Raw genomic sequence first — 72,089 nt, 5'->3', positions numbered from 1 at the left:
GTAATCCGGGTAATTCTTCTGGAAAAACGTCTGGGTATTCTGAGACTACGGGGATGTCCTGGAGTTCCTTATCTTTAGAGTTAATGATTGCAGAAATCATATACACCATTTCCTGTTTTCTCGAATAACTAGCCAATTTCATTACTGATATGAATTTCAATGGCTTTCGAGGTTTATCCCCAGTAATTAAAATTACTTCTCCTGTAGAGGTTTGAATTTCTACTGCATTTTTATCACATAGGATTCGTGCATGGTTGGCTATTAACCAATCCATTCCTAATACTACATCGAATCCGGCTAAATTCATTGGTAACAAATTTGCAGAAAACTTATGGCCTAATAATTCTATTTTTCCTTCTTGCCAGATTTTATCTATTTTCACAGAATATCCTTCTGCGGTTTCTACTGTAAAGATTTGCCTAAGAGTGGTTAATGGTAACTTAAGATCTTGGCAAAATAAAGTATTTATAAAACTTTGGTTCGCACCAGAGTCAAATAATACTTTTGCAAATACGTTGTGAACTAAGAACGTACCAGCTATCACATCTGGAATGAGTTCGGCCTCTTGAGTGGTCAGCTGGAATGCTCGCGCATTTCTCTTGGTTGCTCCTTCAGCTGGTTTGGCTTGGTTAACTACAGGTTTAGCTAACTTAGGACATTCAAATTGAAAGTGTCCCCTTTCTCTGCAATTATAACAAACTCTTGTTTTCTTCCTACAGTCTTCTTCCCGATGTCCTTTCAATTTGCAAAAATTGCAAACCATGTTGCATTGTCCATAATGCTTCTTTTTGCAAATTTTGCAGAAAGGAGATGATGAGGATTGCCCTGTTCCTCTTTTCTTGGTATTACCCGCACGAAATCCTTGGGTAATCTTTTGAGCTATTTCCTTCTTACGATCTTCCTCTCTTGTGCGTACCAACTCATCCGTCAGGGTATTAGCTAATTCTACAGCATCGTCAATAGTACGAGGTCTCGCAGCTTTAACGATGTTTCGGATTTCACTAATTAACCCCCAGATGTAACGAGAGATAAGTACCGGTTCTGGCGAAGCCAGTGTTGGCACTACCCTTGCGTATTCAAAGAATGTCGAAGTATAGCCCCGACAATCTACACCTAGCATACGATGACTCAGGAACTTGTTTGCCATCTGTTCCTTCTCGTATTCGGGACAGAATTTTCTTTCAACAAGACTCTTAAATTCTTCCCAACCTATGGCGTAGGCTATCCTTCTTCCTTTTGCCTGGAGGACCGTGTTCCACCATTCGAGTGCCCCTTCTTTGAACAGATTTGATGCATACATCACTTGATCCTCTTCGGCACATTTGCTTATTGCAATTACTGCTTCGGTTTTCTCTAACCAACGCAGTGTTGCAGTTGCCCCTTCGTTACCTGCAAATTCAGCGGGTTTGCAAGCAAGAAATTCTTTGTAAGTGCAACCAGACGTTGCAGCTTTCATTCTTTTAGGGAGTGGGGCCTGCTGCGGATCATGATCGTCATGATTGCCGCCTCCATTTATGCTATTACTGCCGTTATCGTCTGAAATACGTTTACTAGGAATTAATTGTGGTTCGGCAGGTTTCTGAACAGCAGCTACAATTTCTGGAATAGCATGAGCTATCCCTTGGGCGATAAAGTGTTCAATATCTTGTCGAGTTATATATTGATCTTCCTGTTCTTGCTCAGATTGATTTACTTCATTAATTGGTTCATTATTAGCGTTTTCCATCTGCTAATTGGTAAAAATTATTAGTGTCTAATTTATCAATGACAAAATTCACATAGATAAACCACATAGATTATCACAACATACAAGCATAACCAAAATTGTCGATTTCTCGACTTTTACTTTGTTGGTATATTGTATATGCATCCATACACACCGTATTTTACAGAGTTTTATTGCCCATTTTACAGAATTTTGAGTTACTATTATACAATACGGCTTTCTGTGGTTTAACTGAAGGTTCTAGTAACGATGCTCCCTCTCATCGTACTTCCAAGTTAGATGCTCCCCCATTTCCCTGATCCTATTACCTGTACCTATCAGTTCTTCACCGAACTGACGGAGTTCAGCTAGGTTTTCATTACTCATGGGAGGATTTGGGAGTGGTTCTGGGTCAAATTATGGAAGGAAACTATATGGACTGTTGACTATGTTTTGGAATTGCCAGTCATTGGTCCACCATTCCTCCATTTGGCCTAATGGTCTGGTATGAACTAGTGGGTCTGGAATAGCTGGTCCTAGGTTTAGTGGGAATTGAACTGTAGCCGGGTAAGAGAAGAGATTATCGTTGATAGGCTCTAAAACATCACAATTATCCAGTAGGCGATCTATCTCGTCCTGGAACGTGATTTCCTCAGATTGTTTAGAGCTTTCGCCAATCTCTATTCCCTTTTGTTTCAGATCTATTCCTATTTCCTTTTTGGGTGGTTTTGAACTTTCTCCAGTTTCTATTTCCTTTCCCTTGCTCACGTTCACAGGATTTTCTATTTTAGGGAGTCTCCTAGTGGCAGGTTTTCTACGGCGTACTTTCCTCCACCCTACGTATCTTCTCTTCTTTTTAGGTTTGGCTTTTTCCAGCGGTGGAGCTTTGAATTCCACAGGTTCTTCTATGTCAGCAATGTAACCAGTAAAGTCGTGAGAGACTTCGATAGGCACTGGATATAAGTTGAGATTCTGGAAGGCTTCCGACATCTCATTCATGCTGCATAGCATATATGCAAAATGCAATGTTAAAACTTTGGAACAAAGTTTAACAAACAGACACTGAAGTTTTATTGCATATTACTTTTTGTACAGAAATAACGGAAATAAACACACTGGGACTTTATTTATTTACGGGATTGTGATTTCTCTTACTAGACCCAACTTATCGGATATTTAGATATTAGCATTTTCTGCTACAGTAGCTAGCATATAGAGATTTGCCCATTTCCCGTCTATTTTATCTTCCCAAGGTGCACTATTACCCAATTCGTGAACTTCTAGGTTAAACCTAACTCTCTTGGTTCGGGGTTTCTTTTTCTCCTGACTCTTTTTAAGTATCGAATCCCTTTTCTCTAGGGAAAGAGGATTTTCATAATTTGCCTTGCGGACAAAGATTCCTTCTTCTAAATTTACTGGGTTTTTAGAAGAAGATGCCACATCTAGTTTGTAGTAGATAGCAGACAGCTTTTGCTTACCCATACTATAACTATAAATAATCAGTTAATACAACAAATAATCCCAGAATGATGACTAGTAGGATTAAGTATTTTGTCAAATACTTAATTCCGTAATAGGCTTAAATCAGTGGCTCGATCAGTGGCTCAATTTAATTATTAGCTCTGATACCACCTTCTGTCGCGGCCCCCGACCCACCCTGGACGGAGTCGGGGTCCGCGATGCAGATTTCAGTGGTACCCGTGGTATTTAATTTATGCGACAGTGGAAGTCTTTTTTTACAACAGGATCTTTTCACCGGAAAATGCTCGTTTAATATATTACACAAAGTTTAAGGGGTAAATCCCATAATTTACAATAAGTTGATTTCACACAGAAATCTTTATTTTCCAAAACATGTTTTATTCATTTATTTACACTGAGCCACTTCTCTGAGCTTGATAGTGCTTTACTGCACTTTTCCTGGATCACATAGATCACCTGAAACATGTTTGAAAAAGGTTTTGTCAGCGGGGAAATACTGAGTGAATCATTCCATTTTCTAAAACGACCCGTTAGTTATAAATCACAGTATTAAGAGCGATTACAATGTTTCTATCAACCAATTATCAAGAATGGGTATTTGTCACTCGACTAGATCTGTGACTGTGGTCATATCATTATTGGTCCCGTTGCCCTAATAGTGATGGTTTACTCACACAGAGTAATAATTACTCACATAGAGTAATATTCACTCGCATAGAGTGATAATAATAGTAATGTGCACAATACCCCACATACCAGCTGTAATTTGGTGATTACAAAGACTTAATCCCTGTAATTATAACCTTTGAAAATAATTTGAGGTATTGTAATACTTACTCACAACCGGTGAGAAAACAATTTAAAAAGAAGAATGACTCACATTGCAGATTAACGAGCAATAGATATAAGCCTACTGATTAGCCTTGATTACACCTAGTTTAACACAATGCACACACAGGCAGGTTAGTAACTAATACAGCAATTACGTCAATTCACGAGATTAAACCTTCACAACGATTAATCAGTGCAATACTCGATAATTCAATCGGATTCACAACGAATAACAGAGCATAGTCCGAATTCGAACAGCACTCTAATATTCAAGTCGAAATCACGACGAATAATCAAAGTACAAGCTCAATTGAGCAGCACCTAGACTATCGTTGGATAGTTATAATCGATCGGACGTTGAATCGTAATAGCGATCGGGTTATTACCCTGATTGCGGCAGCGTTTTGATAATCGTGTGTGTTCGTGAACTATTTCGTCTATATCTCAGAGAGTATTAAGAGTTGGGACGTCGAATGAACACCGAACTTCGAGTGCCAATCCCATCTATTTATATCTGAAAAATGCACTCCCTCGCGCCACGCGAGAGAGACGGGTGTACCCGTCGCGTGGCGCGACGGGTCTATTTCTTAGCCTAGGTTGTTTCGTGTCCAAACTAGCCTTGGTGAGGATAAATATCACTAGGGTTTAACCCCCCTGAGTTTTAGGGGCCCTGATCCTGATTCCGATTGTTATAAAAATTTTAGGGTTTATGCGGAATCACTTGGGTTTCTCAATTAGGGTTTCCTTAATAGTTAATTACCATCCTAATTATGGATTTTAGTGGCAGTTGTTACACCCGTATTTCGGATGGCGCGAGTCGATAAGGGGCTTTGGCTACGAGGTTAGCTCCAGGAATGAGGTCGATACGAAAGTCGATATCACGACTTGGCGGTAGTCTAGGAAGATCATCAGGGAACTCCTAAGGAAATTCACGGACCACGGGAACGTCTTTAACTTCTGTCTTCCTTTTCTTTTCCTTCTCTGCTACTACAATGTTGGCTAAGAAAGCTCTGTATTCCTTGTGGAGGTACTTGCTAGCTTGGACACACGACATAAGCTTAAGACCTTTCGAAGCAGTTTCACCATATACACACAATAAATCACCATTCGCGAGCGAGAATCGAATCATCTTGTCGAAGCACACAACTTCAGCATGGTTTTCGCGAAGAAAGTCCATGTTACTATGACGTCAAAACTTCCGAGTTGCATTGGAATAAGGTCGATTGGGAAGATGTGATTGTTGAGCTCGAGAGTACAATCACGAAGAACAGAATTAACGGCGATAGTTCTTCCAGTAGCGACTTCAACTTCGAATGACGAGGGGAGATAAGAGAGTTTACGACTAAGGAGCTTCTCGAATTCAAACGACACAAAGCAGTTATCGGCTCCAGTATCAAACAAACACGATGCATAAATACCATTCACAAGGAACGTACCATTAACCACGTTGTTGTCAGCCTGGGCTTGACGAGCATTGATGTTGAAGGTTCTGGCCCGTGCTGCTTGTTGCCGCTGCTGAGGCCGCTGCTGCTGCTGGGGCTCTTGCTTCACAACCCTGTTCGGGCACATGTTTGCAAAGTGGGTAGGATCACCACATGCATAGCAGACTCGAGCATTGATCACGGGTGCCTGAGCTGCGTGTTGGCCTTGCGGGGCTGGTAGAAGAGCTTGATGAGAAGTGGCAGGTGTTGCGGTGTTACGGGGACCATAGCGACAGTTGGCAGTGAAATGACCGTATAAGTTGCAATGAGCACAGAAACGATAGGCAATACCCACCGGATGATGATATGAGCATGTAGGGTAGAGCGGGTGGGGACCTGTGTAAGCACGCTTTGCTGGCGGCGCTTGAGTAACTGGTGCTGGTCGATGATGAGATTGCTGCTGAGCCGATACGGCTTGCAGGGGAGCAGCAGTAGTTGTGACAGCATAGTTCTTGTTGCTGGATCTGTTGTTGTTGTGCTTCTTCCTGCGGCGTGATGACTTTGATGGTTGAGCAGTGGCGGTTTCGGCGGTCGGTGCAGTGGTAGCTTGATGCAGAGACTTGGAGGGCTTATCCCAGAAACCAGCTTTTACTCGCTTGTCGTTGATCTCGGCGGCAAGCAAGTAAGTTTCTTCAATTGATGAGGTCTTCGCGGCGTGAACAAAATCGGCAACACAATCGGGTAGAGCTCGAATGTACTTTTTGATTGCTATCTCTGGCGTCTTGACTTGATCGGGACAGATGATGCTGAGTTGGTTAAAGCGAGCAGTCAAGGCTGCGTTATCTCCATCCTTCTGCTTAATGTTCCAAAACTCGTCCTCTAGCTTTTGGCGTTCATGGGGAGGGCAGAATTCGTCCATCATAATGGCTTTCAGCTCTTTCCAAGTCAGCTCATAAGCTGCATCATTTCCGCGTTTGTTTCGCTCGGCTGTCCACCAGTCTAGAGCCCGGGACTGGAAGACGCCGGTTGCGTTTAGGGTACGGAGATTTTCTGGACAGCCGCTTTGGCGCAGAGTGACTTCGATGGAATCAAACCATTGAAACATAGCTGTTGGGCCATCTTCTCCGGTGAATTCCTTTGGTCCGCATGCCTTGAACTGTTTAAAGCTGAAAACAGTCTTGGTAGCATCTTTGGGAGCTTCAGTTCTCGACTCCTCAGATGATTTGCTGACGTTTTCATAGACATCGCTCACAGCTTTTGCTACTTGTTTGGCGATGATAGCAGCAAGACGTCTGTCTCTCTTTTCTTGGCGGGTAAGTGGGGTTCGGTGTCCGGATGACGACATGGTCTGCAACATACATCGTCGTAGGTCTCAGACACATCAAAATCGAATCTCACCTCACATGTCTACTACTTACTAAAGCTCAGGAACACGTCGAAACACGTATCGCATAAACACATAAGCACATAACCACAGATTCACGTAGTCACAGAAGCACATAAGCACGTAGGCACGTAGAGCACAGAGACACATAAACACAGAAGCACATACACATTTAATCACAGATGCAGTCAGAACACAGAAACCTATCATTCAAAGCTCGCGTGTCGTTTGTAGATATAGCATATCGAGTAGTATAGCATAATCGTATGGCATGTCGTGTATAGTATAAGCGTATATCGTAGCATAATTTCGTCTAGATTTGCAGGGACTTGTTACCGTATTGAGATAGAAGAGCAATGTGAGTCGTGTGTGTCGATCGAAGTGAGAGCAAAAATCGAATAAATACCAAAATTAAACACATAAACAGATAAACACACTTAAAACACATAAAATCGATGAATTATCAGAATCAGCAGTTGCGGGCTCAGAGTCGAAACACATAAAAATCGAGAAATAGATTGTCTACGGCTATTAGACATCGACTACCCAAAGCGATTCGACTATTCTCAATAGACTTGTCGCCACATTTCGGCTTTCGGGATCGTGTTTCTGCCTCGATTCTTGGGCATTCAGCATGTATTCCCTAGGTCATACTCATGAGTTCAGGTCGTTGGAGTCCGTCGAGACTTTGGTGAGAGTTTTGGTAAAATCACGGGCAAGCCGGCAAGGTTAGGGTTTCACCCCTGGCTTGACAACTTTCCCTTGATTTAGGTAAAATAGAGGAGATTATTCATCAAAATATGGATTTCACTCCTGATTTGGTATAATCTCCCGTTGAACAAGCGTTCGTTATTGAAAAAGCATAATGAAGAGATCATTGATAAGTTGATAAAACGGCATTGATCCAGTAATTTAGTCGAGTGTTTGCGGTTTTCACACCTAATCTTGACTAAATCGCCTTCTCATTATTGAAAATTCGAGTGCGGTGATAGTGTAGGCGAGAAATAGCAGGATATATAGCACATAAGCTTGGTCTGTTGGTTCCTAACTACAGTCTAGTCTCGCCTAATTCCCTATAGTTATGGCTCTGATACCAATCTGTCACACCCCAACCGATGGTGGAATCATCGGGGCATGGCACTGAGCGAAACAGATTGTCCAGAAGTTTCCATAACAACTATCATCACTATTCAATTTATATAATATGTCCCATACCGTACCTCAAATAGTAAACAAATTATTATAGATAACATCTAGCCAAATATTCTGTTCCGACAACTCAGATTTAAATATAAATACAGCAATTGTTTATCTGCTTCTAGAGACCCATAATTTGACCACTACAGACAACTATTTGTTGGGCTCTAGAGCTTTATTCTAGCCTCGCTTTCCTAGTAGATAAGCATCTTAAACACCTGTCACATACGTTAAAATAAGTCAATACATAAAATGTAAAGGTGAGCATACAAGTTTGATAATAGCATAATAGAGTTCGAAATAATTAACGCATAACCAGCACGTACACAGAGGAAAATGAAGCATGTTAGTTATCGACATGAATCTATCGATACCAATGACTGTGGGTTGACTGCCTGAGGCAGTTCGCAATACATGATTACCACCGTAATCCATGCAAGTAATTGTCCTTAACAACCCCCGTGTGAATGGGTGCTGAGTCCAAACTATAGTACTATCGTCGTTAAGGCATGTAGACAGCATTCCACGTGTAAACATAACAACAAGCATTCATTTAGTCACGTAATACATGCGGTAACGGTTAGCGTTGAAAGTACTTGAGTAGTGTGTTCGATTGTGATTTAGAATAAGTAACGTATGTAACACCCAAAAGTGCTAAAGCAAAAAGGGTTCGAGTATACTCACAGTGATTGATGGATTGAAAGGAGCACTCGAGAGTAGGGTTAGCCTGAATAGTTCGATACTCTTCTAATTCAAGTTTGTAATACCCAAAATATTTTTTATATAACAATAATAAGTTCAGCGAGTATACATAGATATATTTTATGTTTTGAATAGTTAATAAGTAGTTTGATCCATTTTTTTTATTAAACATGTTAGATACATATCCATCAATTTTATTCATATAAATTTGAATTGATATTGTTAGATCTTCAATGTATTTGCAACAAATATTATATGTATAAAATCTCATCATAATTTCATACTTTCTAAATCAGTTCTTAGACTAGAATATAAAACACAAAAAGATAAAAATAAAATAAAGAATAACAAAATTCATAACCCACAACCCACTGTAACTTTTGACCTTTTCTTTTTTTGAAAGAAAATACACCATCCCATACACCATTCCTTTCTTTGCCACCATCACGTTTTGAATTAGATAGCAGAGAACCCATGGCCATTTTCTTGTTTGACTAACTAAAAAACATCATGATGAATGAGTATGGTTTTAAACCAACTCAAAATTTACAATGATATATGCACACACACCATGCTAATGAATCATATCATGCCCTTTACCAATTTCAAATCAAAATATCACCTCCAACAAACCACCACCTTCAACTTCCGTGACCACCACACATCAGCCGCTGCCTCGGTTCTGAGTCCACCGCAAAACTCACTGACTCCGCCACCCTATGCCACCGTGGGTTCGCCGAACGCCGCCCCGTCTCTGCGTCCGTTGCTTCAGCCACGCACACCCCACTACTGTCACCGGGTTTACTCTTTTCCAGTCAGATCCGAGAGGTAGACTCCATCCTTTGTTTTGTTTTCTTTATGACCGTCTGAGATGAGTTGGGTCTTGTCTTGGATTTCGGGCGATAAAATGAACAGAGGGAGAGATCGAGTGGGGGCTGGGTTTCGGTTTGGGTTAGTACACCGGTGAACATAAGGGGTTCCGGTTGGCTTCATCAAACAAAGTTGGAGAGAGAGAGAGAACTATGAGTTTTGTGTGTGCAATGTGTGTTGTGTGTGTGTTTTATTGAAAATATGAATATGAATGTGTGTGGTCTGTTATATGTGTGTATACATATATAATATAGTTTAATTCTTTTATTACTTCTTTCTTATATTACATTTAGTTTTTTTTTTATTACAACAAATGTGTTACAAGTAACGTCATCAAATAAATTTGACATCCTTTCCATGACATGGAGATAAATATAAGATTAAAACATTTTTTTTTCAACAATCTTGTACGTCAATATGTGAAAGTTGTAATCAAGAGTTATTTATTAAAGAAAACCTACTAGTTAGATTGATAAACATTTGGTATGAATTAATCAAAGGCTGTGTATTTTAACAAAACTAATTTGTTTAGATTGATACTGTTAGTAGTTAAAAATCTATATTTTGTGTATTATTTTCCTTAAAAGCCTTATTAAATTTATACTTGTAAGGTTAAACAAGTTAATCGAGATTATAGATTATGTTATTAAATAAATATATGTTTATGTGTGTGTGTTAGTGTATTTACTTATTATTATGAACATGATGGACTATTTTTATAAAAAGGGGTATATAAAATATGTGAGCCAGCATTAAGCCAAGAGTGTATTGATTAATTATTACAGGTAGTCTAGTTTGTGGTCGCCGAGGAAATCCAACGAAAGATCTCTTAATTTAAATAAATAAATAAATTAAAAAAAACTAATCTCGAAGAACGGTTAGGTTTGCATAATTGTTGAGGACGACTCGGTTTGGATTTGTGCTTTGCTTGCTAAGCTAAGGTACGGATCCTTTTTATTTTTCATTATAGTATAACTTACGATACGGACTCTTTGGTCTTACCCTCATAGTATAAAACTGTATCCGATACTTTGTAGTATGGATTCCTATTTCTGACCTCATAGTATTTTCATCATATCCGTCACTTTGCAGTACGGATTTTTGTGTGTTCCCGTTAACCGTTTGATATGTGATGTTTTATCCGAATCGGTATGGTATTGTTTGTATGATTATTAGTGTGATGTAACATGCCATACCTTAGACTTGTACTCATGGTCGCATGTTCCTATTAGTATTATTTTCAGTTGATTGTAAACTATCTACATGGCCTTAGTTTTTTTGTACTCCGTCACCCGAGCGTCTGGCTTGCCGTTTGGGCGTCAACGGCATGGCACTTATCGTGACAGTGCGTAATAAAAGTTCACGGCGTCTCTAGTTTGTGCTCGTGTAGCGCCTTGGCCCCTAGAGGCGTATAGATCGATCTTAGTTCCGAGTTTGAGTTTGTTGTGTGAAGATGGAATAATGGGTGAACGCCACACTCACCATCTCATAGGTACATGGACTAGCTAGCTGTGTACCAGTTTGTTTTTGGCTCTGGGTGCTTCTTTAATTACATGAATTATTGCTATGACATTCAAGGTCACCTAATTAGTATGTGCATCTGATACGTTTGTGATATGATATGATCCATCCGCTACTGTGCCCATTTATACTTTAGACGCATGTTTCTAGTTTGGTTCAACATCTACTTCAGTTTAATTTCTATACCCGTATTGGATTCATTATTTCAATATCGTTTCGTGTTTCTTTCTTTTCATCCATCCTTACTTGTACTATTGATTTCTCCGTTACTGAGCAATTTTTGGCTCAGCCGTAGTTTCTTTGTTGTGTTTTTCTTGTCTCGTTTACAGGTAATCAGGGATAATATGGGGAATCAGAAATGAGAGTTTAATGGATGTTCAAGAATATCTAAAGACTCTTTATTTTGTTAAATCATGTACTTTTAAATGAACTTAAGACTTAGGGTATTTTGAGACGTGTATGTCACCTTGAATCCTATCTTATATTAAGTAGATGTGTTTTGGTTATGATATTTGTAATAGTGATGCTCCGACCTGCCCCGGGTTGGGGTGTTATAGTTATGGTATCAGAGCCAAGGCTCTTTCCTGTAGAAAACTTAAACCTTAATAACAAAACACGTGAGGTAATGGGTAGACATCGGATTAGGGTTTCTCTTTACCTCTTTTCCGCTTAATGTAAAATCTCAATGCTCATCTGAAAGTCTTCTTTTCAGATGGCTCCTAAAAGACGTGTGAACACTCGTCGTAGTGACGACACTCCTCTTGAGGCTCTTGTTGCTAACGCCGTCAATACAGCTATTGCGGGTTTAGTTCCTAACCTATTACAGCAGTTACAACAAATGAATCATGGAGGTAACCATAACGGACCACCACCAGGAGGTAACCATAATGGACCACCACCAGGAGGTAACCACGACATGCCACCTCCCAGAAATAATGTTAACCCTCCTGTTAGCATCCATCAATGGCTTGCACACTTCCAAAAACAAAAGCCAAAATCATTTAGTACTGCTACTACACCAGTTGAGGCGGAAAACTGGATCGCTCATATCGAGAAATTGTTTGAAGTGTTGGGCGTTGATGATGTGTTTAAAGTCAGGCTTGCTACTTATAAATTGGAGAATGATGCTCATAGGTGGTGGAAGATCTTGAAAAGTTCTCGTGGAGGAGATAATTACGCAGCTACACTCTCATGGGATGAGTTTCGCTCACTATTTTATCAGCAGTATTTCAAATTATGCTGACCGTAGTGAATATCTGAGAGAGTATTCATCCATCATGCAGAGAAATGATGAGCCTATCATGGAATTTAAGAACCGTTTCTGTCGCTTGGTTAGTTTTCTAGGCCCTGCCGCTGGCACGATAGAGCAGCAGACAAACACTTTCAAGTGGGCTATATGTGATCGGGATAGGAAGTTTATCCAGAATCTTCGTTTCAATGACATTAATGAGATTGTTGACGCGGTTAAGAACGTGGATAACGATAAGAAGCATCGTCAGAAGGCGTTTGATGATAACCGCAAACGCCCAAGGGAAAATAATCAGGATCACTCTTCTTTTCGCGCTGGAAACGATCAGTCCTTGGCACCTCGAGACCGTAAACATCGTTCTGATAAGAATTTCAACAATCAGTCACGAAATGGGGGGAATCGAAATCAAAATCATAAGCCTGCACAAAACCAGACACAACAGAATCAGGCCCCCATCAGAGCACAACCACTGAATCAACAAAACCCACAACCGAATCGTGATCCTCCTTGTGCCACTTGCGGGAAACCTCACAAAGGTATATGTCGTATAGCTGAAGGCCTTTGTTTCAAATGTGGAGATGCAGGACACATGATTAAAGCTTGCCCTCAGCTTGCCCCTAAAGCTAATACCGGGGGTAATGCTAGACCTGCTGTGGGAGGACGTGTGGTCGCGCTGACAGCTGATGACGCAGCAAATGCTCCAGGTACGGTTTCCGGTTATTTACGCATTGGTGAACGTGATATATATGCCTTGTTTGATACTGGTACGACACATTCTGTGGTATCTCTCTTGTTTGCTAAGCACTTGATGATTATGCCTACTACTTTAGAATACCCGTTAGTGATATCTACTCCCTTAAGATATTCTACTATCATCTCTCATGTTTATCGAGATTGTCCGATCCAAATCGCGTCCATTATTCGTCCCGCAAATTTGTATCCCATTCAGATGAATGACTTCGATGTTATTCTTGGCATGGACTGGCTCTCTCGGCATAACGTCTCGATTGAATGTCAGACTCGCCGCATTCTTTTTCGAAATCCTCAGCGTCCTGAATTCATTTATCAAGGGACTCAACCTCGTAAGCCATTGAAAATGATTCCTGCATTTAAGGCCCAAAGGTTTCTTTCACACGGGTGTGTAGCATTCTTTGCTTCGATAAAAGCTATGTCGTCGAATGAGACCAACATCTCCGATTATCCAATTGTCCGTGAGTTTCCGGATGTATTTCCTGAAAAGCTGCCTGGACTCCCACCAGATCGCGAAGTGGAGTTCACTATTGACCTGATTCCTGGTGTCGAGCCGATTTCTAAAGTACCGTACCGCATGGCGCCTCTAGAGCTCAAGGAGCTCAAAGAGCAGTTGCAAGAGTTGTTGGAACTTGGTTTTATTAGACCTAGTGTCTCGCCTTGGGGCGCACCGGTCTTGTTCGTGAAAAAGAAGGATGGTTCTATGAGACTTTGTATTGACTGTCGGGAGTTGAACAAAATCACCATTCGGAATCGATATCCGCTACCTCGCATCGATGATCTGTTTGATCAACTTCAGGGTGCTAAATGTTTTTCTAAGATTGATCTAAGGTCTGGGTATCACCAGCTGAAGATCAAAGATTCAGACATTCCTAAATCAGCTTTCCGCACTCGGTATGGTCATTATGAGTTTTTGGTTATGCCATTCGGGTTAACCAATGCTCCAGCTGTTTTCATGGACCTAATGAATCGAGTCTTTCATGAGTTTCTCGATAAATTCGTCATAGTCTTCATCGACGATATTTTGGTCTATTCTAAGAGCAAGGAAGAACATGAGTACCATCTTCGTACCGTACTTGAAATTTTGCGACAGAAGAAGCTTTATGCAAAATTTTCGAAGTGCGAGTTCTGGTTAGACCAAGTAGCTTTCCTTGGTCATGTGGTTTCCGCTGAAGGTATTTCAATGGATCCTGCTAAGGTGGAAGCAATCACTAAATAGCCTACACCTACCTCAGTCACCGAGGTTCACAGTTTTCTTGGCCTCGCCAGAATATTATCGCAGATTTGTGGAAGGATTTTCAACCATCGCCTTACCTCTAACCCAACTTCTAAGAAAAGGGGTTAAGTACGCTTGGAACAATGATAGAGAGAAAAGTTTTCAGGAGTTGAAGAAAAGGTTAGTGTCTGCCCCGATTCTCACACTTCCATCAGGTACAGGTGGATATCAGATTTATAGCGATGCTTCGAAGAAGGGACTCGGATGTGTTTTGATGCAACACAATAAGGTCATTGCTTATGCCTCACGCCAGTTGAAGCCGTATGAGGTTAATTATCCGACGCATGACCTCGAGCTTGCCGCCGTTATCTTTGCTCTAAAGATTTGGCGACATTATTTGTACGGAGAGACTTGTGATATTTTCACTGATCACAAGAGCTTGAAGTACATCTTTACACAAAAGGAGTTAAACATGAGACAACGACGTTGGTTAGAGCTTTTAAAAGATTATGATGCCAACATCCAGTATCATCCGGGAAAGGCCAATGTTGTGGCGGATGCTCTAAGCCGAAAGAATTCTGGAACAATTTCATCTCTCCAATTACAACCTCATATTCTAACTGATCTTGAAAAGCTAGGTATTGGTATCCATCTTGGTGACGCTGACGGTTATCTAGCCAGATTTCGGATTGAGCCCGACTTGATCTCACGTATCAAGAGTGCTCAACAAGATGATGGAGAACTTTGGGCTATTATACAGAATTTGGAGGTTGGTAAGCAGTCAGAATTTCGCATTGATGAAAATGGAGTAGTTTGGTGTGGAAAACGGTTATGTGTTCCTAATGATTCCACCCTACGTGAATCATTATTAGCTGAAGCTCATAGCTCACCATTCTCTATCCACCCTGGATCTACAAAGATGTATCGAGATCTTCGTCAGCACTTTTGGTGGAACGCTATGAAAGAAGATGTAGCCAGATATGTTAGCAGATGTCTTACTTGTCAACAAGTGAAGGCAGAACATCAGAGAGCCGGTGGTTTGCTTCAACCACTAGATATTCCGATATGGAAATGGGATGACATTTCAATGGATTTTGTAACTGGTTTACCGAGGACGTTCAAGAAGAATGACACAATCTGGGTTGTAGTCGACCGGTTGTCAAAGTCAGCTCACTTTCTTCCGATTCAGCAGGGATTCTCAGTCAATAGATTATCTGAAGTCTTTACCCAAGAGATCATTAGACTTCATGGTACCCCAGTCTCCATCGTGTCTGATCGAGACCCGCGGTTCACTTCACGCTTTTGGAAGGGATTTCAAGCCGCTTGGGGCACCAAATTGAGATTCAGCACTGCATTTCATCCTCAGACAGACGGTCAGTCAGAGCGTACTATTCAGACTCTCAAGGATATGCTTTGAGCTTGTGCTCTGGAGTGGACAGGAAAATGGGATGAATATCTTTGTCTTGTCGAGTTTGCCTACAATAATATTTGGCAAGCTAGCATTGGTATGGCACCGTTCGAACTTCTTTACGGACGAAAGTGTAGAGCACCTATCTGTTGGGAGGAAGTTGGTGAGAAAATCATTGAAGGACCCGAACTAGTGCAAATTACCAGTGAGAAAGTTGCTATCGCTAGGGAAAAGTTGAAGGAAGCGCAGAGTCGACAGAAAAGCTATGCAGACCGACATCGTCGAGCTTTCGAATTTAATGTTGGTGAGCGTGTTTTCTTACGAGTTTCGCCTTGCAAAGGCGTTCGTCGTTTTGGAATCAACGGAAAGCTTAGCCCTAGATTCATCGGTCCATTCGAGATTCTTGAAAGAGTTGGTGAAGTTTCTTACCGTTTGGCATTGCCACCTCAACTATCGCACGTGCATAATGTCTTTCATATATCCCTCCTTAGGGGATATAATTACCATCCGTTACACGTTGTGAATTATCCTTATCATCTTATTCATGAGGACTTATCTTTCGAGGAGGAACCCGAAGTATTATCGACCGCCAAGAACGAATTATGCGTAGGAAGACTATTCCTTTTGCTAAAGTTCTTTGGAAGAACCATTCTGAACGTGAAGCTACATGGGAATTAGAAGACACTATCCGTTCTCATTATCCAAATTTGTTTTCGTCTTAGTATCTCGAATTTCTATATGTTTTGATCCCGTGTAATTTATATTTGTTTCGGTCCAAAGTTAACTGTTAGTTCAGTAACTCAACGTTTTCTTTAACGACTGATGTTCCGCTTATGCATATATGTAGTCAAAATTCTGTTCCGTATCAATTATCTATACCTTGCAATTTCGAGGACGAAATTTTTTTTGGAGGGAAGAATTGTAATACCCAAAATATTTTTTATATAACAATAATAAGTTCAGCGATTATACATAGATATATTTTATGTTTTGAATAGTTAATAAGTAGTTTGATCCATTTTTTATTAAACATGTTAGATACATATCCATCAATTTTATTCATATAAATTTGAATTGATATTGTTAGATCTTCAATGTATTTGCAACAAATAATATATGTATAAAATCTCATCATAATTTCATACTTTCTAAATCAGTTCTTAGACTAGAATATAAAACACAAAAAGATAAAAATAAAATAAAGAATAACAAAATTCATAACCCACAACCCACTGTAACTTTTGACTTTTTCTTTTTTTGAAAGAAAATACACCATCCCATACACCATTCCTTTCTTTGCCACCATCACGTTTTGAATTAGATAGCAGAGAACCCATGACCATTTTCTTGTTTGACTAACTAAAAAACATCATGATGAATGAGTATGGTTTTAAACCAACTCAAAATTTACAATTATATATGCACACACACCATGCTAATGAATCATATCATGCCCTTTACCAATTTCAAATCAAAATATCACCTCCAACAAACCACCACCTTCAACTTCCGTGACCACCGCACATCAGCCGCTGCCTCGGTTCTGAGTCCACCGCAAAACTCACTGACACCGCCACCCTGTGCCACTGTGGGTTCGCCGAACGCTGCCCCGTCTCTGCGTCCGTTGCTTCAGCCACGCACACCCCACTACCGTCACCGGGTTTACTCTTTTCCGGTCAGATCCGAGAGGTAGACTCCATCCTTTGTTTTGTTTTCTTTATGACCGTCTGAGATGAGTTGGGTCTTGTCTTGGATTTCGGGCAATAAAATGAACAGAGGGAGAGATCGAGTTGGGGCTGGGTTTCGGTTTGGGTTAGTACACCGGTGAACATAAGGGGTTCCGGTTGGCTTCATCAAACAAAGTTGGAGAGAGAGAGAGAACTATGAGTTTTGTGTGTGCAATGTGTGTTGTGTGTGTGTTTGATTGAAAATATCTATACTACTTTAATAAGCATATAGAAAGGACAGAAATGGTCATTTGCCACTTTACAACCATTTGAAGCCCATTGTACAACCTTTAAAGCATGAAAGTGTTGAAAACTTCTTTTCAACACATGCTGTATAACTGGGCGGCAAAACAATTTTTGGGCGGCCAGAGCTGGATTCAATTTTTGAATCCGTTTATTCATCCCCCATCCCAAGACACTTTTTCTGTTCCTATTGTTTCTTCTTCCAAGAGAAACCCTAAAACACAAACCCTCCCAACCATCTTCTCCACCGATTCTATTCCTATCCTTTCTTGAGAAACCCTAAAACACAAACCCTTGCATCCATCTTCTCCACCGATGACACCACCAGCGACCGTCGAAACCTTCTTCTTCTCTTAAAGAGCCGATGATCTTGGTAAGTTACGATTCTTCTTTCCACATATGATTTTGCTTTGGTGATTTATGAGGGTGCGTTCTAATTTATCTTTGTTTTAGCAAATAAGTTTATAAACAGTTTCTAGGGTTTGATGTTTTAGGCAAAATCATGGCTGGTTCTCCTTAACATACCCTCTGTTAGCCTTTACTGATGCCAGAGAGTAGTCCATTGATGATGATGAGTTCTTCGGTGAGTATTTCGCTTTTTCATTATTCATAAATTCTTCGATGCACATGGTTCTTTGCTGATTTATTGAATCTAGAATGTAATTTTTGTGTTTGATTGTATAAATTTGTTATAATTTGCGTGTTTTTTGTGTGTTATTTGACTTAGAACATGTGAAATTTTTTGTGTGTTATTTGACTTGGATCTGTGAAATTTTAGGGTTTCTTTCTTCGGCGATTCCGACATCAGATCTACTGGGTTCAACTTCTCGGTATGTTGTTTCTACTGGATCTGTGAAATAGATTCAGATCCGTTACTTTTTTCTAGCAGATCTGTGAAATAGATTCAGATCTGTTCTCGGTATGTTTTGGTTTGTATAATTTTGTTTGTTTTTCAATAACTTCAAGAATACTCGAGTCCCTTTTGTTTACTATCCTTTTCATTAATTTTGTTTATTTGTGTTATTTGTTCTATAGTTTTTGGATGTTTTACAATAATGACTTTTTTTAAGTGGTTTGGTTTTTGATCTGTGAAATTTAAGGAATGACTGATTATATGATGGAACTAATAATGTCATTTCTTTCATGTTTTACCAATGACAGAGAATGAGATGAGTACAGGGTTGAATTGTTTTACAATTAAGTTTTTATTTTTGTTTAATTTATGGATAATTTATGATATTTTGAACTCAACATGCTTATAGACAACTGTCTGGTATAAATTCTTTAATTAAGTATGCTAATTTAGATTTGTTACTGATAGTAAATCTTGGTTTTAAAATGTTACTGATAGTAAATCTTGTGAGTGAAGGTAGTCAAGGTGTCCATGTTTGTTTTGTTTCAGATGGTGTGGTGTCTGATGCGGTGTCTGATGCGAGCAAAAAGAAGAAGGCAGTCGCCTCAGCCAAGAGAGGAGGTACAGATCAGTTTTGTTTCTTCTTGTTGAGATCAGTTCATAACATTTAAAGGTTATAAAAGTGTTTAATGGTTTTTGAACTTGCAGTACAAGCTTTGATGAACATAAAGAATGGTCTAGATGATCCACATAGTGTCTTGAATTGGGATGCAGATGCTGTTGATCCATGTAGTTGGACTATGATCACTTTTTCTCCAGATAAATTTATCATTGGCTGGTAAGAACAAACAAAAATAATATATATATATATATTTTTAATTTTTTTTAAAGTTCATATTTTTATTTTTATCTTGATTTGTTTTTAATTGTATCGTAACTTGACGAATCTGCAGACATGCAAGTGTTAGCCGAGTTTATTATCTATTATAGTTATAGCTATTTGATTTTTATTTATTTAAATTTTGTCTATTAGTCGTTTCGCGTTGGTCCAGAGCAAGAACAAGGGCTGCCAAGGTAAACATACAAACTTTATATCAAAAAGAATAAAATGTCATTTTTGTCCCTGGGGTTTGACCACTTTTGTGACTTTCGTCCCTGAGGTGGCATTTTCACCCTTGAGGGCCAAATTTCGAGAGTCGACAGTCGCAATAAATTGCTAAACTCAAGGCAGAAAACGGCAATAAAACGCAAACCCGAGGTCAGATTTTGCTATCAAATTTCGAGCGACGATTCAGAAACACGAAGCGTTTGATGAAGATATCACCAGATTGGTTCAGATTTTGCTATCTTCGGCTGCTATTGATGGTGGTTGTCTGGTTAAGTTGGCCATTCCGACCACTCGACAACCCTAAGGTTAGATTTGTTGTTGAAACTTTTAGTTCTGCAACATTTTGTTTTTGTTATTTGACACAGATATGTGAAATTGTAGGGTTTTCTTTCACTAAACGGCGATGTATTTTCCGGCATAGTGACACAAGATCGATTCGACTTCTCGGTACCGTCTTTTTAACCTTATCAGCAATTTTTGTTTGTTATTTGATTAGATCTTTGAAATTTTAGGGTTTCTTTCTCCAGCGATTCCGACATCAGATCTACTGGGTTCAACTTCTCGGTATGTTGGTTTTAACCATATGGGCATTTTTCTTTGTTATTTGACATTTCAGATTTGTGTTGGTTTTAACCATATGGGCATTTTTGTTTGTTGTTGTGATTATTGACAGTTACAACCATTGCGATTAGGGTTTCTGTGACCATCTTAAATTCTGTTTTTTTGTTTTGATACTAACGTTGTTTGAGGTGGTTGTTATTAACTGGTTATAGAAAATTGCCGGATTATTGATGTTATGCTAGATTTGTAGTTGGTATGATGATTAAATCTCGACTAGGATTCGCATTTTTGAAGATGATTCTTTACAGATTGGTAATCGATTTTACTGTTTAGTAGTTAGGGTTTCCGTGTTTGGTACTTATGGTTTAGTTTGTGACTCTGGGCTGTGATTTCATGATGCATTTGAATGCTGAATTGCATTTTGGTTTAGATCTTTACTGAAATATTATATATATTCAAACTCTTGAAATTTGAATTCCCATCTAGGGGATAAGCATTATGGACTAACCGTGTTTGCGGATCATCCAACCCTGTACCAAACATGACCCATTTTAACCCAAACTTGTTTTGACATGATATTCCTCTTTAATCTTAGTTTCTTTCTATTGCCTTGCAGAACCGGAAAGGGTTTCCACTTTTGGTTAGTGGCGTTCCCCCTGATGCATTTAGTGAAACTGGTCAACTATGGGACAGGTAAATAGTTTTTGTTTTGAAGAAAACTGTTTTTCTGGCTTTTACAGAATATATTGTTTGCTCGCATGCTACAAGACATTTAAGCTTCTAGATTTATATGAATATGTATAAGTGATTAATGATGAATAATAATATATTTTGTATAATCTGAAGCCCACTGTATGACTGGAAAGCAGTGGAAGAAGATCGATTTTCATGGTGGGTACGCCATTTAAAACGTGCACAGGATCTATTTGACGAGTTCAGAACAGATCACTTTCGGGGATTTTCTGGCTTTTGGGTTGTTCCTTCTGGTGAGTTTTGTGTATAATAACAAGTCAAAGTTTCCATTAAAGGAATCTTGTTTCATTGTATCCATGTTGTAATAGTACTGAATTACTTGTTTTGCAGAAGCAAAAAGTGCGACTAGGCTAGATGGAAGGTCAGATATGCAAACTTTCTTCAAATTTCTTACTTCTGATGCTTAAGTTGAGAACTTGTTTTTTGTTTTGTTTCCTTCCATCATGTTTGATTGCAAAATGCAATCTTCAGACAATGAGCAAACTAGGGTTGCTCATCAAGATTATGGTGATTCTAAGTTGACTTATGTGGCGGTAACGCCTCAATTTCAGGTGCTGGTGGTGTTTTTGTTGATGCTGCTGTAGCTGGCGCTGCACCAGCATCCGCTGCACCAGCAATGGTCAAACCGTTGAACATGAGCGAGGTATTGGATGCAAGCAAAGAGAAGATGTTTGCAAGTATCGTTCCCGACAGCAGTGCAAAGGTGCTTTCACGGTACACTGAAATGGTCGATGACATCATCAGAACTCAAGCGGAAAAACTGCAACAAAGGAGCGAGCTGGCTCTGGGTGTGTCTCAAGGAAATGGACTTGCCAGGTTCGATTCGTGTATTGGAAGGACACTCTGTCTTGCCAACAACTTTATGGGAAGATGTGGAAGCGGTTCAAGTTAGTGGCGGTCCAGCTGGGTTGGAAAGTGAGCTTCAACCACTTCGGGATTTGAGTAGGGTTAACCATGAGTTGTTCAGATGTGGAAAACAAACCTTTGGACGAAAGTCGCGAAACTCGCCAAACCTTAGGGACGAAAATTGCATTGTACTCTTTATATATATTTGTTCTGAATATAGATCTTATGTTATTGTATATTCCGTTACATGCAGCGGCTTGTGAAAAGTGTTATAAGCAGATAGAAGTTGCCATAGCCAGGTACCGAGAAATCAAAGATAAGATCAATGAAGGACTCAAGTTTTATGTTACTCTTCAGGCATGAATCTTTTATGGTTTTTATTTAATCATTTTAGGTATTTTAGTTATCATTTTTTTTTTAATTCAGTTACTTGTTTCATTGAATAGGAAGCAACCACAAGTGTAAAGCAACAGTGCAGTGACTTTGTCATGACACGAAGCATACAATGTCGGGATATGATCGAAGATGTACAAAAACAAATGTCTGGTCTAAGTATTCAAGACGGTAAAAATTCAAGCGCGTACAACTACTCTTCAACTAGACCGTCACAACAACCATCTTCCCAGTCCGAACCACCCACCAACCAACCCCACCCGCAAACACCCTACTATCACCCAACCGCCACCACCTTACTGTAATGGGTCTCCGTCTCCATACCCGCCCCATCAAGGCCAACAGCCGCCACCCGTTGGTGGCTATGAGTACGGGCATTAACAGGTACGTTTGTTTTAACTTATTTATTTAATAAGCTTAATATGATGCTGGTTGATCTGTTTGAAAAAAAATGTAACCCATATACCCAAATCAGATTTAAAAATGTTAAAGATTTGTATTATAAACATATCTATTATAATTAAAAGGTTTTATCCACTTTAAATGCGTTTTGGGTGGGTTTTGACCCGTTCAACCCATTTGACTTATGTACATTTTAACTTTTTTTAGTCTGACCTGTATGACTTGTTTAAGATATAAATAACCGAAATTGACCCGTACCCCTAAACTGCTTCAATGCTTCGTCCCATACTTCTATAAACTAATTTACAATTTTTTAACTTGTAAAGTAGCCAACAAAAGAAACTTTGCGATTAATATTTGATATGGTGTTTGGGTCTGTAAATTGTCTACTTTTTTTAAAAAACTTTTGCAGCTAATTTGTCCATCAGAAAGAGAAGTAATGGTGTTTGGGAGCTTCAAACAACCAGGAACCCTGTTACCCAAAGCTCCAAAAGGATGTGGTTGGCGTACTGCGCTGTTGTTCGATGAGCTCGGGGAACTTTTACAAAATGGAGCCTTGAGGATTGCTGCTGTAGTGCAGCTTATATGAGTTAGATATTGTATCAATATATATAATCATTGATGAAGTAGCATCTAGAGATTCCAGTATTGGAATAAGAAATTATTACAAGTAACTTGACAATTTTACCCCCTAGATGCTGGAAAATTGGCTTATGAGTAAGTTGACTGTTTGTACTAAAGTCCTTTACATTTTAAAGCATGTATAGTTGCACTTGTGTTTAGAATCAGATGTTATTTAATCCATGTCACAGGTCGGATTAACACTTAGGGCGACTTTTGATGCGTTTGATTAGTGTCAAAACAGGTCGAATCGTATATCCATATTATGTTGTCAAATTATGCAACACTTTGGGTGACTTGTGTTTTATGAATTACTAATAACAACTTACACCCGGTGTTTAGGGTAAACCATAAACGGGTACGAGCTGTGAATGGGTTGACATGTTAACAATTTCAAACATGTCTAAATAGATTCGGCCTGTTTGTTACGCACATATCATGTTCTACTTGTATTAACTAGGCTAATGCGTTCAAACTTTTCATGAGTTATCTCACAAGAAGTTCAAGTCTACTAGAAAAGGTTGAGAAAATTTTGAACCTTTATACAAAAAAGGCAGGAACTTTTACTTCAATTGCTTGTTGAAACATCTAGATTAAAACCAAGAACATAACTACCAACAGGGTATAAGTGTAATTACTGGTGCAACAAAGGAAAACAAATATGTAGGTCTTGAGTTTGTAAGTGTCTAGATAATCTTCTCTAAATCGTATACTATCAAAAAAATAAAGGTCAGAATGAGGATGTGTTTCTTGTTGTGAAAAATTGTTTTAAAACAGATCAAAGAGTTTCATTTTATTGGTAGGAAACCATCACAACATTGATGCTTGATAAAAAAACAGTTGACAAACAGCACAGTTGGCGATTAATTCGGTTACCATCAATTTCAACAATGACTTAGTTATCACTTATGGCTTCCTCTTGATGATCATGTATAGTATCTATGAACTTCTCAAATGCATCATTCTCAAGCCCATACTCAGCTTGAATAAAGAATCATCCATGGTTGGCATGAAAATGAGCTATACAACAAAATATTCAATTTTTGTAAGACCTAAGGTCGGCCCTGAGAATTCGTGTACCCTGTTTGAGCTCGAAAAAACGTGCCTTTAGGCCTTAATGAAATTGAGTATTGGGCTCACTAAAGATCTAAACCTAATGCCAATGGGCTAATAACTAATCTAAACCATAACAATAGTTTGTAAGTGAGCCTATGTTGACGTTTGTATGAGTATACCCTATTAATTTATTATTTTACATATACATATCGATATTTTTTTAATATAATGTGCCCTTCGAAATATCGGGCCCTGGCCGGTGGTCCTCCCCGCCCACCCTCAGTGGCCGCCCATGACCTCACAAGTCCGGGTGCACATAAGTATATATCACGAGACGACTGATAAATTAACGTTAAACGAGTATCCTATAGTAAATCGCCACTCCCACTGCATCGCGCGGGTAAATGGCTAGTGAATATGAATGTGTGTGGTCTGTTATATGTGTGTATACATATATAATATAGTTTAATTCTTTTATTACTTCTTTCTTATATTACATTTAGTTTTTTTTTATTACAACAAATGTATTACAAGTAATGTCATCAAATAAATTTGACATCCTTTCCATGACATGGAGATAAATATAAGATTAAAACATTTTTTTTTCAACAATCTTGTACGTCAATATGTGAAAGTTGTAATCAAGAGTTATTTATTAAAGAAAACCTACTAGTTAGATTGATATGAATTAATCAAAGGCTGTGTATTTTAACAAAACTAATTTGTTTAGATTGATACTGTTAGTAGATAAAAATCTATATTTTGTGTATTATTTTCCTTAAAAGCCTTATTAAATTTATACTTGTAAGGTTAAACAAGTTAATTGAGATTATAGATTATGTTATTAAATAAATATATGTTTATGTGTGTGTGTTAGTGTATTTACTTATTATTATGAACATGATGGACTATTTTTATAAAAAGGGGTATATAAAATATGTGAGCCAGCATTAAGCCAAGAGTGTATTGATTAATTATTACGGGTAGTCTAGTTTGTGGTCGCCGGGGAAATCCAACGAAAGATCTCTTAATTTAAATAAATAAATAAATTAAAAAAAACTAATCTCGAAGAACGGGATTTAGGTTTGCATAATTGTTGAGGACGACTCGGTTTGGATTTGTGCTTTGCTTGCTAAGCTAAGGTACGGATCCTTTTTATTTTTCATTATAGTATAACTTACGATACGGACTCTTTGGTCTTACCCTCATAGTATAAAACTGTATCCGATACTTTGTAGTATGGATTCCTATTTCTGACCTCATAGTATTTTCATCATATCCGTCACTTTGCAGTACGGATTTTTGTGTGTTCCCGTTAACCGTTTGATATTTGATGTTTTATCCGAATCGGTATGGTATTGTTTGTATGATTATTAGTGTGATGTAACATGCCATACCTTAGACTTGTACTCATGGTCGCATGTTCCTATTAGTATTATTTTCAGTTGATTGTAAACTATCTACATGGCCTTAGTTTTTTTGTACTCCGTCACCCGAGCGTCTGGCTTGCCGTTTGGGCGTCAACGGCATGGCACTTATCGTGACAGTGCGTAATAAAAGTTCACGGCGTCTCTAGTTTGTGCTCGTGTAGCGCCTTGGCCCCTAGAGGCGTATAGACCGATCTTAGTTCCGAGTTTGAGTTTGTTGTGTGGAGATGGAATAATGGGTGAACGCCACACTCACCATCTCATAGGTACATGGACTAGCTAGCTGTGTACCAGTTTGTTTTTGGCTCTGGGTGCTTCTTTAATTACATGAATTATTGTTGTGACATTCAAGGTCACCTAATTAGTATGTGCATCTGATACGTTTGTGATATGATATGATCCGTCCGCTACTGTGCCCATTTATACTTTAGACGCATGTTTCTAGTTTGGTTCAACATCTACTTCAGTTTAATTTCTGTACCCGTATTGGATTCATTATTTCAATATCGTTTCGTGTTTCTTTCTTTTCATCCATCCTTACTTGTACTATTGATTTCTCCGTTACTGAGCAATTCTTTGGCTCAGCCGTAGTTTCTTTGTTGTGTTTTTCTTGTCTCGTTTACAGGTAATCAGGGATAATATGGGGAATCAGAAATGAGAGTTTAATGGATGTTCAAGAATATCTAAAGACTCTTTATTTTGTTAAATCATGTACTTTTAAATGAACTTAAGACTTAGGGTATTTTGAGACGTGTATGTCACCTTGAATCCTATCTTATATTAAGTGGATGTGTTTTGGTTATGATATTTGTAATAGTGATGCTCCGACCTGCCCCGGGTTAGGGTGTTACAAAGTTAAAACCCCACTTTCAATTAGTTAAACTAAATGATTTCCAAACCACCAATTATATCTAGTCGATGATGTCAACAAATTTCAATTACTCAATATCAGTTTGAGAATATCATAATATCAAATGCCCTTTAATTCCTAATTCCTTGACCAAAATATTTAACATTAAACAACTTCAACAAACACCACTGAATCAAAATAATCAAATTCTTGAAATATAGCCACGATCAAATTAAATTGCAATGTTCTCTTTGATTTAATAATTCCACAGAATTAGGATTTCCTTTGTTCATCAAATTCAAAACACAATTTTTAAATCCAAATATTATGATTGAATTCAAACTGCCACTTAGAATTTCCAAAAAAAAAAAAAAAAGAAAATTTATCACAGGCCAGACATGTATTCGAACAAAACTATAATTACAATTTAAACCAAATTGAACCCTATATGTAATCATAAAAATACATATAATAAGTTATAAAAGTGCCTTAAATATAAAAATATATTTATAAAAAGATTGTTTATTAGAAGTTCTGAAAGTTCTGTAATTATTTAGAGTTCTGAAATGAACCCAACCCTATATATATATATATATATATATATATATATATATATATATATATATATATATATATATATATATATATATATATATATATATATATATAATAGGGTTTTCGTCATAAAAAAATCTAAAAGAACACACAAGAAAAAAATATATTTTTTTTATAAAAAAATCGCTACTTTTCGTCATAAAAAAGTTTTTTTCTATGAACAAAAATAGCGATTTTTTATAAAAAAATATTAAAATTCTTTTTTGTGTGTGTTATTTTTTTATTTTTTTAAGTAGTTTTGATTGTATTTATATTGATTCTTACGGTTCTCGTAATAAAGAATGGTTGCTAACGGATCATTCTCCTATATATATATATATATATATATATATATATATATGTATTTAAAATCCATGAAACAACACTAGAATGTGTGAAAATCCAACCACTTTTAAAGTTATTATATTAGCTAGTGGAACAGTGGTTAATATGACTTGGGAAATCCTTACTTTGGAGGATCAGGAGTAGAAAGATACCTAAATTGACTAGGGACGAACGAATTAGACATAATTTACTAGTGTTACATCTCTCTGAGGACATGACCTAAAATAAGAGTTTGTGAAGAAGTACAATTAAGGTTAACAAAAATTTTAGGGGAGGGTACACCAGGGTTTTAGTTTGGTTTTAGGGGCCTAGATTTTCCTAAACTTTAGGATGACCATGCATGTGATTGTCCATATGGGCTTTCTTGCTTATATATATATATATATATATATATATATATATATATATATATATATATATATATATATATATATATATATATATATATATATATATATATATATATATATATATATATATATATGTTTCTGTTCCACTATGCTACTCTCTCATCACTACTTGTGTTATTTGATAGCTTTCTTCTTATGGTCTGATAGTTTTGTTTGTTTGTCTACTTTTTGTTCTCGAGTCAGGAGTTCTTTGGAAACAGTCTCTCTATGTATAGGGATAGAAGTAAGTTTTGCCTACATCACTCCCTTTCCAGGCCCTACAAATAATTTTGCTATCTGTAAAATTTATTGGGTATAGTTAATGTTGTTGTATATTAGCTAGTTATCCCACTACCATCTTAGTATCCTTCAATTACACCTAGAATGCCATCACAATATAGTGATAGTTCTTTTCAAGGCATCCACGATCTATAACATCAACATATAAGGACGGCATGATACCAAAACCATTTGTGAAATCTGAAAAGAAAAGAAAAAAGAACCATATTTTAATTGAGTGTTGGATGAAACCTTTTGATTAGAAAACAAGATCCAGTTTATCTACATTATTTAAGTTCTTGTTTCAATCCTAAAAAATATTGCATTAATTTCAATTGTGTACAAGCAGGGGCGGACCTACGTTACGAGGAACGGGGTCCCCGGACCCCAATCTTTTTTTAAAAAGTAGTAGAAACGGTATATAAAATTGTCTATGGACCCCATAAAATAATTTAGTTGGACCCCATAACAATGAAAGTCAGCCTAGTGCAGTGGTAAAACCCCTTGTTTGCACACAAAAGGTCATGGGTTCGATACCTGTTTCTCTGATTTTTTGTGTTTTTTTTTTGGGACCCCATTGTCCAAAAATCCTGGGTCCGCCACTGTGTACAAGACCAGACTATACAAATCCTTCCGGTTATTTTTAATACACTTCATATAATTCACAATCTATTATTGTGATTTTGACATTTATTTGATATATAAATAAGTCACAGATTATAAAATTTACCGGGGTAAACCCTTTACCCAAAAAAAAAAAAAATAATTCACAGATAAAACCTAATGCAAAATGTTTATATAACCTTGAAACATTGTCACCTTTAAAAAACGTTAAAAATATAATTCAGAAAATCAACATATCTTGAATCAACAATGATATTAGAATTGAAATCTAGAAGTCTATATGACTTTGAATGCAAGTAACCGACAAGTGAAATTTGCAAATCTTTTAAGTCTTAACATTAATTAAAACACCTTACTTTCTTTTAACCAAATCATTGTGTTGATGTGGATAGTGTGTTCAACCCGAGTTACAAGTTATCCTCTATTAACAGCTAAGAATCAAATATAACATTTTATGTAATCATATGAGTAATTGAAAAATTGGTACCGATGTGGTCAAGGGGGAGGTGGGAAGTTTTGCTTCTCTTTGTGTTTCTGGGTTCAAATCCAGGCAAGAGTGAATTTTAATATTAACTTGGTGATACTACTAACTACTAATCTGATTAGCGACATCTTAACTGTACGCCGTTTAAAAAAATTGAAAAATTTATAAATTTCCAAATTGAAAAATTTGGGAGTTAATACAAATATAAAACAAACTCAATGGAGGGACCATTTGATTAGCTTTTTCAAAGTTGATTCCCTACACATTTAATAAGGGAAATAAAGTCGAATTAAAAACGATAACATGGGGATGAAGAAACCGATTTGTGGTTACCATCAAGTAAAGAGAGTATTACAAAAATCGTATAAAGGTGAATTAATGTATGCTCTTGTTATTTAGTTTTTGGTTGAAATTTGGAAAGGGTGGATCGACCATGTAAAAAAAAAAAAAAAAAAAGCAGCTCTAGTTTGAGCCCCCTATGTTAAAAGAGCACCTAATCTTGTTAATGAGGTAGTGGTACAGTGGTTGGGGAAAAACTTATTGTTTCTTGTGACCCAGGTTCGACTCTCACTCTCCACATTATTTTTTGCGGCATCCAGGTGAAAGGCGAATACGGGTGGCGCCGGTTCATCTTGGATGAGAGGCGAGGTTTTACCGATTATTCCACTGTTGTGCCTTCGGGCGGGTGGAGGTCGGGTTTCCGCGCATCTAGGAGAGCCAAGGGGCTGACGGCGGTCGAGTAGTTGACCTTGGCCACAGCACCTGGTGTCACGGTGGATGACACGTCGTTCATTGTCGTTCAAAAAAAATTAGCCCCTAATCTTCTTTATGGGGTTTGTCTACCTTGGATTCGTATTTAATTCTTCCTCTTAGACCACAACTTGCTTAACTCTCAATCTCTCAACGTTCAATTAGTTTTGAGTGATTTAGTGCATTACAAGTGTATGTCATCATATTCTTATGTGTTAAAATCCTAAGTAAAAAAAAAAATAAAAAATATGAAAGGCCGAGATTTCAAATCCACTTTAGACTCCAAATGGTTGAGTTGACCATAAATCAAGGTATAACATAATTATGTTATTAGTTATGACCTTTTATGTCTCAAATAGGAAATGTTGCTTAGCTTGTGTTAATGTAGGATTTAAACAAAAATTAATAATAAGAATTTTGCGTAAACGTTAATAGTTGCATTTGGCAAACACGTGCAAATTTGTGTTGTCCTCAAACTGCTCTGTTTTGAATAATTCAAAACAAAACAAAACAAAATCAATTTTAACTCTGATTGAGGTGTACATTTTTTGTGATAAAAGTGTACAATATTCTGAATTTAGACATGAATATATAAAAACGGACAGAGTATCGAAATATGTATTTACAAAGGTGGGTACGTGTTCAATGAAGAATTAGTAAAACTAACTTCATTAATTTTCGCATAAAGTGGGCTTTGAATGTGAACTGTTTTGAGGCTATAAATGTTGGCTGTATTAAGTTGTTATATCTGTTGAAATTTAGTCGGTAGTAATTCAAGTATAAAGAGGTTAACGGTGAATGTGGAGGAAAATGACATAACGCTACACGGTCCTTCCTTGGAGCATCGTCCGTCACGTAAGCGCCACATAGGATGGGCATGAAAATGGAGCAAAGAGGATGGAGGTATGGAAATGGGGAGATGGACCTAAAAAATATATGTATATATTGTATGTATAGGTGTGTGAGAGAGGGGAGAGATAGTTTTTGTCCTTTTGTGGACTGTCGCAAACGTCTGGCAGAGGACGGGGAGGACGAGGACGCCGGGGGGGGGGGGGCACGTTGTGTGTCTCGTTGCTGGACCTGGACGCACCGGGGACTAACCCCATACCGTCCAGCCTAAAGGATAAAAATGGATCAAATGTCAGAAACTGAAATTATATATATCTGTGGAACCCATTAAGTCTAACCACCATCCAAATTGATATCCACCGTCGGATCATGCTGAGATGAAATCTCAGCCGTTTAAACTCACAAAAATAACCGCTCTAATAGCGGTTCAGGGTGGTTATTGACAGTTTTTGTGCTGGTGGTTTTGCTCCCAAATTTTCTGCCCATGATCTCCACTTCTCAGCAGGTTTTCTCCTTATTTTAAGACCCATTATCTCTAAACCAACTCCTACAAATATGATCTATTGCTATATAATGCAGCAGTTTTAAAGAGGTTTTCTAGAATGTTGAGGCGTAAATCATAGAGCAGTTTACACACCATCAGAAAACCCTAATTCCTCTAACCTTTCACCTCTTCCATAAAATTTCTAGGTTCTGCGAGGGTTTCTTCCAAATCCCCCATCAAATTTAACCAATATGCTCCACCAAACAACCAAAATCACTTTCTAATCTCAACCACACTAATCTAATCGGTACACACACAATTGTAACTAGATGGATGCGTATCAGTCGGTCACACTACTATACGAAGGTTTTCGTTGGAGGACTTCCATGGGAGACTCATAGCAAGACGGGTACTCTGAACAATCTGAGGGGATTTTGGAAGCAATTGTAATTATGTAAAAATCATCCTTAGTTCTGCCCAAATTTCTTCTCTCACCACCTACCAGATTGAAGCCTAAAATCATCACCGGAAGCTATCATCGTCGCCATAACATGTTAGTTATTCTCAGTTTCTTTTTTAATTTTTTTATTAATCGATTTGTTTGGTTTTTTCGTAAATGGAGGTGGATTTTGAGTAATTTGCAGGTCATCATTTTCTCCTCATCTGAACTTTTAGCATTATTATTCTGTTCAGGTTTTAGAGTTTTTATGTCGAGATTTGTTATGACCAACTCCTCTTCGATGGAGACGAGTGAGATACTGTCAAAATTTCCAACTGAATGGAGACGTACTTATCTATGTGCACTTTTAACCAGACGGGTTATTTCAGATTTTTATTTTAATTTTTTTGAATGGCTTCTATTTTAATTAGAATCACATTGAAGTATTGAACTAGACTATTTATTTTAGGTTTTTACTTTAAATCTTCAATTAGAAACACATTTTTTAACAGGAACTATATTCTGTTTGTAATGTACTTTTATTGCTAATTTACAGGTTTATGAGGCTACAGCTTTTCGGCTTAACAAAGGGCATGATAGAGGGGTGATTACATTTGCTGAAAACATTGAAGCAATGAACATCAATGGATCACTTTCTGAACCAGACTAATGATGAGGTCCACATATTCATAATTCAAATATTGTTGGTATTAAAGTATATTGATATATTCTTATGTACTTTATGCAGGTCTGCCATTATTATTGCTAATGAATATACATCTAGACTTACTCGCTATTTATATTGAGGTTAATTTTTTTAGTTCTTACTTTGCCTACCATTTTGTAGATACATGGTCAGTTAAAAAATTTATATTTTTTTTAGTTCTTACTTTGCCTACCATTTTGTAAATATGTCTACATTTAAAATACAGATGCAATGTTCCTCATCATTGCCTTCCATGAATCTATGTTTGGTTGATTACTTATTCTTTAGATCTTATTTTCATTTTAGGCATTTGACTATAGACAAATGGATTAAACAACAAAGCCCTGTAAGTAGATGATGTATTTGGTATGTGACAACCCTCACAAATCCAGGTATCCGTACAAATTAATATTTAATTAGTTCTTAATTACTGTGCTTGATTACAATTATGATTAAACTGCGTTCTGATCTCTAATACATACATACTCATGCATCACATTCTATACTGTCACTCCATTTATTATACACAAACATTAGTGACAAACTTGATGCACGAAAGCACAGTTAGCACACTAAGCGGATAACCCAGTAAACATGCTGACATTGCCAGCACTAGACAGATATTGTTTCTGAGGCCAATATGAGTCGGGAATAGATTACTACACTAGTAGGGAGTGTAGGGAGGTGAGGATCATAAAACTGCGTCACTAGGTGATAGTTATAGTGACCGGAAATGCCTAAAACATACTGTAAGTGCAAAATTCTGCACTACATACAAAAATTCAGTATTTAACAATACTAGTAAAGTGCAAAAACTTGTCAAAATAATTCTAGACACTTTCCAAAGTATTGGGAATTTAATGTATCACTAAAACAATATAAAAGACACTTAAAAGCTTTATTTAGCACTTTAACGAATCAACATCCAACCGAACTACTGGACTTTACCTGGAACATAAAAATGTTGCCAAACACATTGTTTTTGCTTTTCTGAGCTAGTTAGGGTCCCCGAACACCCTTTATAATACATAACACACTTAATATCCTAACTAAACACCTTTAGATTTCAACTAAATCCTAACTATATCATCACCACCCAACCCCATACCCCCCCTCATTTTGACGGTCACAAGGGGTGACCCACCCCTTGCCTTCCTTTTGATTATTATAATGGGTAATGTTGGTGAATTAGTGACATATTACATGGAGGATAATAGTGAGATTGGTTTATAAATATGTTTAAGGGTTAACCAATCTCTTTCATCAAACTCAACTTCAACAAACCACTCCCTTCTCCTCCTTCCTTGCTTGCGGCCAAACCCACACCACCACCATATCACCATCATCAAGTTTCTTTCAAGCCACTTTCATACATCCAAAGGTGCAAGGAGTCCTACAAACAAGCCCGGTGCACTCGGAAGTTCAAGAACCACTCTAGTTTTCTTTTATCCACCACTTTTACGCCTTGTTTCTTCCCTAGCCTTGTGCTAGTAGTAAGTGCTTCTAATCTTCATCTTGATCTTGTTTATGGTGGTTAATAGTTGATTGAATGGTTAAAATTTAGAAACACTAAAGAACATGAACAAGTCTTAAAAATAAAGAAATAAAGGGTGGATAAAGAGAAGATATGTGTGTAAATCATGTAAATCTTGTGTAGTTATGATTATTTGATGTTGTATGTTACTAAAAGTAGGATGGATCATCATCTAGACATACTAGATCATGTTCAAGAACATGAACTAGTAAGATGTTAGTGTTAGAAATATGAAAGATGATGAAACCATCCACCATGAACTTGAAACTTGAATAAACATAATTTTTCTTGTAAAATGAAGTTGTAAACTTGTGGATCTAAAGATCTACAAGTGGTTTTTCGGAAGAACCAAGCGGAAGATACTAGTTTTGTTTAAACCCGGATATTTTATGAACTAGAAGCATTTATAGTAACTAAACAAGTGTGTAAACATTTGTGTAACAAGGAAATTTCATAAAGAAATATTTTTGTGAATCTTGACTAGAAGTTGTTAAACTTCAAATTCTTTAAAAATAAAGTTTTCAAGAAACTAAACTTATTTTTAAAGATAACAAAACCCACTAAATGTGTTAGTGACTTACTACATATTTTTACAAAACTTTCAAGTTCATGAGCTTTTGATTTAGTCTTATTTTGTCAAGATTAGTGATTAAATATAGTATATATTGTTGTTTGATGATTGTTGATTGATTTTTCAAAAGAAAATGATATGCTAAAAGCAGGGACACCTCCATTTACAGAGGAAACTCTGCCGAAATTTTTCTAGAAATATAACACTTAGAAATATTTTCTAACAAATATTTACAAATATAATTTTTTAACTTGTTTTCAAAAATAAACTTCGCCATGATTTTTATTACAAAATACCATGTACCGGAGGTGGATTTTCGTAAATAAAACTTGCTAAATATATATTTAATATATATTTTATAATAAGACGCTTGTGTGATTATGTGATTATTTTGTGAACTAGATATATATTATTTTTAGGGTAAAAATAATATAACATGAAAACACCGTGAAATTACAACTCCAAAATAATACCAACGCGCTCACAAAATAAATATTTAAGTTATATAAGTATCGTAATACAACGCAAACTTTAAAAATGTAACTTATGTATTTTTCAGAAAAATACTTCTATTTGTATAATTTTGATGAAATATTATTTTGGAAAAACTTGTGAAATAAAATATAATATTTTTGGGAAAAAATATATATTTTGGGACTAAAACATTTTAGACAAAGTGATTAAAAATATATTTTTCAAGTAAGACTTAGAAATATATTTTCGGAATTATAAAACACACATGTATTATTACCCCCATCCTTGGGAAGGAATATACTTATGAAGTAATTAAGAAGTGCAAATACGAAATAGTTGTCTAACTATTTCCCAAAAACGTTAAACCTTAAGCCAAGGCACGATCGTCCATCTAATAGAAATTAGTACGTGTAGGTCGTCACGCAGCAGGTTGAGTTGGGATCGACTATTTCACGAGACGCACTTCTGTGAGTTCATGTCCCCCTTTTCTCTTTACTGTTTTCAGTTTTATACTTCGGGGGTGAAATACATGCGACAACTATTACAAACATTTATTACATGGTATGGTTAGCGTAGGGAGGGTTTATACTTCTAGATCATGTGAGGGGTGGGTACAACACTCGAGACCATTAATCCTCTTTGTTAGGACTGAGGGACACAAGAGTGATAGATCTATTTGGGTGTAGCGAGCCCACACCCGTGAGGCCGGGGAGGCCCATAGAGGTGACTGTGTCTTACAGCCGAAGCCCGGTACAAATTTGCTAGGTTTGAGTTTCCCTGCATACCAGAGACTTTTATACATACTTTAAAGGTTTACTCATACTCACTTTTACATGAACTCGCTCAACTTTTTGTTGATTTTTCAAATTACATGTATTTCAGGAAATTAGGGATCTGGCAAGGTATGCTATGTCGTCAAGCTGCGTAGGAGAAATGATGTCATCCGAGTTTAGGGATTGTGACTTTTGCCTGGACGAGTCACAAGTCTTAAACTGTGTTTTATTCATGTCTTTTGGTTGTGTCGTATGTACAATGTTTTTATTATGTCATGTTGTAATCCGTTGCAAGTGTCGACTTTTGAAAACAATGTTGTCGTGTTTTATTTTTTTAGACTTGAAATAATTGGATGAACATCATGGTTTTATTTTCATATAGCATTGTTGTGATTATGCTAAGGTATTAAGAAGTCACACCAAATAAACCCACGCTTCCGCAGAGCCAGGGTGTGACAGCTTGGTATCAGAGCATTGATCATAGCGAACTAGGATTCTTTCTCGAGTCTAGACTATGATCAATAGGGCTCTCACGAAAACATTTTTACATTGCATACATTATACGTCCAGATCCAGGATACAAAACATTTTTACAAACAAAAAGTATAAGCACCTTTTCCAAATTTATGGTTCAGTCTTGGAGACTGAGGGAGTTCAGCCCTAAAGGCTGGGGAGGTTTAGTCATGTAGACTGAGGGGCCAATCTTTGAGATTGGGGAGGTTTGGTCTTAGAGGCCAGGGAGTAGTCTGAGAGACTAGGGAGTCAGTCTGAGAGACTGGGAGGGTAGTCTAGAGAGACTAGGAGAATTACTTGTTTGCTTATTGGTGACTAACATGTTTATTTGATTATATGTTGATTATTTGTGCACATGTGTGGTTGTGTTACAGACATCATGCCATCATCCTCAGACACGGGAGTTTCAGACACTTTAGATCCTATGGCGATCGTATCAGATGACAGAGTTTCGTCAGAGCGAGAGGTCTATACTTCCGACACCACCAGCACCGATGACGACGATTTCCAGCCCTTTGCGCTGCCCGACGTCGGAGCTGAGCCTGCTGATGGCCTTCCCGCCGGGGACTTACCACTTGCGGTGATCCCTGTTCCTATACCGCTTGCTGCTTATCCCGTCGTAGACATGCCACTCGATGTTGTTTCTGACGACGACATCGATCTGTTTGAGGAGGACCCACCTGAGGCTGACCATGAGGGCGGGGCCCCTATTGTTGCTGACGTCATTCTTCCCATCGCTGAGGCCCCTGTAGAGGAGCTTCCAGCTGATTCACCTGTCCCAGATTCCTTTGAGTCTGTGGCATCTGCATCCTTACACGCTCAGGGAGTGCAGCATCACTCTTCAGACGCCGACCCTGACATGGCGTTATCAGCTGCACCTGCTCCCGCACACGACTTTGAGTTTGATCACGATGTTGATGATGATTTTGATCCTGTCTTTCCCCCTGGTTTTGATCCTGACCAGGATATCGAGTTCATTCACTTAGACCAGCCCCTAGAAAAGCCTGTAGCCCTATCGATCCTTTGTTTGATGATCCAGCTGATTTTGATATGGATTTTGTTGACCCGGAGCCTGCTGTGGCCCCAGAGCCTTTAGCTGCTCCTGACCCTGCATTAGAGCATGACCCTGTTCATGATGATGCACCAGCCATTGCACCTTTTGTTGATGATGCACCCGCTGCTGACGCGCCTGCTGACACTCCACTCTTGATAGAGGATCCTGTTGTTGCACCATTTCCTGATCCGGTGCCGGTGCTGTTCGACCGTGCACCTTTTGCTACTCATATAGATCCACGTTACGCCGACACCCGTAACGGGTGGATTGATGACGATGACGATTACCCACCTTTTGTGCAACCTGTTACACCTCCAGTAGCCCCCATTTCAGCACCCATTTCTGCACCCACTGATATCCCACTGATTCCCCCACACACCACAGATGCTCATCGCACAGATCTTCCTGTTACGTTCCTTCAGGACATACCGCCACCGCGTCCTGGAGAGGGGTCATCCAGGCAGCCGCCTGTTCCTGTTCCACCCATGCTGTCATCACCTTTTCCATTCGCGTCTCAGTTTCCCACTGTTGCACCACCTACTGCACCATCCTTCACTCCGTCAAGCGAGCCATTTCTATGGACTACGCCCCCTATCATGCCACTGTCTGATCCGTCTCACCCATACCATGTTGGGTACTCTACGAAGGACATCCTTACTTCCTTGATGATACAGCAGGAGGCATTGACACGTCGTATTCAGGATTTGGAGAGAGCTCCACGTCCATCCTGTCATTGCCAGACCCCGTTTGCAGCATCACACCCTCCGCGTCCACTTTCCCCCGACTCAGACGCTCGCTTTTGGACTTCCGAGCAGCAGATAGCATATTTGTTGCGCGTCTGTCGTGCTTTTGAGCAGGACTGGTTACATATGCGTCGCCTGTATTACTCTCATTTTCCTCTTCCTCCTCCGCCATCAGCATAGGCATTTTGATTCGACGCAGGTAGACTTTTGGTGAGAGGACCGCGATTGTGCAGACTATACAGCTTTTTGAAGACCGCATTTTGATGACATTACTTTTGATGTTTAGCTTTTGATTGTTGTTCTAGTTGACTAGACAGATCAGACAAGGGCAATGTGGCCCTTAGTCACTTTTGATGTATGATACAGTCACAAAACTTGTAAACATTGTACTGTGGTCTTGATCTATGATAGCGCAATCGCAATATTCTCATTATATGTAATGTTGGATTTATTGTTTTCAATTTTATAACATGAGATGTTATGTGCTTGATTTAATTGTAACATGAGATGTTATGTGCTTGATATTGTTGTTACGTACGTATACCATTTACTTACTATGACCTGACCAACATGAAACATCTTCTAGAAGATGCCACCAAGACGTGATCTGTGCATGCCCACTAATGAGGCAAAACTTCAAGGAATCATTGCTGCCGCTATCGCGCAGTATGCTGCTTCTCATGCAGAAACAAGTGGAAATATCTCTCAAAACCACGGCAATAACAATCCACCTAATGGTAATGTTAAGTCGTTTGAGATATACTATGATACATTTGGATATTTTTAGCACGTTCGCAAATACCATTTGTAAATTCAAACGTATGTGCAGGGTGCACTTACAAGCAATTTCTCGATTGCAAGCCCGTGAATTTCGATGGCACAAGAGGTGCTGTTGCGTTTGTAAGATGGGCTGAGAAGACATAATCTGTTCTTAGAATGAGCAAGTGTGCTCCCGAGCAACAAGTGACCTACATCTCAGGGCTATTTCTGGATGGAGCCCTATCTTGGTGGAATTTGCAAGTGCAAACCCTGGGTGAAGCTGCTGCTTATGCGATGTCATGGAATGAGCTGAAAGAGCTCATGAGAAGGAAGTACTGCTCACGTGCTGAAATTCAAAAGCTGGAGACTGAGTTCTGGCATCTAAAAATGGAAGGTCCCAAGATTGCAGAGTATGTTCAGAGATTCCACGATTTATCCCATGTAGTGCCATTCATGGTCACACCGGAGTTCAAACGTATCGAGCGCTTTATCTGGGGATTGGCACCTCAGATCATGAGTATGGTTACCACATCCAAGCCTGCAACAATCACAGAAGCCATCGATCTCAGTGTGGCTCTTACTGAGGAAGCTATTCGGTTGAACAAGTTCTCGAATTCTGAGCAGAAGAAGAAAGAGACTGACGTGGAGTCGTCTGGTGAAAATAAAAGGAAATTTTCGAACTTCAAGCAGGGTACAAGCAACGTAAACAAGAAAGGTGAATCAAGCACACCGGCCAGAGCTGCCACCGGTGTTGAAAATAAAGGGAAGGGTTATATGGGTACTTTGCCCAAGTGCAATACGTGCCAGAGCCATCATCATGGACAATGTAGATTGAGGAAGTGTGAAGCAGGTGGAAGGAACGGCCACACGAAGGATACGTGTTGGGCCGGAACTGGTGCTGGGCGTACTGGTAATCGAGGTTACAGGAATGGGAATTGAAACCACCAGCAGGGAGGAAACGGCGGAAATGGAAACCGGGGAAACGTTGCGAATCAAGCTGGGAATGTGAATCGCAACCAAAACAACGCTCAAGCTGGGAACGGAGGTGGTAATAGTCACGGACCATGCTATTTTAATTGTGGAGAAGTTGGGCACTTTAAGAAGGAATGCCCAAAACTGAATCAAGCCCGTGGAAGAGTGTTTAACATTGGAGCAAGGGAAGCGCGCCAGGATCCCAACGTTGTCACTGGTACGTTCCCTATAAATCAACGCTTTGCATCTGTTCTGTTTGATACTGGTGCCGACTATAGTTTTGTGTCGTTAGAATTTAAGAGTATGCTTGGGTTAACTGCTAGTAAATTAGATATTCCGTACTCAATTGAACTGGCTAATGGAAAGCTAGTCGAGGCGAATGAAGTTGTCAGAGGTTGTGTAATTGAGCTGGGAGAACGCGAGTTCCCTTTGGATCTACTACCAGTCGAGTTAGGAAGCTTCGACGTGGTAGTAGGGATAGATTGGTTGTCGAGCAATAAGGCTGAGATTGTTTGTCACGAAAAGATCATTCGCATCCCAACAGAAGATGGAGAGACGATCGTGGTTCACGGAGAGAAGCATGATACGCCTCTGAGAATCATCAGCTGTCTGAAAGCTCGAAAGTGTTTATAGAAGGGATGTGTTGCCTTCTTGGCACACATCGTGGATAAAGAAGCTGCTGAGCCGAAGATCGAAGACATCCCTATAGTAAAGGAGTATCCTGAAGTCTTTCCAGAAAACTTGCCAGGCTTGCCACCGCAAAGACAAGTCGAGTTCCACATTGACTTAGTTCCAGGCGCCGCGCCTGTGGCTAAGGCACCTTATCGACTTGCCCCTTCAGAGATGCAGGAGTTGTCGACACAACTTCAAGAGTTGCTAGACAAAGGATGTCACACCCCGGCCGCGGTAAAACAACGAAAGCCGCGGCAGAAACGCCGGGGAGGTGAGTGGCGACAGAATTATTGTTTCAACAACCATGGCAATTAAAGTTATGTATTATTAAAATTTAAAGTTACATTGTCTTTGAGTTCAACTAAAACTACATAATAACTGTCTTTTAAGTCACTAAGGCCCGAGTCCGCCTAAGTGTAGCACAAACACCCTTATGCATTAGCACCTGAAACACATGTAAAAATAGGTACGTCAGCATAAAAATGCCTGTGAGATACATAGGTTTTGTTTATGCAGATTCATGACTTGTTTTTGAAAGAAGGGTTTAAATAAAATGATGTCATGAATCTTGTAAAATGTTTTTCTTTGTAAAATCATGTGAAAATCGATATGAAAATCAAATGATAATGAATGAACAATGCATGGTTAAATAAATAACCAAGTGAAAATGAGTTTGTATAAAAATGTGTAATTTGTAAGACAATGTCATGTTTTTGTATAAAACGTTTCATGTCTTGTCCAAGTGGTTTAGATAATGGAACAATGTATAATACAATAAAAGCACTTATATATAGGAAGTACCAGCGACGTATCCACCATGCTTTTATCATATAACACATAGCCCCGTTACATAAGTCACTTAACATTAACCAACCAAAATGTCTTGTTCTATGTCAAAAATGTGTATGTGTAAACCATGTACAATGTCATGTGTGAAATGTTTCATGTATAACCAAATGAAATGCATAGCAAGTAGGAAATCATCTACTTAACTATGTAATGATGTCTAATGTGAAAACAATTGTCATGTATGGTGAATAACTAGAAGTTACTCAACCCCATAGAAAATGTACAAAACATGTTTTTGAATAAACCTAAGTTTAAATCAAATGTTATGCTTTGCAGAAAAACAATGCTTTATGATTACAAACATTTATGCAGTAATGTTAATCGCATAAATTCAAGCCTTGCGACTGTGGCGACAAACCCTTAAACGAATTAAAGGTTTATCTAAAGTTATGTAGTCGGATTCTGTCATTCCCAACTTCCAAACAAACCTAGGAAGTCGGAAACGGGAGTTGTCAATTCCTATGGTACCATTACATAAGTCCGAGCGGCGTGATCAATGTTAATGAATGTATTATTGTCCCGATTGAACATACCAAATGTCATAACCAATGTAGCATGTGAAAACCATGTACTAGGAATGCTAAGTAAACATGCCTAGTAGAAATGTTCATGTAAAAACAATGTGCTAGCATGCTCAGTAAACATACATAGCAGAAATGTCATGTAAAACAATATGTTCCATATGCTAAGTAAACATATGCAACAAATGTGAAATAAATCAATGTGCTAGCATGCTTAACATACATAGCAAAACACAATGGAAAACATGTACTATAAGTGTACTAGGTGAAACTAGCATGTTTATGTCATAAAAGCATGAAATGCACAAAAGTAACATGTATGTACATGTGTATCACCCCAAAACATTTGAAAATGGTAAAAGAGGGGAACTATGTACTCACTTGGGATTGCTAATTAGTTTTGAGAATAAGACCAATTTAAGCTCCAAGTATCACGGAATCAACCGGCACCTAGTATAGGTAACTATGTTACTAAATCGGCTCCTAAATCGGGAGATAGGATAGAATGAGGTTCTATAAATCAAATGAGTAATTGAACTCATATGGTATGATTTAATAGTCCCAACATTCTGATTGGAAAGCCTACCTAAGTGCTTTTGACCCGTTTTGAGCCATTACGGTGACATAAGTCACTATAATGCGTCGTTAGCGTAAAACTATGCCCGGATGGTTAACTATGTGCTATGCCAAGTCTTACATGCCCAATTATCCCTAAATATGTTGCTAAATCAGATTACATGTCAAAATTATGTTCACATAGTCAAAATACGGATTTATGTTTCAAAAGGGCATTTTGGTCATTTCCTATGGGCATACAAGCTAACAAGCATATGACTAACCAATCCTATGTGATCATAAGGTTATAACCTTAGTGGTTATTCCCTATGAAACTATGATCACTAACTAAGCTTGGTCGGATCCTAAAGATCGACCAAACGGGTCGGGTTCGGAAGTATAAGCGGTTGTTTAGACCGCTTACCTTACGATCCTAAACAAGCATAAACTAATAGTGTCGAGTTAAACATGTCAAAACATGTTTAACCTACTGATTTGGTATCAAAACAAAGTGTTTTGATACCCTAAAGTAGTTCCGAGGCAAAATGCGTGCTAATACGCATTTTGACCGAAACTTTGACTCGACACTACAACTAGTTAACGTGGTAATCAGCGGTTATAATCACGAAGGATTATAACTATCGTGATTACAATCACGTTTCAAAGTTCAATTGAACTTTGACTTGACCAATTGATGGCCAAAACCGAAAGTCAAACTGTTGGCCAAACGTTTGACTTTCTGCACTACATAAGGAAAAAGCAATAAAAAGAATGAAAGAATGCTCACTAAGGGTCCTTGCTATCTTTTCTACAAAGAAGATAAAGTCCCAAATGCTTGAGAGAGAGCTCCAAAACAGATGTGAAGAGAGAAAAGAAGGAATGAGCAAAGAAATGAGTGAAAGGACCAAGCTATTTATAGTTGAAGCAAGATCATGAGATCATTCCATGTGTTTTTCTTGGTCATTAAGCATGAAATCCAAGCCTTACACTTGTTACAAGCAGAAGAGAAGCCTTGGAGAAGAGATAACTTGCACCCCAAAACATAAAAATTGTAAACAAGGGCCTGATTTTACAAAACAGCAGCTAATTTCATGTTTCTGGTCGCTGGGCATCCCTTACGGTCCGCAAGGGACTCCTTACGGTCCGTAAGGCCCTTGCTGCAGATCAGCAAGTTTAACAAAATGGCAGATTTGGCCCCTGAGCTTGTTTCATCGCGTATTGGCACTTCTAACACCTGTCAAGCCCATTTTTAAGCTTCATAATGAAGTTAAAGTATAGGGAACATGAAACATGCTCAAAAATATGTCGGATGTCGGTTCGTTTGGCCGTACGGTTGCGTTGTTCGGCTAATTACGACAGAAATAGTAACGAGCGCGAAAACGATCCAAATAGCGAAACGAATGGAATTTTTGCATGCCGATCACTAAAATAAAAATATTTTAGTGTGTACAAAAATTTTGGATGTCCAGAAGTGGTCAGAATGTAAGATATGCGCGAAAATGCAAACTTACGCCGTTTTTGACACTTTTAGTCCCTGAGAGATCATATAAGCTTGTTTTCGCACACCGAACCTATCAAAGCTTATTTCTAAGCCATGTTTAGTTATATATGGTATGTTTTAACTTATGATCAAGTTCCGGACTGTACGTTGCCTTACGAAATGGCAGACTTTTGCAAGTTGACGCAAATAGTCCCTGAGAGCGAATAAACTTGTTTTTGCCATACCAAAGCCTTTAAAACTTATTTCTAAGTTATGTAAAGGTCATTTAAGGTATGTTAAGTTTATGATGATGTTTCGAGTGTTTGTCGCGTTAAACTGATCGTGTTTACGCACCAGTTTGCGTATAACTTTTTAGAAAGCGATATAGAGTTCAAAATCGATCAAAAATCAACATGGGCACAAAACCAAACATAAATGACAAACATTGGGATCAAAACACACTGTTTTATTAATATTGTATTGTTCAGAGTTTGTAAAATGATATCACAAGCATAGGTGTCACAAAGGATTCATCAGACCAAGCTTCTCGCCTTGGGGAGCTCAAGTTTTGTTTGTTAAGAAAAAGGATGGTAGTTTTCGTATGTCTATTGACTACCGGGAGTTGAACAAGTTGACTATCAAGAATAGATATCCTCTGCCGAGAATTGATGACCTGTTCGATCAGCTGCAAGGTTCAAGTTTCTATTCAAAGATCGATTTGCGATCAGGTTATCATCAGTTGAGAATTCAAGAGGGAAGTATTCCCAAGACTGCTTTTAGAACTCGATATGGACATTACGAGTTTCTGGTGATGCCGTTTGGGTTGACAAACACGCCAGCTGTTTTTATGGATTTGATGAACAGAGTTTGTAAGCCGTACCTCGACAAATTTGTAATTGTGTTCATCGACGATATCTTGATTTATTCAAAGACGAAGGACGAGCACGAACATCATTTAAGAGCCATTTTGGAGCTACTTAAAAGGAAAAGCTGTGTGCCAAGTTCTCGAAGTGCGTGTTTTGGTTACGCGAAGTCCAATTCCTTGGACATATGGTGAATGGAGATGGAATCCATGTGGATCCCACCAAGATTGAAGCGATAAAGAATTGGGAGACGCCAAAGATGCCAACCGAGATTCGGCGATTCTTAGGTTTGGCTGGTTAGTATCGAAGGTTCATTGAGGATTTTTCAAAGATCGCTCAACCTTTAACTTCCCTCACCCAGAAGGACAAGAAGTTTGATTGGGGAATCAGACAAGAAGAAGCGTTTCAGTTATTGAAGGACAAGCTTTGCAATGCGCCGATCTTATCGCTACCCGAAGGGACTGACGATTTTGTGGTATATTGTGATGCCTCGCGTCAAGGTTTCGGTTGCGTGCTAATGCAACGAAAAAAAGTTATAGCTTACGCGTCATGCCAGTTGAAGGTTCACGAAAAGAATTATACCACACACGATTTGGAGCTAGGCGCAGATGTATTTGCGTTGAAAATTTGGAGACATTATTTATATGGTACGAAGTGTACAATCTTCACAGATCATAAGAGTCTGCAACACATATTCGACCAGAAGGAGCTAAACATGAGACAAAGACGCTGGGTCGAATTATTGAACGACTATGACTGCGAGATCAAGTATCATCCAGGGAAGGTGAATGTGGTCGTCGATGCCCTAAGTCGAAAGGAAAGGATCAAGCCCATAAGGGTTAGGGCTTTAGAAATGATTATCCAGACGGATCTTTCCCTGCGCATTCGTGCCGCGCAGAAAGAGGCTCTGAAGGAAAGGAACATTGAAGAGGAATATCTCCGTGGGATGGAGAAGCAGTTAGTGCCAAATGAGGAAGGAACATTATGTTTCATGAAACGGATTTGGGTTCCTCTGTTTGGTGGTTTGAGAAAGGTTATCTTCGATGAAGCTCACAAGTCGCAGTACTCTATTCATCCCGGAGCGGATAAGATGTACCAAGATCTTAAGGATTATTATTGGTGGCCTAGGATGAAAGGCGATGTAGCAGTTTATGTTAGTAAGTGTTTAACGTGCGCCAAGGTGAAAGCCGAATACCAGAAGCCTTCAGGACTTCTGCAACAACCAGAGATACCCAAATGGAAATGGGAACAGATTTCGACGGATTTCATAACAAAACTGCCAAGAACGCCCAAAGGTCACGATACTATTTGGGTAATAGTAGACCAGTTGACGAAATCTGCGCATTTCCTGCCAATCAGGGAAAAAGATAACACAAGCAAATTGGCTGAGATATACATGAGGGAGATCATTGCACGTCATGGAGTGCCTCTTTCAATCATCTCTGATAGAGACGGAAGGTTTGTGTCAAGGATTTGGCAATCCTTTCAAGAAGCATTCGGATCTCAGTTGAACCTAAGTACAACTTTTCACCCACAGACCGATGGACAGAGCGAACGAACGATCCAGACATTAGAAGATATGCTGCGAGCTTACGTAATGGATCTAGGTGGGAGTTGGGATACTCACCTACCATTAGTCGAATTTTCATATAATAACAGCTATCACGCAAGTATTCAAGCCGCACCGTTCGAAGCTCTTTATGGACGCAAGTGTCGATCACCGATTTGTTGGTCTGATGCAGGTGATAGACAGTTAGTTGGTCCGGAAGTGGTCTAAGAAACGACCGACAAAATCGCACAGATCCGAGAACGCATCAAGGCGGCTCGCGATCGACAAAAGTGTTATGCGGACCGAAGAAGTAAACCTCTGGAGTTCGAGGTAAGAGACATGGTATTGTTGAAGGTATCACCCTGGAAGGGTGTGGCACGCTTCAGAAAGCGTGGAAAGTTGAATCCGCGATACATTGGTCCATTCAAGATTCTGAAGAGGGTTGGTTTAGTAGCATACAAGTTGGACTTACCTGCCGAACTTAATGGTGTTCACGATACATTCAATGTATCGAACTTGAAAAAGAGTCCAACACAAGAAACTGTTGTCATTCCCGCTGACGAAATTCATATTGACGACACGCTCCACTTTGTCGAAGAACCCGTTGAGGTTACGGATTGGAAGATAAACAAAACACGCAGGAGTAGTGTCAAGCTCGTCAAAGTTCGTTAGAATGCAAGAAATGGTCCAGAATTCACATGGGAGCGTGAGGATATCATGAAAGAAAAGTACCCCCATCTATTTCCTAAGACCTCTGCAACTAGAAGCAGAGCCTAAAATTTCGGGAAGAAATTTTCTTAACGGGGGGAGAATGTGACAACCCTCACAAATCCAAGTATCCATACAAATTTAATTAGTGCTTAATTACTGTGCTTGATTACAATTATGATTAAACTGCTTTCTGATCTCTGATACATACATACTCATGCATCACATTCTATACTGTCACTCCATTTATTATACACAAACATTAGTGACAAACTTGATGCACGAAAGCACAGTAAGCGGATAACCCAGTAAACATGCTGACATTGCCATCACTAGACATACATTGTTTCTAAGGCCAGTATGAGCCGGGAATAGATTACTACACTAGTAGGGAGTGTAGGGAGGTGAGGATCATAAAACTGCGTCACTAGGTGATAGTTATTGTGACCGGAAGTGCCTAAAACATACTTTAAGTGCCAAATTATGCACTACATACAAAACTTCAGCATTTAACAATACTAGTAAAGTGCAAAAACTTGTCAAAATAATTCTAGACACTTTCCAAAGTATTGGGAATTTAATGTATCACTAAAACAATATAAAAGACACTTAAAAGCTTTATTTAGCACTTTAATGAATCAACATCCAACCGAACAACCGGACTTTACCCGAAACATAAAAATGTTGGCAAACACAATGTTTTTACTTTTCTGAGCTAGTTTGGGTCCCCGAACACCCTAACACCCTTTATATTACATAACACACTTAATATCCTAACTAAACACCTTTAGATTTCAACTAAATCCTAACTATATCATCACCACCCAACCCCATACCCCCCCCCCCCCCCCCCCGCTTATTTTGACGATCAAAAGGGGTGACCCACCCCTTGCCTTCCTTTTGATTATTATAATGGGTAATGTTGGTGAATTAGTGACATATTACATGGAGGATAATAGTGAGATTGGTTTATAAATATGTTTAAGGGTTAACCAATCTCTTTCATCAAACTCAACTTCAACAAACCACTCCCTTCTCCTCCTTCCTTGCTTGCGGCCAAACCCACACCACCACCATATCACCATCATCAAGTTTCTTTAAAGCCACTTTCATGCATCCAAAGGTGCAAAGGAGTCCTACAAACAAGCCCGGTGCACTCGGAAGTCCAAGAACCACTCTAGTTTTCTTTTATCCACCACTTTTACGCCTTGTTTCTTCCCTAGCCTTGTGCTAGTAGTAAGTGCTTCTAATCTTCATCTTGATCTTGTTTATGGTGGTTAATAGTTGATTGAATGGTTAAAATTTAGAAACACTAAAGAACATGAACAAGTCTTAAACATAAAGAAATAAAGGGTGGATAAAGAGAAGATATGTGTGTAAATCATGTAAATCTTGTGTAGTTATGATTATTTGATGTTGTTTGTTACTAAAAGTAGGATGGATCATCATCTGGACATACTAGATCATGTTCCAGAACATGAACTAGTAAGATGTTAGTGTTAGAAATATGAAAGATGATGAAACCATCCACCATGAACTTGAAACTTGAATAAACATAATTTTTCTTGTAAAATGAAGTTGTAAACTTGTGGATCTAAAGATCTACAAGTGGTTTTTCGGAAGAACCAAGCGGAAGATACTAGTTTTGTTTAAACCCGGATATTTTATGAACTAGAAGCATTTATAGTAACTAAACAAGTGTGTAAACACTTGTGTAACAAGGAAATTTCATAAAGAAATATTTTTGTGAATCTTGACTAGAAGTTGTTAAACTTCAAATTCTTTAAAAATAAAGTTTTCAAGAAACTAAACTTATTATTAAAGATAACAAAACCCACTAAATGTGTTAGTGACTTACTACATATTTTTACAAAACTTTCAAGTTCATGAGCTTTTGATTTAGTCTTATTTTGTCAAGATTAGTGATTAAATATAGTATATATTGTTGTTTGATGATTGTTGATTGATTTTTCAAAAGAAAATTATATGCTAAAAGCAGGGACACCTCCATTTACAGAGGAAACTCTGCCGAAATTTTTCTAGAAATATAACACTTAGAAATATTTTCTGACAAATATTTACAAATATAATTTTTTAACTTGTTTTCAAAAATAAACTTCGCCATGATTTTTATTAGAAAATACCAAGTACTGGAGGTGGATTTTCGTAAATAAAACTTGTTAAATATATATTTAATATATATTTTATAATAAGACGCTTGTGTGATTATGTGATTATTTTGTGAACTAGATATATATTATTTTTAGGGTAAAAATAATATAACATGAAAACACCGTGAAATTACGACTCCAAAATAATACCAACGCGCTCACAAAATAAATATTTAAGTTATATAAGTATCGTAATACAACGCGAACTTTAAAAATGTAACTTATGTATTTTTCAGAAAAATACTTCTATTTGTATAATTTTGGTGAAATATTATTTTGGAAAAACTTGTGAAATAAAATATAATATTTTTGGGAAAAAATATATATATATATATATTGGGATTAAAACATTTTAGACAAAGTGATTATAAAATATATTTTTCAAGTAAGACTTAAAAATATATTTTCGGAATTATAAAACACACATGTATTATTACCCCCCATCCTTGGGAAGGAATATACTTATGAAGTAATTAAGAAGTGTAAATACGAAATAGTTGTCTAACTATTTCCCAAAAACGTTAAACCTTAAGCCAAGGCATGACTGTCCGTCTAATAGAAATTAGTACGTGTAGGTCGTCACGCAGCAGGTTGAGTTGGGATCGACTATTTCACGAGACGCACTTCTGTGAGTTCATGTCCCCCTTTTCTCTTTACTGTTTTCAGTTTTATACTTAGGGGGTGAAATACATACGACAACTATTACAAACATTTATTACATGGTATGGTTAGCGTATGGAGGGTTTATACTTCTAGATCATGTGAGGGGTGGGTATAACACTTGAGGCCATTAATCCTCTTTGTTAGGACTGAGGGACACAAGAGTGATAGATCTATTTGGGTGTAGCGAGCCCACACCCGTGAGGCCGGGGAGGCCCATAGAGGTGACTGTGTCTTACAGCCGAAGCCCGGTACAAATTTGCTAGGTTTGAGTTTCCCTGCATACCAGAGACTTTTATACATACTTTAAAGGTTTACTCATACTCACTTTTACATGAACTCGCTCAACTTTTTGTTGATTTTTCAAATTACATGTATTTCAGGAAATTAGGGATCTGGCAAGGTATGCTATGTCGTCAAGCTGCGTAGGAGAAATGATGTCATCCGAGTTTAGGGATTGTGACTTTTGCCTGGACGAGTCACAAGTCTTAAACTGTGTTTTATTCATGTCTTTTGGTTGTGTCGTATGAACATTGTTTTTATTATGTCATGTTGTAATCTGTTGCATGTGTCGACTTTTGAAAACAATGTTGTCGTGTTTTTTTTTTTTGACATGAAATAATTGGATGAACATCATGGTTTTATTTTCATATAGCATTTTTGTCATTATGCTAAGGTATTAAGAAGTCACACCAAATAAACCCACGCTTCCGTAGAGCCAGGGTGTGACATGGTAACACTGAGTTTATGTGATACATGATGATGCAGAAACCGAGACATGTATGCTGGAGAGTATTTTGCAGACAAAATGCATGGTTTTGGTGTTTAGCGTTTTGCAAATGGTCATCGGTATGAGGGTGCTTGTGTAACATTTGTGCTTGAAATCATTGTGAACAGTTCAATTATCAATAAAACAATGTTATTTGATCCCAATGTTTGTTTGGTTATGTTTTACATTTTTCATGTTTTGACTTTTGTTCGATTTTAAACTCTACATCGCTTTCTGGAGAATTATACGCAAACTGGTGCGTAAACGTACTCAGTTTAATGCGAAAAATACTCCGGAACATCAACATATACATAACATACCTTAAATAACCTTTACATAACTTAGAAATAGGTTTTGAAGGCTTTAGTATGGCAAAAACAAGTTAATTCGCCTACAGGGACTAAAAGTGTCAAAAAGTGCATAAGTTTGCACTTTCGCGCATAACTTACGTTCTGAATACATCCGAACATCCAAAAATTTTTGTAAGAACCATAATATTATGCCTTAGTGTTTGGCATGAGAAAAATCCATTCGTCGCGTCCTTTGGATCGTTTTTCGCGCTTATGCGCATTCCGTCGTAATTAAGCGAACACCACGATCGTACGACCAAACGAACCGACATCCGGCATATTTTTGAGCATGTTTCATGTCCTCAATGTTTAAGCATCATTTTAGGGCCTTAAAGATGGCTTAACAGGCCTTAAACATGTCGGAAATGGCCTTAAACCACAACAGGGACCTAAACTGTCATTTTTGAAAGTTGGTTGCAGATCAGAGCATCCAGGCGGCCCGCGTAAGCCCAGGGCAACCCTTTACGCGGCCCGCGACCACCCCCAGTATGCAGAAACTCGTTTTTCCAGCTTTTAGCAACCTTTCAGCACTCCAAAGGGCAATGTCTCTTGCAAATCTCAGGGGTTGGGGTCACATTGTGATACCATAGCATTTTGACACTTGTACGGATGAAATTCGAGCACGTAAATCGATAAACGATCCTAACAGTTTTGCATATCCTATAAATACCCCCACCCCCTTTCTTGCAAAAACCCACAAATCTGATCTAAAAGCTCTAAGTTGAGGCCATTGCTTCATACCTGAGCTCCTGGATCAAGATTAGCTTTCGGGGACCCTTCGTAAGTGTTCTTTCGTTCTTTTATCGCTTTTCGAGTCCTAAAGTCAAGCTTTGTTTGAATTTCTGCGTTGACCAGTTTATGGTCAACACGAAGTTCGTTTGAACTTCATAACGTGAGTGTGATCACGATGGTTATAGTCCATAGTGACTACACCTACTGATTACCACGTTATCTAGGCTCAGTGACGAGTCGTAGTTTCGGCCAAAATGCGCATTCTTGCGTATTTTGTAACCAAACTACTCATAGGTATCAAAACCGTTTGTTTTGATACCAAACCTGTTTTCTAAACTTAGTTAAGCATGTTTTAACATGCTTAGCTCGTCACTTTTAGTTTAGTGCTTATATAGGGTCGTAAGGTAAGCGATCTAAACAATCGTTTATACTTTCGAACCCGACCCATTTGGTCGATCATTAGGATCTGACCAAACACTTTAGGTGACCATAATTGTATAGGGTATAACCTTCCGAGGCTATACCTTATGGTCACATCGTTTGAATAGTTGTATGATAGGTAGTGTATATGCCTTAGGTAAATTACCAAAATGCCCTTTTTACGCCAAAATTCATATTAAGCATATGTAACATAACTTTTGGTATCTAAACTGATTTGGCAACAATATTAGACATGTCAAGGCATATTTTACTTATCATAGGGCTAGTTAGGCGTTCCGAACGCGTTTTATGCGAACGGCGCGTTAAAGTAGCATAAGCTACCTAAACGGGTCGTAATGGGTTGTAAGCACTTAGGTTAGGTTTCATTTTAGTATGTGGGCTTTGTTAAAGCATATTACATGAGTTTCCATACTCGTTTGGTTTACGAACCCTCATTCTATCCAATCCTCCGATTTAGGTCCTGTATATTAACATAGTTACCTATATTAAGGTGCCGTTTGATATCCGTGATCTCTAGCATTGTTTGGTTATTACACAAGGACTTCTAAGCAATCTCAAGTGAGTACATATACCCCTCTTGATGGTGAGCTTGTTAAGCTCACGATAATCGATACACATCCTAAAAGATCCATCCTTCTTCTTTACAAAAAGAACGAGAGCACCCCAAGGTGAAAAGCTAGGACGGATAAAACCTTTGTCGGAGAGCTCCTGAAGCTGTTTAGATAATTCTTGCATCTCAGACGGTGCAAGACGGTATGGAGCTTACAGTTGAGAACAAGTTCACAGCAGGATGGTCACCCAATCGGATGGTCTTCCGATCGGATAGCAATCCGTTAGAACTGATGTTCTTTGAAAATCATGAAAATGACTAAGTGTCGAAGTCCAAATGGCAACCGATCAGATTGTCGTTCGATCAGATGGCAATCCGATCGGACGGCAATCCTTTCGACATTCAAATCCTTTGGAAACTTTGAAAATGTTTAAGTGTGGATACCAAGTGCAATCCGATCGGATTGTAGTTCGATCGGATGGCAATCCAATCGGACGGCAATCCGTCCCAACGAATCTGATCGTCTTGAACTTGATTATTTTGAAAAGTTTACGGTTTAATTGAGACGGTATGACAACGTACTAAACAACGGAACCTCGTCAAGTCCCTAGTCGTCTGATCGAACAGGAATCACCCAAATCCGATCAGTTTACTGGTTCGTGACGGTTGTTCATGTTTAACTCGAAATCGGTTGTCTCTTTGATAGAAACCAGATCTCAGACCGGTGCTTCACTAAGAAAAGAGTAGAAGACCTGAACGAGTTTCGATTCTATCGGTTTTGAGTGCATTGAGTGTAAAAGAGTTGAAAGAAAGTTGGAAAAGCTTCTTTCAATCCTTTTAACATTGAAAATGTTTAGATCTATGCGAAATCGTTGTGAAATCATGGGGAAATCCTTCAGATCTGAGATATTCTTGATGGAATGAGGTCACAACCTGAAGTTTATTAGAACTCCATGATGGCATCACCCTAGAACACCTCAAATCTGCTGATTTCAAGGTTAAAAGTTAAGATTCAAAGGTGAAAATGATGAAGAAGTGCGCGTAGATCATAGAAGTACAAGATTTAGGTTGAAAACTTACAAGAATCGCGAGAAATCGAGAGAAATGAGGGCTTGAGCATGCTGGTCGAACGAGAGAGAGAGAGAGCTGTCACATCACTTGTGATGTGACAGGGGGTATTTGTAGGTTGCCAAAAAGGGAAAGGGTGCGCAGGTGTCAGATAGCTCACTGATCGGATGGCACTTCGATCGGATGGCAATCCGATCGGATGGCAATCCGATCGGATGACCATTCGACCGAAGTGGCGCCGATGAGTTGCGTTTCGACGTTTCGTTTCGTGTGTTACTGTTGCGATGCGTTTAAGCGAGTATGCGATGCGATAGTATTAGACAATAACTACGATTAGCTTAATCAAAACCCGCTATATCTAGCATACAATCATCCTAAGTAAATTGTGTTTAGCGTTTGCGATTCAGTTGCGTTGCGATAGAATTGCGATTACGTTTCGATTAATCACCATAAACATAAAGTAAACATGCACAAGTAACACATAAATAGCACACACACGTAAAACAATATCCAGAACTCACAATTCGAGTTGCGAATGTGATTGCGATGCGATTAGGGATAAAGCTGTAAAACATGCGATTAAACCTCGATTATTAACAGATACTCCACATAATACAACTAAAGCAATTAAAATACAAGATTCGATTACAAGTTAAAGTGTACAATCCATAGTTAAGCAAGGAGTGACAGATCGCAATTAGCAATCTTTTCTTCCTTTGACTTTGACTTTGACTTGTACTTTTGACTTTCGTAACACGGGGTGTCACAGCCTCCCCCACTTAAGGAATTTCGTCTCGAAATTAGGCCTTAGCTGTAACAAACAACTGCGGGTACTTCGCCTTCATGTCGCTCTCGAGTTCCCAGGTGAACTCAGCGTCGCGTTTGCCTTCCCAACGAACCTTCACAATGGGAATGCGTGAGCGCCTGAGCTTCTTGGTTTCTCGGTCCATAATCTCGACAGGCTTCTCCACGAAGTGTAATGTTTCGTCCACTTGTAGATCCTCAAGTGGAACTTGTAAATCCTGCTTGGCCAGACACTTTCTGAGGTTAGAAACATGGAAAGTCGGGTGGACGTTGCTAAGTTCCTCCGGTAGTTCGAGTCTGTAGGCCACTTTCCCGATCCTTTCCAGAATCTTAAAGGTTCCAACACATCGAGGCGCGAGCTTTCCTTTCTTGCCGAATCTGATCACACCCTTCCAAGGTGATACCTTTAGGAGTACGTGACCGCCAACGTCAAATTCAAGGGGCTTGCGGCGTCTATTGGCGTAACTTTTCTGACGACTCCGAGCTTTCAGCAGATTGTCTCGAATTTGGAGGATCTTGTCAGTCGTTTCTTGCAACAACTCAGGACCGGTTATTTGCGAGTCTCCGATCTCGTGCCATACAATAGGCGATCGACATCTCCTTCCATATAATGCCTCAAATGGTGCCATTTGAATGCTAGAATGATAATTGTTATTGTACGAGAATTCGACTAAAGGTAAGTATGCGTCCCAAATACCACCGAAATCTATGACACACGAGCGAAGCATGTCTTCAAGGGTACGAATCGTTCTTTCAGTCTGACAGTCGGTTTGGGGATGGAAAGCGGTACTTAGATTAAGAGTAGTACCGAGAGCGGCTTGAAACGTTTCCCAAAGACGCGAGGTAAACCGACCATCACGGTCAGAGATGATGTCACGAGGCGTCCCATGTCGACAAATGATCTCATCGGTGTAGATTCGGGCTAATTTTTCTACCTTAAACTCTTCTCGTATCGGCAGAAAATGAGCAGATTTAGTCAAACGGTCAACGACAACCCAAATGCTGTCGTGACCTGATGGCGTGCGCGAAAGTTTCGTTATGAAGTCCATAGCTATACTCTCCCACTTCCACATAGGGATCTCGGGTTGGACGAGTAAGCCAGAGGGTCTTTGGTGTTCGGCATTAACTTTCGAGCAAGTCAGGCACTTCAAAACGTAGAGAGCGATATCCTTCTTTATGCCCGGCCACCAGTACTTATAGCGTAGGTCCTGGTACATCTTATCGGCACCGGGATGAATAGAATATCGAGACTTGTGGGCTTCGTCCATCAGAATTTGCCATAAATCGGTGCGCTTGGGGATCCATATTCGGTCTAGATAATGGAAAATCTCATTCGACTTATTCTCCAACTGGGCGCCATTGTTAAGAGTCCTTTCCTTCTTCAAAGTGCGTTCGGTGAAACAAGCATGTTGAGCGTCGCGGATAAGAGTTTTGAGATGGTGCTGGGCTTGGATATTATGAATGCTATGCAAATAGCTTCGCCTGTTGAGGGCGTCGGCAACGACATTTGCTTTGCTAGGATGATAACGGATCTCACAGTCGTAATCGTTGAGAAGTTCCACCCATCGGCGTTGGCGCATATTCAGTTCCTTTTGGCTGAGGATGTGTTGAAGGCTCTTATGGTCTGTGAAGACCGTACACTTAGTACCATACAGGTAGTGTCACCAAATCTTCAACGCAAAAACAACTGCACCAAGCTCGAGATCGTGGGTTGTATAGTTCTTCTCGTGGATCTTGAGCTGACGAGATGCGTAAGCGATAACCTTGTCCCGTTGTATGAGAACACAATCAAGACCAAGGTTCGAGGCATCGAAATAGACTACGAAGTCATCGTTTCCGTTGGGTAAATCGAGAACGGGAGAATTGCAGAGTATATGCTTGAGGGTTCGAAAGGCAGTCTCTTGTTCAGTTCCCCAAACAAAAGGCTTGTCTTTATGGCGAGAGAAGTAAGAGGCACGACGATTTTAGAGAATCCTGCGATAAATCGGCCATAATAGCCCGCTAGTCCGAGAAAAGAATGGACTTCAGACGGGTTCTTAGGTGTAACCCAACTCTTAACAGCTTCGATTTTCGCGGGGTCGACGTGAATACCTTGAGTATTGACAATGTGACCGAGGAATTGAACCTGCTCCAGCCAAAATTCACACTTGGAGAACTTGGCATAGAGTCGATTCCCTTGGAGCAGTTCAAGAACCAAACATAGATGTTGCGCGTGTTCGGTTTTCGACTTGGAATAGCTCAGGATACCATCGATGTACACGATGACGAAGCGGTCGAGAAAGGGTTTACACACGCGATTCATCAGATCCATGAAAACCGTGGGTGCGTTGGTTAAACCAAAGGGCATAAGAACGAACTCATAGTGGCCGTATCGAGTGCGAAAAGCGGTTTTAGGTATATCCTCCTCTTGAATGCGTAACTGGCGATAGCCTGAGCGTAGATCGATCTTCGAGAAACATGTCGCTCCTTGTAACTGATCAAACAAATCATCGATTCGAGGCAGGGGATAGCGGTTCTTGATAGTCAGCTTATTCAACTCCTTATAGTCGATGCACATCCAGAACGACCCGTCCTTCTTTTTGACGAAAAGGACTGGCGCGCCCCAAGGAGAGGTGCTAGGGTGAATGAAGCGTTTGTCAAGTAACTCCTGGAGTTGACTCGAGAGTTCACGCATTTCGGACGGAGCGAGTCGATAAGGAGCTCTAGCAATAGGATTTGCTCCTGGAATGAGATCAATTCGAAAGTCGATATCACGACTCGGAGGTAAACCAGGTAAATCATGTCGCAACCCCCGTCCCCTAATTACCCGGGAACGGGCGGCCGCGACCATTTTCGGTGGTATCGGTGTTTATCATTTTGGAAGTGGAATTTACATCAGGACCGTAGTTAGGAAATATTTTATCAGAGTAAAATACCACGCTTTTATAATATTAAACACATGGGAAGATCACAAGTTTCAAGTACACACATTTTTATAGGGATAAACCCTATTTTATTTAAATAAAAAGATCTCTTTATTTTAGGTAACTTTATAGCCACTTTTCTAAGCCTTCAGTGCTGTCCAGCTGGCTTCTATTTGGCTTTCACATTTTTTTTGCCTGAAACGCGTTTAAAAACATTTTGTCAGTGGGAAATACTGGTGAGTGAATCCCAGTTTAATCAAGATACGTAAAAACCATTGTACAGTATTGAGGGCGATCACGCAATTACATTTGTTTCCATCTACTTTAATTACCACCCACGGTACTGTTAACCCGACTTGTGGTCATGTTACTACACACAATTGTTTTGGTCAAAAATTACAGAAGCAATTTAGTGATAAAATTAGTTAAGTGAGGTAGTGTGCTAGAAATATGCGTTGTAAATATGCTGATTAAGTTATTTGTAAAAACAGTTGGAGGATACGGCTCAGGATATAGAGCTGTATCAATGATCAAACAATGAGCAAAAAAGGTAAAGGGTGACACCGGATATACGAGGAAAGCCCTTGATCAATCTAGATCGCCGGCACAAAACCTCGGGAGCTGACAATCGCAGCTGCCTTGTTCTTCAATTGATTCAAATATCAGGATACAGTGCAGGATGTGATGTGGATCAACTAGGTGTTACAAGGTAATTTGAGTACAAGTGTTTATGTGTAGTGATTGTTAGCAACTAGAGTATGTGCGAATGAAAAGTGAGTGCCTTAACATGATCCGATCCATCTATTTATAGTAAAAGAAATTTAACAAACTACACTATTAAACCGGGATTCGGCGGATATTCCCCATTCGAACGTTGTAGACCTGGTCTTTCGCGTTCAACGTCTCTCACATAATCGGTTTGCCCGAGTCTTAAGGAGAAGAGGTCCACTTGACCGTTAGTGACCCATAGCTTCTAACCTGGACGTGGTTAATTCAGCTAATACCAGGATATCGCACCAGGATGTTACCAATATCCTGATCCGGTATCCTGATCACAAGTAAACAATAAAAAGCAGAATATTAGTCAGGATATATGTCACAGCCCTCGGCCCCGGTTTGACCCGGTCCTAGAGCCGCGGGACAGGAAATCCCGTGGTAATCAATTTAAGCGACAGCGGAAGTATTTTTAAAACAAGATCTTTTAATATTAAAACTTCCCGTTTATATAATTTAGGGATAAAATCCCATAATTTACAATAAGGTGATTTCACTGGGAAATCTTTTTATTTCTCAAAACATGTTTCTTTATTTATTTACATTGAGCCACTCCTCTAAGCTTGTAGTGCTCCACGACACTTTTCTTTGCTCACAACAGATCACCTGAAACATGTTTTAAAAAGGTTTTGTCAGCGGGGAAATACTGAGTGAATCATTCATTTTGATAAAATGACACTTAGTTATAAATTGCAGTATAAGAGCGATTACAATAGTTTCTATCTTATTGTTATATAGCACCGTGTCACCTTTTGGTGATGGTGGTCATACCACTATTGGGTCTTGTCACCCAATTAGTGATGATTATCACTGTTAGGGCTTACATGCGTAACCTATGTTAGGGCTTATTAGCCTAACCCTGTGAGAAAATTAGTAATGTGCACAATACTCCACTAGCCATTGATTAAGATAGCTACAACTTAATCCCTGTAATTATAACCTTTGAAAATAGCTTGAGGTATTGTAAAACAGTTGATAAAAAGAGAATGACTCACTTTGCAGGTTTAACGAGCAGTGTATAAGCCTACTGATTAGCCTTGATTAACCTAATTTAAATAACAATGCACACAAACGGGGTTAGTAACTAATACAGCTGTTACGTCAATTCACGAGATTAAACCCTCACAACAATTAACAAAGTGCAATACTTAACAATTCAGCGGATTCACAACGAATGATAGAGTATAGTCCGAGTTTGGACAACACTCAAACATTCAAGTCGAAATCACAATGAATAACAGAGTATAAACTCAATTTGAGCGGCACTTAAACAATCGTTGGATAGTTTCAATCGATCGGACGTTGAATCGTAATAGCGATCGAGTTATTACCCTGTTTTGCGGCAGCGTTTCGTGATTAGTGTGTGTTGTGAACTGTTTCTGCTATATCTCAGTGCAGAATTAGAGTTTGGACGTCGAACTAACAGCAAACTTCAAGTGCTAACATCCCCTATTTATATCTGAAAAATGCCCCCCTTCGCGCCACGCGAAGGGTTTCCTTGCGCGCGTCGCGTGGCGCGACGAGTCTACTTCCTAGCCTAGGTTGGTTTCGTGTCCAGTAGCTTGGATGAGTTGACAGATTGTGAATTTGAAATTTAGACAACGAATTATAGTGATAATTATCAGCTAGGGTTTACCCCCTCTGAGTTTTAGGGGCCCTGATCCTGATTCCGATTGTTATGAAAATTTTAGGGTTTATGCAGAATTGCTTGGGTTTCTCAGTTAGGGTTTCCTTAATAGATAATTAACATACTAAGTATTAATTTTAGTGAGAGTTGTTACATCCTCCCCACCTTAAGAAAAATCTCGTCCTCGAGATTTATTGGAATAGATGAGTGTATTTCCGCTTCATTTCTGATTCCAGCTCCCAAGTATATTCTGGTCCTCTCTTTGAATCCCATTTGACTTTGACTAGCACTAGTCGCTTGTGTTTGAGAAACTTAACTTTTCTATCTTCTATCTGTAGTGGTTTCTCTACAAATTTTAACTTTTCATTTACCTCTACATCTTGAAGAGGTACTACCAGGGATTCGTCTGATAAACATTTCTTGAGATTGGATACATGAAATACATCATGTACTCCAGCTAGTTCATCTGGTAGTTGTAAACGATAAGCAACTGGTCCTATTCGTTGTATTACGGGAAATGGTCGTACGTATCTTGGACTTAGCTTTCCTTTCTTACCGAATCGTACTACTCCTTTCCAAGGAGAGACTTTCAAAAGTACTTTGTCTCCGACTTGAAATTCTAGTGGCTTGCGGCGATTGTCTACATAGCTTTTCTGGCGATCTCTAGCAGTCTTCAGTCTTTCTTTGATTTGAGTTATCTTGTCTGTGGTCTCTTGTACAATTTCTGGACCTGATAATTGACTTTCTCCTATTTCTGCCCAACAAACTGGAGTTCTGCACTTGCGTCCATACAGTGCTTCGAATGGGGCAGCTTCGATGCTTGAATGATAACTATTGTTATAGGAGAATTCAATTAAGGGTAAGTGGTTATCCCAATTACCACCAAAATTGATTACACATGCTCGGAGCATGTCTTCCAGGGTTTGTATTGTCACACCCCGACCACGAAGAACATACAAATCGTGGCGGAAACGTCGGGGAGTGTTGTAACAGAATCAATTGTTTCAAATCCATGGCAAATGAAGTTTCGTTTTATTAAACAAATATGAAAGTCTACATTGTTTAAACATGAACCAAAGAGTACATAACATAAATTAACTAGTTCTTGTCTCGTTTTAAGTCACTAAGGCACAGGTCCGCCTAAGTATGTCTTGATAAGTCCTATGCATCATCTCCTGAAAACACATGTGAAAATAGGTACATCAGCATAAAAATGCCTGTGAGATACATTGGTTTTGTGAAAACGGAATTCATGACTTATGTTTGAGAAAGTGTTTAGTCATGAACCTTGTAATTTGCTTTGTCTTGTAAGTCATTTGAAAAACGATAAAATCGGATGATATGTATAAATAAGAGAACACTGTATGGTTAAACGGATAACCATGTAAAATGTGTTTGTATAAGATAAGTCGTTTGTAAAACAATGTCTCGTGAAAAGTGTGTTATTTGTATAAAATGTCATATGTCTCAAATTGAAATGATTCAAATAACGCTACGATATGTAATACCATACAAACACTTATATATAGGAAGTACCAGCGGCGTATCCACCATGCTTGTATCATATTACACACGCCTCGTTACTTAATCACTTACTCAAACCAAACCATCAAGATGAAATGTTTAACAGTTGTGGAAATGTTTATGTATAGTCAAATGTCTATTGTCAAATGTAAATCATGTCAACGGATACAACTGGTTTACACGGTTCAATGGCTACAAACGGTTCATATAATCGAAAGGGTTAAGACGGTTCACATAGTCAAATTGTTACAACGGTTCAAAATGTAGTATAATGTGTTCATATGCCGGATGAGCATATGCAACAGAAATGCAATGTAAAACAATGTACTAAGTACGCACACAATGGGCATACATAGCATGTAATGTAAAGCAATGTACTAAGTACGCACACAATGGGCATACATAGCATGTAATGTAAGGCAATGTACTAAGTACGCACAGAATGGGCATACATAGCATGAAATTTTATTGTAAAGTGATGTACTAAGTATGCACACAACGGGCATACGTAGCATGATATGTATTGTAAAGAGATGTACTAAGTATGCACACAATGGACATACATAGCATAGACACAATGAAATCATGTACTATATATGTACTATCGAACATAGCAAGTATATGATGTGAAAACCGGATAGCATGAAAGTAACAAGTAGGCACATGTGTTTCACCCCAAAACAGTTTGGAAAACAGTAAAAGAGGGGTTCAATGTACTCACCTGAGATTGCTTTGAAGTCCTTGTATAACAACGAAATAATGCTAGAGGCCACGGAATATCAAACGGCACCTAATAGGTAGCTATGTTAATATACCAGACCTAAATCGGAGGATCGGATAGTATGCGGGCTCGTAAACCAAACGAGTATGGAGACTCGTGTAATATGGTTTAACAAAGCCTTTATACTAAATTGAAACCTAATCTAAGTGCTTACGGCCCGTTACGACCCGTTTAGGTAGCTTATGCTACCTTAACGCGTCGTTCGCGTAGAACGCGTTTGGAACGCCTAACATCGTGACCACTAGGTATAACCTCAGAAGGTTATAGCTAAAGTCACCTAATGTGTTTGGTCAGATCCTAAATATCGACCAAATGGGTCGGGTTCGAAAGTATAAGCGATGGTTTAGATCGCTTACCTTACGACCCTATATGCACTAAACTAAAAGTGACGAGCTAAGCATGTTAGAACATGCTTAACTAAGTTTAGAAAACAGGTTTGGCATCAAAACAAACGGCTTTGATGCTCACGAGTAGTTTGGTTACAAAATATGCAAGAATGCACATTTTGGCCGAAACTACGACTCGTCACTGAGCCTAGATAACGTGGTGATCAGTAGGTATAGTCGCCATGGACTATAACCATCATGATCACGCTCACGTTATGAAGTTCCATGAACTTCGTGTTGACCATAGGCTGGTCAATGCAGAAAGTCAACAAAACGTTGACTTTCGGACTCGAAAAGCGAATAAAAGAACGAAAGAATACTTACGGAGGGTCCCCGAATGCTAATCTAGATCAAAGAGCTCAGGTATGAAGCAATGGCATCAACTTAGAGCATTTTGATCAGATTTGTGTGGGTTTTACATCAAAGGGGGGGGGGGGTATTTATAGGAAAAGTAGAGCCGTTAGGATCGTTTCTTGAATATCGTGCCACGATCTTGAGCGTCCACTTGTCAAAATGTTGTGGTTACTGAAAATGGCCCTTGGCTCTTGATTGGGTGAAAGGCATTGCCCCTTGAACGAACAAAAGGCCAACTGCTAGTGGATTCAAACATTGAATCTGGTCTGATAGTCCCACGCGCCCCGCGTAAGGATTTGGGCAATCCTTACGCGCCCCGCCTGAGGGTCACAGTTCAGAATTTTCAGTTTTAGTCCCTGCACTTCAGAAACATGCAATTTGGCCCATTTTTGGCACGTTTAAGCCCCGTTAACCTCATTTCAAGGCTCTAAGATGAAGTTAAAGTGTAGGGGACTTGAAATATGCTCAAAAATATTCCGGATGTCGGTTCGTTTGGTCGTACGATCGCGATGTTCGCTTAATTACGACGGAATGCGCATAAGCGCGAAAGACGATCCAAAATGCGCGACGAATGGATTTTTCTCATGCCAAACACTAAGGCATAATATAAGGATGCTTACATAAATTTTTGGATGTCCGGATGTATTCAGAACGTAATTTATGCGCGACAGTGCAAACTTGTGCACTTTTTGACACTTTTAGTCCCTGAATGACCCAAAAGTTTATTTTAGCATACCCAACCCCTCAAAGCCTATTTCTAAGCTATGTAAAGGATATTTATGGTATGTTTAACTTATGGACATGTTCCGAAATGTTGTTACAGTTCAAATTGGCATACTTTCGTAGTTTGTCAAGTTTAGTCCCTGTAAGCGAATTAACTTGTTTTTGCCATACCAAAGCCTTCAAAACTTATTTCTAAGTTATGTAACGGTTATTTAAGGTATGTTAAGTATATTTTGATGTCCCGGAGTATTTGTCGCATCAAACTGAGTACGTTTACGCACCAGTTTGCGTATAATTCTCCAGAAAGCGATGTAAAGTTTGAAATTGAACAAGAATTGATATGTGAAAAAGATACACATATTTATACAAGATCCCAAGTATGAAATACGATATTTCATCGGCTTGGTATTTGTTTTATGGTCGTGGTGACACAGGTGTCACAGTCTCCGCTACTTTAGGAAATTTCGTCCCGAAATTTATTCGTAGGAGTCTATTAGTGACTTTGCCAAATATCCACCAGCAATATGCAAGGTAATATCCTGTCATTTCCTTGACGGTCATTCTTCAGAAACGAAAATGAACAAACGGAGTCATTTTCCTCAACGAGTATTCTTCAGAAATGGAAATAACGGAATAAGCAAACGGATGTTCATTTCCTCAACGGACAAATCTTCAGAAACGAAAAATGAACAAACAGAGTCATTTTCAATGGTTGCTTCATCAGAAATGGAAATGAAGGATTACACAACGGATATTCATCTTCTCAACGGATAAATCTTCAGAAACGAAAAATGAACTAACGGAGTCATTTTCGACGGTTGCTTCATCAAAAATGGAAATGGAGGATTACACAACGGATATTCATTTCCCCAACGGATAAATCATCAGAAACGAAAATGAACTAACGGAGTCATTTTCTTCAACGAGTATTCTTCAGAAATGGAAATAACGGAATAAGCAAACGGATGTTCATTTCCTCAACGGACAAATCTTCAGAAACGAAAAATGAACAAACAGAGTCATTTTCAATGGTTGCTTCATCAGAAATGGAAATGAAGGATTACACAACGGATATACATCTCCTCAACGGATAAATCTTCAGAAACGAAAATGAACTAAAGGAGTCATTTTCAACGGTTGCTTCATCAGAGTTGGAAATGAAGGATTACACAACGGATATTCATTTCCCCAACGGATAAATCGTCAGAAACGAAAATGAACTAACGGAGTCATTCTCAACGGTTGCTTCTTCAGAGTTGGAAATGAATAGGGTTAACTCTAGACACATGACAGAACTTGCTGTGATTTCTGTGCACTAAATTCCATAATTATGTATGCATCCATAATTACGTAATCCCTTGCACAGTCCGCACAGTTTGTTTTGTAATGTTCTGGGGAAGGATATCAAATTTGTGATGAGGGTGAATAGACTTCCATCGATTCCCTTTAATTAGATCTACAGGAGATCTTCTTAGTTAGGCCACCAAGGAGTCCTTTCAGCTATATCATCACACGATATCCCTAGCCAGATTTTTGGATCAATCTGTTTAACCAGACCACTCAAGGGGTCTAATTATGAAGTAGTACTTTTGGGTATCCTATTATGAATCTCTTGTACAAGGATATGTAAGATTCTACGAAGATTTGGATAACATAACAACACATAAGGGAACACATAAGCACAAAGTCACATAATTGTTTAACTTGATTATAATTTGTTATTAACTTGTTATTGATTGAATACGGATATGGATACCAATCGACGGGTCTCATTGTTCACTAGAATCTATCTGAGAAGATAGAAAGATCTCCCAAAATTCGATTTTTGATTACAAGGAATCACCACATTTGAATGAAGGTATACAACAATTAAAGACTTACGGGAAATCCTTAGGCACCCTATTAAGGATTTATAGTGGTACTTTGGGTATTCGTCTTGTGTTGTAACCTGCGCCTTGTACTTTGTTTCCTTAGAATAAACGGGTACTTAGGAATTTTGTGGAAGACGCAAGTGATTATAGAATGGGAAAATTTTGGGGTAGTTTGTTCTTCAAGGAATACGGTTTCTTGATTGTCGGTATTGTAAGGGATATGTCGTTTATACATGCAACCACAGCAATACATTGTAATGTAAATAAAAGATTTATTTATAAACAACGATAACAACTGTTTCTTTGACAACAAAAGAAAATAATACATAAGACGTGATTATTTCCAAACACTGTTGTCTTCTAGTCAGTCGGATGCTCATCCCTGTGCTGGATTTGCATTAGCAAGCTTTGGGCAATTTCTGCGGAAATGACCCATCTCGCCACAGTTGAAACAAGAACCTGGTAGAAAACGACCTTGAGCAGGATTGTTGCCAGCTTGGTTTGGTGCAGCTGCAGCTGGACAGACTCTTGCTGTGTGGCCTATAAGTCCACAAATTTGGCATTTGCGGCACTGTACACTGGCGTGATGATGGAGGCTACATTGGTTGCACAAGGGTGCAGTTCCATTGTATGGTTTTCTAGCAGGGGGATGAGCTGGTTGGTTGGGGACGGCTTGACCATTGTGAGCGACCACGGCGAAGTTCTGAGAAGCCTTCCGCTTCTTTGACTTCTTAGGGGATTCAGTCTGTTCATCCATGGTCTTTGATTCCATGATTGGGTTCGGTTCCCCGACCGGTTTCTTGTCACCTTTTCGGAAAAGTTTACCTTTCCTGATCTTTGATTCAGTCAAGGTTGCAGATAGCTCAATGGCCTGTCTAACTGTAGTAGGGTTGCTACCAGTCACAATGTCTTGTATTGAGTCAGGGAGGCCATCAATGTACTTTTCGATTGCCTTATCCAAAGGTGTAACCATATCCGAGCATAACAAACTTAACTCCTCATAACAGTCCGTGTAAGCTCGATGCTCACCGCTAACTTGCTTAAGATCGTCGAACTCCGTTTCCAAAGCCCTGATCTCGTGACGAGGACAGAATTCCTTCATCATCAGAGTTCGAAGCTCTTGCCATGTTTGAGCCAGTGCCACATCGGCACCCCTATCTCTCATCACAGCATTCCACCATGTCAAAGCTCGTTTCTCAAAGACGCTAGATGCGAATTCCACCTTCCGCTCGTTTGGACATTGAACATGTCTGAAGGTGTTCTCTAAACTCTCGAACCATTGTAGAAGTGCAGTCGCTCCTTGAGACCCAAAAAACTTTAATGGCTTAGCTGAGTTGAACGTCTTGAAGTTGCAGAGGGCATGATTGTTGTTGTTGGCTTGGTTCCATTGAGCAAAGAGGTTTGGGAATTGAGCAGCCATTTGCTGTGCAATGTTCTCTGCCAGTTCGGCAGTTGCTATCTGGTTTTCGCGTCGAGGAGGCATTCTAAGAGAGAAACAAGAAAGAAAACAGATGAAATGGCATTGGGTGAGAATAGGATGTTACAATTACCGGCCATAATCATGGTTGATGGTCATTTGTTTAGATCCACGAAGCAAACAAACAACACCAAGGTTGAATCAAGGCAAATAGATCCTCATAGTGTGTCACACCCCCAAAACCCACACGCGGAGTATCACCGCTTGGGAGCGTGACTGACCAGGATCAAGCCATCAATCATATCAAACATAGTATTTAATATTCAAAAGTAGTTAATACAATTCATAAAGATATGACTGATGTTTCAAAACCAAACATTGTTTAAGTAGCGGAAGCATAGTAATAAAATTCTCAAATGTAGTTATGAGTTCAATTAACGTTCGCGATCCAATTCCCACAACGACCTGCTCCCTCCTTGTGCAAGCTCCAATATGTACCTAAGGTCCTGCAAGGCATGCAGCAGATAATCAACAAACTAGTTGAGCGAGTTCACAGTTAATAGTTTAGTTTGGGTAATAGTGCGTTTGTTCAATTAAGTTTCATATCGTATCAGTTCCATCGCGGCCTCATAGGCATGTGTGCGAAGATTAGGTTCGTTAGTTCGCGACCGTAGTCTTTACCGACCAGGGTGTGTGCGAAGGCAATTGATCAGTTCGCGACCATAGTCTTTACCGACCAGGGTGTGTGCGAAGGCAGTTGAGTAGTTCGTTCGCGACCATAGTCTTTACCAACCAGGGTGTGTGCGAAGGCAGTTCGACAAGTATCATTTAAGCATGCACAAACAATCATCCAACCCATTCCCACCCTGGGAACCCATGCCTTGGCTGTGTGAACTCACTATGGTTTGCTCGGTATGCTAGGTTATGCACTCACAAGTAATTAATCACGTCCTAATGTATGCACGTATAACAAATCAGTTCATGTTCGCAATGATACGCATGCAATTTAATGTTCACATAACAGTCAGTTTGCATATCGGCACAACACGTATTATTTCACATTAAATCATCAGCGTGCATGAATACAATTCTTAACACTCATCACCAAGCATGGCATGCCAAATAAATCAAACATATGTTCCATTATTCAAAGCATGTTCATAACCTACAATATCTTTCGAATCCACCCTTATCTTTCGACGCACATCTACCTTTCGGTTCATGTGTTATCTTTCGTCAACCAGTTATCTTTCGGTTCACAACTATGTTTCGTATAACTAACATCTTTCGGTCAAAGCTATCCTTCGGTCCCAACAACTATCTTTCGAGTAGCAAGTAACAACAACTATCTTTCGAGTGGCAAGTATCTTTCGGTTACAATCAGTTTTCATGCAAAAAGGCAGTTACCACACAACCCTAAATGAGCATCTGGCATCATAATTATAAACAACCAAACATGATCATCATCGAAGTCAACAACAATGGCCGACAACAACTTGATAAAACATTCAGCCAATTACTATGTTTTGACCGTTTAATGATTGGACCGATTACAAAGCCAATGGCCTTAACTTGGCCGCCCACCCCACCAATTACAAAACAGCCACATCACCATACTTTGACATGAGACTCCAATTTAATCATACAATTCTAAATGTTAATACACTAGCCGAATAGGAACAAGTAACCACATGCACTATCTGACAATTGCATCACTAATCCTAACACTATTGGACCTCATATTTCATCAAAGCACATGCATGACATAGATGAATTATTGTTCTGATTGCACAATTATTACAATACACATGTAGGCACTTTGTACGCATAACAAGATCGAATAGCAGGGTACTATGAAAACAACTACAAACCGCAAACTCAATCCAATTCCAAAAACATACACCTACACTTTTGTCGATCACAGTCACACATAAACAAGATCATCATTACGAAATAACAAATATGATAATTACTAACCAATGAGCTCGATCTAATTGGATGATGCCTCGAAGGGGGGGGGGGTGTCCACTGCCGTCGCACATCAAGTGAGGGGAATTAAGTTTTTAGGGTTTGCAAACTGACAAGGGTTGCAATATGTCTATGTATTCACGTATACATAGAAAGAGGGGGTTTTGGGCCAAGTTTCATTGAGTTTGGGTCGGTTCCAATATTAAATCGATGCTGGGCCAAAGCCCATTCCATGTTTTCGTTGGCAATATGGTGGACGAAGACACATAGGGTGTTTTCGGCCATAAAGTTTTCGGATGGGTTAGAGTATTGGCCAAAGTTCCATTGTTTAAAAAGCATAAAATATCACCACCATATCTTAAACATATACAAATAATGCACATCAAGTATATATATACCAACTACAATACGATCTAACATATTACAACGCGTCCGGTTGTGAAACAAACAAGTCGTGTAACAGACAATCTAAACAATTGACGCGCAATTAATGCGAAGATGGAATTCTTAGAAACTCGAGTTGTCACATTATCCCCAACTTGAAAGAAATTTCGTCCCGAAATTTGGTACGCACTCACTGAGGAAGCTAGGTAAGTTGTATCGTTCACTGGTTTTCCTGGGGTGTCACATCATCCCCCCGTTGATTTGGAATTTCGTCCCGAAATTCAGTAGTAGTAGCTTCAGCCTCAGTAGTGGATGTATTGGTTTCGAATAACTGGGGGTACTTTTCTTTCATTTGATCTTCGCGTTCCCAGGTATACTCTGGACCACGCTGGGAGTTCCAACGAACTCGAACAAGAGGGATTCTCTTGTGTTTGAGGACCTTAACACCCCGGTCCGTGATTTCAACTGGTTCCTCGACGAACTGCAACCGCTCGTCGATAGTGAGTTCCTTAAAAGGAACTATAAGGGTCTCATCTGACAGGCACTTCTTCAGATTCGACACGTGAAACACATTGTGAACTGCACCGAGTTCAGCTGGTAGATTCAATCTGTAGGCTACTGGGCCTATTCTTTCAGTGACTTCGAACGGTCCAACGTACCGCGGATTAAGTTTGCCTCGTTTACCAAATCGAACCACACCCTTCCAGGGTGAGACTTTCAATAAAACCCGGTCCCCGACCTGAAATTCCAATGGTCTCTTACGCTTATCCGCGTAGGCTTTCTGACGGTCGCGTGCTGCCGCCATGCGTTGTCGTATCTGTGCTATCTTTTCTGTGGCGTCCACTACAATCTCTGGACCCGTAATTTGACTATCCCCCACCTCTGCCCAACAGAGAGGTGACCGGCATTTACGTCCGTACAATGCCTCGAATGGAGCGGCTTGAATGCTGGTATGATAGCTGTTATTGTATGAAAACTCCACTAAAGGGAGGTGCCTTTCCCAGCCGTTGCCGAAATCGATAACGCACGCTCGAAGCATGTCTTCTAGAGTTTGGATCGTTCGTTCAGACTGCCCATCCGTCTGAGGATGATATGCTGTGCTCATGTCTAATCGTGAGCCGAAGGATTTGTGCATCGCTTTCCAAAGCTCTGACGTGAATCGTGCATCGCGATCCGAAATAATAGAAGTGGGCACTCCGTGCCTCGAAACAACTTCTTTCAAGTAGATGTCTGCTAGGGTAGAAAACTTATCCGTTTCTTTGATAGCCAAGAAGTGAGCAGACTTTGTGAGTCGATCCACGATCACCCAAATAGTGTCATTCCCACGCTGGGATCTAGGTAGGCCTGTAACAAAATCCATGGAAATTTCTTCCCATTTCCATTGAGGTATCTTGGGCTGTTGAAGTAGGCCTGCTGGTTTCTGATATTCAACCTTGACTCTCGCACAAGTTAAGCATTTTCCAACGTACGTAGCGATGTGAGCCTTCATACTAGGCCACCAATAAGTAGTGCTGATGTCGTGGTACATTTTATCCGACCCTGGATGTACCGAATAGCGAGACTTGTGAGCTTCATCCATTACAAGTTCGCGTAAACCGCCATAAAGTGGGATCCAAATACGCCCCGGTACATAGTAGGCGCCGTCTTCCTTTTGTTCCATGCGTTGCCTTGAGCCGCGTAAGGCTTCAGCTTTGACGTTTTCGGGTTTCAGTGCTTCTAACTGAGCAGCTCGTATCTGTGCAGGAAGACTGGACTGAATAGTAAGCTGTAGCGCTCGCACGCGCTTAGGTAGAGTGTCTTTCCGACTGAGAGTATCAGCCACAACATTGGCCTTGCCTGGATGATACTTGAGGGCGCATTCATAGTCGTTTAGAAGTTCAACCCATCTCCGTTGACGCATATTCAAATCCTTTTGCTTAAGAATATGCTCGAGACTCCTGTGATCGGTGTAAATCGTGCACCTGGTACCGTACAGGTAGTGTCGCCATATCTTAAGCGCGAAAACAACAGCTCCCAGCTCTAAATCGTGTGTCGTGTAGTTCCGTTCATGAACCTTGAGTTGCCGTGAAGCGTAGGCAATAACTTTATCCCGCTGCATCAATACACAACCAAGCCCCTGTATCGATGCGTCACAATAAACCACGAAGTCATCCGTGCCCTCTGGCAATGAGAGAACAGGTGCGCTGCAAAGCCTATCCTTTAAGTACTGAAAAGCGGTCTCTTGCGTATTACCCCATCTGTAAACGACACCTTTCTGTGTTAGCATAGTAAGTGGTTGCGCGATCTTCGAGAAGTCTTTAATAAATCGCCTGTAGTAACCCGCCAAACCCAAGAATTGGCGTATTTCTGTCGGTGTACGTGGTGCTGGCCAGTTTCTGATCGAATCAACCTTGGATGGATCGACATGAATCCCATCCTTGTTCACCACATGGCCTAAGAAGTGGACTTCACGAAGCCAGAAGTCGCATTTTGAAAACTTTGCGTACAGTTGCTCCTTTCGAAGAAGTTCCAAGATAAGACGTAAGTGCTGCTCGTGTTCCTCCTGACTCTTGGAGTAGATCAGAATGGCGTCGATGAAGGCAATGACGAACTTGTCAAGGTAGGGTTTGCACACCCTGTTCATAAGGATCCATGAAAAACTGCAGGCGAGCTCTGAAAGCTGTCTTGGAGACGTCCTCATCCCGGACTCTCAGCTGATGATAATCAGCCTGTAGATCAACCTT

General features: G+C 39.2%; 1 protein-coding gene, 2 long non-coding RNA genes and 1 other non-coding gene across 18 annotated transcripts; all 4 read left to right on the top strand.

The window, feature by feature from the left end:
• Positions 1 to 17,715: 17,715 nt before the first annotated feature.
• Positions 17,716 to 22,185, top strand: LOC110912879. 13 transcript variants are annotated; one of them, XR_004881340.1, is made up of 13 exons: positions 17,716 to 18,079; positions 18,201 to 18,289; positions 18,485 to 18,536; positions 19,109 to 19,180; positions 19,268 to 19,397; positions 19,593 to 19,972; positions 20,049 to 20,114; positions 20,180 to 20,231; positions 20,441 to 20,540; positions 20,845 to 20,921; positions 21,075 to 21,214; positions 21,312 to 21,342; positions 21,533 to 22,185. It is a non-coding gene; the product is annotated as an uncharacterized LOC110912879 (transcript). The 13 variants fall into 13 exon arrangements; XR_004881338.1 differs by having other exon boundaries at positions 17,717 to 18,079; positions 20,164 to 20,231; XR_002578230.2 differs by lacking the exon at positions 20,441 to 20,540 and having other exon boundaries at positions 17,731 to 18,079; positions 19,593 to 19,633; positions 19,720 to 19,972; positions 20,164 to 20,231.
• Positions 22,186 to 22,275: 90 nt separating this feature from the next.
• LOC110912880 lies at positions 22,276 to 23,426 on the top strand. The gene is made up of 2 exons (XR_002578236.2): positions 22,276 to 22,604; positions 23,035 to 23,426. It is a non-coding gene; the product is annotated as an uncharacterized LOC110912880 (long non-coding RNA).
• Positions 23,427 to 31,363: 7,937 nt separating this feature from the next.
• On the top strand, positions 31,364 to 32,799 carry LOC110912881. 3 transcript variants are annotated; one of them, XR_004881333.1, is made up of 4 exons: positions 31,364 to 31,927; positions 32,068 to 32,160; positions 32,370 to 32,490; positions 32,562 to 32,799. It is a non-coding gene; the product is annotated as an uncharacterized LOC110912881 (long non-coding RNA). The 3 variants fall into 3 exon arrangements; XR_002578237.2 differs by having other exon boundaries at positions 32,068 to 32,192; XR_004881332.1 differs by lacking the exon at positions 32,068 to 32,160.
• Positions 32,800 to 36,808: 4,009 nt separating this feature from the next.
• On the top strand, positions 36,809 to 38,494 carry LOC118487557 (skin secretory protein xP2-like). Its single transcript, XM_035984498.1, has 4 exons — positions 36,809 to 37,024; positions 37,127 to 37,297; positions 37,456 to 37,635; positions 38,468 to 38,494. The coding sequence occupies exons 1-4, from the start codon at positions 36,809 to 36,811 to the stop codon at positions 38,492 to 38,494; spliced, it is 594 nt and encodes a 197-aa protein (XP_035840391.1).
• Positions 38,495 to 72,089: the final 33,595 nt, after the last annotated feature.

This window comes from Helianthus annuus, chromosome 15 (genome assembly GCF_002127325.2).
Source record: "Helianthus annuus cultivar XRQ/B chromosome 15, HanXRQr2.0-SUNRISE, whole genome shotgun sequence".
Classification (NCBI taxonomy): Eukaryota; Viridiplantae; Streptophyta; class Magnoliopsida; order Asterales; family Asteraceae; genus Helianthus; species Helianthus annuus.
Note: the sequence above shows the minus strand (reverse complement) of the source record. Positions and strands in the feature narration are given on the sequence as shown.

Bases quoted from the DNA above. Each gene is read 5' to 3' on its own strand.
- LOC118487557 (XM_035984498.1), top strand. From the start codon at position 36,809: ATGGCGATCGTATCAGATGACAGAGTTTCGTCAGAGCGAGAGGTCTAT. The intron at 37,298-37,455 runs GTTGATGATGAT...GTTGACCCGGAG, and splicing joins ACTTTGAGTTTGATCACGAT to CCTGCTGTGGCCCCAGAGCC. The intron at 37,636-38,467 runs GTGCTGTTCGAC...TTTGATGTTTAG, and splicing joins CATTTCCTGATCCGGTGCCG to CTTTTGATTGTTGTTCTAGT.